This window comes from Perognathus longimembris, chromosome 1 (genome assembly GCF_023159225.1).
Source record: "Perognathus longimembris pacificus isolate PPM17 chromosome 1, ASM2315922v1, whole genome shotgun sequence".
NCBI classification, from domain to species: Eukaryota; Metazoa; Chordata; class Mammalia; order Rodentia; family Heteromyidae; genus Perognathus; species Perognathus longimembris.
The window spans coordinates 68,359,228-68,429,268 of record NC_063161.1 but is presented as its reverse complement, the minus strand read 5'-3'; the positions used below and the strand labels follow the sequence as shown (position 1 = coordinate 68,429,268).

Here is a 70,041-nt window from a genome sequence, read left to right as displayed (position 1 = left end):
AAACTCTATGCTAGGGTACTGTCCTTGTGCACCTTTTTGCTCAAGGCTAGTGCTCTACCACTTGAGCCACAGCACCACTTCCAACTTTTTTTTTTGGGGGGGGGGGCAGTCCTGGGGCTTGGACTCAGGGCCTGAGCACTGTCCCTGGCTTCTTTTTTTTTGCTCAAGGCTAGCACTCTGCCACTTGAGCCACAGCGCCACTTCTGGCCGTTTTCTGTATATGTGGTGCTGGGGAATTGAACCCAGGGCCTCATGTATAGGCAAGCACTCTTGCCACTAGGCCATATCCCCAGCCCACTTCCAACTTTTTTTATGATTAACTGGAGGTAAGAGTCTCACAGACTTTCTTGCCCAGGCTGACTTCAAACCCTAATCCTCAGATCTTAGCCATCTGAGTAGCTAGGATTACAGGTGTGAGCCCAGTCTCTTGTGCCATATATTTTTTTTTTTTTTTTTTTTTGGGCCAGTCCTGGGGCTTGTACTCAGGGCCTGAACACTGTCCCAGGCTTCGTTTTGCTCAAGGCTAGCACTCTGCCGCTTGAGCCACAGCGCCACTTCTGGCCATTTTCTGTATATGTGGTGCTGGGGAATTGAACCCAGGGCCTCATGTATACGAGGCAAGCGCTCTTGCCACTAGGCCATATCCCCAGCCTCTTGTGCCATATTTTGACTAGCAAAATATATAGTTTATCAAAGGAAGGGGTGACACTGACCAATAAACACTATATTCACAATGTGACATGGAATTGTTAACCCTTTGTACAATTACTCAAATAAACTTAGGACTGGGAAAGTGGCTTAGTAGTACAGTGCTTGCCTAGAAGCATGAAGCACTGGGTTCGATTTCTCAGTACCACATAAACAGAAGAAGCCAGAAGTGGTGCTGTGGCTCAAGTGGTAGAGTGCTAGCCTTGAGCAAAAGAAGCTCAGGGTGCCCAAGCCCTGAGTCCTAGCCCTAGGACTGGCAAAAAAAATTTTTTAATTAATAAATTTAAAAACTAGTTTATGAATACAGATACTTTGGGGACATGCACTAAACTTTTACTTATGACCATATTCTGCTGATAGAACATATTTCAAGCCAGGTGTGGCAATACACACTTCTAATCCCAGCATCTGGAAGGTTGAGACAGAGGGATTATGAATTTGAGGCCGGCCCAGACTACATAGAGAAATTATCTCTATTTTTTAAAATGTATTTGTATACCATAAAGCAATATAGAAGTGTAAAGTATAATTATTACAAGTCTGGGCTCTAACTACATTTCAAACCAGATACTTTTAAATTTCATCAAGCCAAACCTCATTAACTTCTCTCAAATTAGAGCTTACCAGAGCACATTATTTAAAATGTGACATTGTTTTACTGATGAAATGAACACTCCCGAAATGAAAGCTTTACTAAATATATTTTTAATACATATTAGAGGGTTTTTTTAATTCTTAAGAAAAACAGGTCATTTAATATGGGACATCTCTCAAGAACGTTTCTAAGTACTTTATTATGTCCTTGTACAAGGACTCTGTATTTACTGTTTAGTAAAATGAAGTGTTTCCAGAACTGTTTTAAAATACTTCAATAAGGGCGCCATTATAGCAACCATTTATTTTTAATGGCAAGTCATCATGTTCTTAATCATGATAGAACCCTTCCCTTACCTAACCTTCTAAGGCCTTGGTACCTCAGTAATAAGTATGTACTTAATTCTTGTGAAAAAATACCTAAACGGGCTGGGGATATGGCCTAGTGGCAAGAGTGCTTGCCTCGTATACATGAGGCCCTGGGTTCAATTCCCCAGCACCACATATACAGAAAATGGCCAGAAGTGGTGCTGTGGCTCAAGTGGCAGAGTGCTAGCCTTGAGCAAAGAGAAGCCAGGGACAGTGCTCAGGCCCTGAGTCCAAGCCCCAGGACTGGTCAAAAAAAACAACAAAAAAAACAAACCTAAACAGTCCCTTAAACATGTTGGTCCAAAGCCCTCAACTAACCCCTTTGATAATGGACTGTTAGACATACTACCTAAATGCTGAGGGCCAGAAAAATGCATGCAAATGTGAGTTATTTTCCACAGTGTATGTGTAAGCACACATATAATTCTCTTCTATGTATATGATAATACACATTATGTTACAGGCCATGTTACCCCCTCCTGTCTTCCCATTAAGTAAACAACCTGGCAAATAAACTTGACTACCAAAACTGAGACCACCACAGTGAGGGGAGGAGGCCATTGTGAAGTCCTAGGGAAAAATAAGGGCCTACATTGGGAATAAATTCCTGGTCTATGTTTCCTGTACCCACGGAGAGATGATAAAGGCTGGAACAGGGACAAGAGGGGACGATGTGCGCAGATTTGAGACTGCCCAGGTATGTCTTCCACACAAATCCCTAGCCTGTCTGAGATGTCAACCTGGTGGATGACAACAGGTCTGACCCAATTAAGCAGCTGCTGCCTCTTGGATGCTGTCTCCTTGCCTTCCCTAACCCAGGCTATTAATGGCCTTCAGCACCTGACAACTCAGACTACCACTGTTTTGTAAACTAAAAATATCTTGGCCCAGTATTACCAAAGCAAGCAAGCAAGGCTAGTCCCAAAGGGGACTAAAAGTAACCAGGCAATGATGGGCCTTGAACAGGATGCTGTGCATTGATGGGAGAGGACCCCAACAGCTCAGGCCTCACTTGGTATCTTTACATTAACATCATTGTGCCTAAGATGATCAGACTGCAGGTGGATAGAACACTCCCCTAAATTTCTATACAGTTTACAGGATGAAAAATAGAATGACTTCACCATTTCTACATCAGCTGAGTCAGGAACACACTCCCATTACTGAGTTTCTGCTACTGATCACACAGAACATCTGAATCATGCAGTTGTAGCTGGGTATTGTGTCTCATATGCCTGTAATCCCAGTTTACTCAGGAGGTGACAATTGGGAGGATCATAGTGTGAGGCTAGACCAACCAAAAAGTTCGCGAGACCCTCCAAGTTAAAAATAAGCCAGGATTGGTCATGCAGACTAGGTCTCAGCTATACAGAGGCTGTAAGCAGGAGGATCATGAGCTAACATTAGCCGTGTGCCAAAATGCAAGACCCTACCAGAAAAATAACCTAAAAAAAAAAAAAAAAGACTGAGGGTATGTCTCAAGTGGCTTGGTACCTGCACAGAGAGTATGCGGCTCTAAGGTCAAATGCTAGTACCATCAACAAAACAAAATAACAGCTGTGCTGGCTCTAAAGCCATCACGCTGACCTAGTCACCTGGATGAGGCGGACTGTAATTCTGAAGCCATCCAGGGCAGAAAAGTCCTTACCTCCAATTAACCACCAAAAAGCCAGAAATGAAGCTGTGGTTCAAGTAGTAGAGCACTGGCTTTGAGTAAAAAAGCTAAGGGGCCGAAATAATTCAAAGCCTCAGTGCCAGCACACACAAAACAAAGAATGCTCAAGTGAAAGAAGCCATGTCAGTCCCGGGTTCTCAGGGAAAGCCACACTTCCTCCTGTATGCTGTGTGTGTGATGGATGGAGCAACATCTGAGACCAGCATGCTTGGTAACTCCTGTTGTCAAGACTATTTCAGGGAAGGAATGACAAAAGACTGCAGAGAGGAAGGACATGAAGTGACTTCCACACTGACAAAGCAGTGCATTTCAGGGAACCAAAGAGGCCACACCTAGGCTGGAGTAGGCTAAATAAAGAGGGAGAGGATGGAGCTCATCAAGGCCCCTGGATCAGCAAGAAGACAATGGCTTTAGAAAATAACAAATGCTTTTTATCTCTGACTGAGGATTCTACTCTAAAAAGATTTCCAGCTGGATGGTGGTGGCTCATGTCTGTAATTCAAGCTACTCAGGAGGCTGAGATCTGAGGATCCCATTCCAAGCCAGCCCTGGCAGAAAAGTCCATGAGACTCTCATCTCCAATTAACCACTCAAAAACTGGAAGTGGCACTGTAGCTCAAAGTGGTAGAGTGCTAGCCTTGAGCACAAAGAGGCTCAGGGTCAGTGCCCAGGCCCTGAGTTCAAGCCCCATGACCAACAATAAATAAATATAAAAGTTGGGACCCAGCGCTGGTGGCTCATATCTATAATCGTAACTACTCAGGAGGCTGATAACTGAGGATTGTGGTCCAAAGGCCTGTGCAACAAAGTCTGAGACTCTTATCTTCACCAAAGCTACCCAAAAAGCTGCAAGTAGAGCTGTGGCTCAAGTAGAACACTAGCCTTGAGCAAAATAAGTTCAGGGACAGGGGCCAGGCCCTGAGTTCAAGCTTCAGTACTGGTACTAAATAAGCAAACAAACAAATAACAAACAAATCAACAGTGCCCAGATACAGAAGCCCTCACCTCCTTTAAGTTGGAGGGCCCTTCTATAAATAACAAGGCCCCAAGTCAGAAAAGCTCACTTGACCCCATAAAAGTCAATTGATGCTGGGTAATGGTGCTCATACCTGTAATCCAAGTTACCCATGGGCCTAAGATTTGAGGATCGTGGTTCTGAGCCAGCCCAGACAGGAAAAATCTATCAAGTCCATGAAGCCAAGTGAACAAAGGCCTTAAGGTACATGATCCTTCCCATAGGCCAGAAAACTGAAATAATTCTAAGGCATAGCTTTTTTTTGGCCAGTCCTGGGGCTTAAATTCAGGGCCTGAATACTGTCCCTGGCTTCTTTTTTGCTCAAGGCTAGCACTCTGCCACTTGAGCCACAGCACCACTTCTGGCCATTTTCTATATATGTGGTGCTGGGGAATCGAACCTAGGGCTTCAAGCACTCTTGCCACTAGGCTATATTCCCAGCCCCAGGCATAGCTTTTTAAAGTACACAAGCTGGGGCTGGGGATATGGCCTAGAGGCAAGAGTGCTTGCCTTGTATACATGAGGCTCTGGGTTCAATTCCCCAGCACCACATATACAGAAAATGGACAGAAGTGGTGCTGTGGCTCAAGTGGCAGAGTGCCAGGGACAGTACTCAGGCCCTGAGGCCAAGCCCCAGGACTGGCCAAAATAAATAAATAAATAAATAAAGTACACAAGTTCATGGGAGTATTTTTTAAATCTTGCTTTATATATATTCACTGTTTCGTACAGAACCTTTTACTGTCTGTACTTCATATTTCACACAAACAAATGCAATATTAACAACTCCAGGATGATTAAGGCTTGCCACAGGGTCTTCTTATGATGACTGCCCGCCAATTCCTGGGCTCCAGTGCTCCACCTATCTCAGCCTCCTGAGTAGCTAGGACTATAGGTGTGTTATGTGCCACAATTCCTGGCTTGCAAACAGCACCTTAAAACCCCAATTTAGGGGGCTGGGGAATATGGCCTAGTGGCAAGAGTGCTTGCCTCGTATACATGAGGCCCTGGGTTCAATTCCCCAGCATCACATATACAGAAAACGGCCAGAAGTGGCGCTGTGGCTCAAGTGGCAGAGTGCTAGCCTTGAGCAAAAAGAAGCCAGGGACAGTGCTCAGGCCCTGAGTCCAAGCCCCAGGACTGGCCAAAAAAAAAACAAACAAACCCCTAATTTAGTTGGTCTACAATTCTTTTTTTTTTTTTTTTTTTTGCCAGTGCTGGGGTTTGGGACTCAGGGCCTGAGCATTGTCCCTGGCTTCTTTTAGCTCAAGGCTAGCACTCTACCTCTTGAGCCACAGCGCCCCTTCTGGCTTTTTCTATATATGTGGTGCTGAGGAATTGAATCCAGGGCTTCATGTATGCTAGGCAAGCACTCTACCACTAGGCCATATTCCCCTTGGTCTACAATTCTTTTTTTCATCTACTTTCCTGTTCAATCACTTTTATACTAAAGAGCTAATAAGCTCTTTAAAATGCCTCACTGTCCTGCAAATGAGACATTTGGGGGAAAGCATGGGGAAATTTATTACCTGCCCCTCTAAATGAAGGGCAATGAGCTGGGGCTGTTTCCTCTCAGGCTCTGTCCTGCTGCATGCACTCCCCTGACTAGAGGCCAGGATGAGATCTCATGTCAGGTAAACTAGTGTTGCTTCATAAATGAACACACTCTCTAAAGCCTGCAGAACTGACAGAAGCAAATGAGAGTATTATGGGTGTGCTTAGACACCTCACCCCCAGGGATGTGAAAAGGTTGCCTGTTGCATTCAGTCATGCCCAAGATAAAGCCTAAAACCCTGGCAGAGCTCTTAACAGAGTCCCTCCCTAAGGTACCTGGCCATGAGCTTATCTCTGAGCTACCCTCCACCTGTGCCCCCTTGCACCCTGAACTAAAAGCTCCCATTCAGTTTCCACAGTCTCAAAGCTCTGATATTCAGCTTATCAAGTCACTCATTATGGGCTTTTGAGATTGATATGTCTGCACTCTAACTGCCCACATCACTCTCATTATCGATCTAACTTCCATCCTCCAAAAATCACTACATGTACATTCTGCATTATGAAACTTGGATCCAAAGAGTCTTTCAAAATGATCTCAATCTCCAACAAAGGAGCCATGTGGAAACCCTTAGCATCACCCTGGAAATGGAGCCTCTGACTACTACAAACATGCCTTCAGTTCTCCTGTAATGTAGAAAGCAGGTGTAAGATCATAGAGATACATGGCCACAAAAGTCCTCCCTGAAGGAAGAATGCAAGTGTGAAAAGTATTCCCATTCAAAGCACCTAGAAAAAGCATTCAAGATAGAAAGAACAGCCTGTGCAAATATCCAGGGGCAGGAAAAGGCTAGATACAAGCAAAGAGCCAGCTAAGTAAGCAAGGGGCAAGCCAGATGAAAAGTGGCAGAAGGATGGGAGCCAGATGTGCAGAGTGAACTGCATTCCATGTGCCAGAGATACTGACTTAAGAATGGAATGATCTGTGACATAGCCCAACATGGTGGGGCATGCCTGTAATTAACCATTAGACAATAAGTACTGAGGCAGGAAGATTGAGAGTTTGAGACCAGCATAAGCTACATAAATGTAACCTGACAAAAGTGTTTAAAATAGTCCAGGCAGTGATTATAATGGCTTAGCTGAAGAAGTAGTCATAAATAGGGAAGTGAATATATGAAAAAGGTTTTCTAATAGTACAAAAATAATAGCATTGTATAGTAGGCAATTTCTCAGTCTGTGGGTGTGTGTGCATGCATGCTTGTGCAAGGGCAGGGGCACATTGGTTTACTGGGGATTGAACTCAGGGCTTTGCACTTACTAGGCAGGAATTCTGTTTACCAAGTCATGCCTGTGGCCCTTTTTTTTTTTTTTGCACTGGTTATTTTGAAAGACGGGTCTTTTTTGTCCTGGACAACATCTAAACCATAATCCTCCTATATTATGCTTATTATAGCCAGGATGACAGATGTGCACTACCACCCTCAGTTATTGAGAGGAGGTCTCACAAACTTTTGCCCTCAAACCCAAACTCCCTGATCTCCGCCTCTTGAGTAGCTATCATAATAGGCATGCGCTTCCTCATTTGGCTTCCTTGTGTGATTTTATGGAGGACTACAAATTATATAAGGTTCCAAAGTGGGAGATGGAGGATCAAGTAAAGCCTGCAGACACTTGGTTTCGCAAGCAAACATTTCTTTTTTAAGTCCAAATTAATTTGATACCTAAAAACCTCCCTTGAAGATCCCATCATCTAGCAAACACTGGACCCATGTTTCTATTGTTCCAGCCTGCTAGGGCACAGGTTTTCTGGTTCACCTCAGGCCCCACATGCAATAGCCTTTACTCATTTATTCCACCTGCTGCAAAGATTTGAGTTTTCTACTCCTGTGACCTAGTATCACTTAAGGATGCCACAGCCCTTGCTCACACAAAGCAGCTCAATTTTGGACTTTAAAACAGACTAATTCTCCTGAGTGCCAATGGTTTACACTTGTAATCCTAGCTACTCTGGAGGCTAAGACTTTGACCCCTCCCCACCCAAAAATAATCTCTCTTCTTCAGGACGTTCCTAAGCACCGTAGCATCCTTCCCCCGGCCTCGCCTGCCCTCGCCGCGCAGGAGGCCAGGAGCCGGCCTCGCCTCCGAGCATCCTCCCGCAGAAGGCGGGTTAACCTCATTTGTTGTTTTCTCCGGCAGGGTTGCAGGAGAAAGATGCACGCCACTTAGCACACACGCAGCTTCCGCCGTGGACGAGGGGTGTGGGCTCCAAGGCGAGGGCCGCGCTGGGCCTTTCTCTGAGGGGCTGTGGGGACCGGCAGGAAGCGGGGTGCTGGGCTCACGGCCCGGGAGGGCGCGGCTCGCTCGCTCACCTGCAGACGCACGTTGAGCATCATGGAAGCCACAATGTACAGGTAGGGGAAGTTGATGCGCAGCCGCCACGCCAGGTCGAAGAAGATGAGCAGCGTGCGGGTCAGCCCCTTGCAGAAGACCCCATAAGAGCGGGCGGCGGCCGAGCGCGACAGCCGGACAGCCAGGCCCGACAGAGCCGCCGCCATATAGGAACCGGCGCTCCCGTGGCCCGCCCGCCCGTCAGCCCTCCCTCGCTCCTCGCGCCGCGTCGCCCCAGGCCTCCGTCCCGGCTGCTGGGCCGCGCTCCGGGAGCGAGGGAGGGAGGCAGCTTGCGGGCCGCCGGGGAACCGTGTCCGCGCGTCACGCTTCCTTCCGGCAGCGCCTCGGCAAGCAGCGGGCCAGGTCCCGACCGGGCCCGGCTGTCTGAAGTCACAAAGCACGCCCGCGCATGCGCTACCGATTAGCCCCGCCCACGCCCCCTTTGTCCTGCCCTCTTCCTGCAGGTGAGGCGCGCATGCGTGGGGAGTCAAGGCGTGAGGGAGCGCGGTTGGTGAGTTCTCTCCAGCTGCCTCCTAGTGGTGAATCAGGAAATAAACACAGGGAGAAGGTAAGTCTCCGACAATGGGAAAGTCCTATATTTTAGGTTATGTGTCATTTACCACGAGTAAAGGAAAAAGGGCCTAGGAGTCTTTTTTTATTTTTGGTGTGTGTGTGTGTGAACCTAACAGGTAGTCTAGTCTCTATAGATTGGTTCTGTATCTAATTTTTTTTTTGGCCAGTCCTGGGCCTTGGACTCAGGGCCTGAGCACTGTCCCTGGCTTCTTCCCGCTCAAGGCCAGCACTCTGCCACCTGAGCCACAGCGCCCCTTCTGGCCGTTTTCCATATATGTGGTGCTGGGGAATCGAACCAAGAGCTTCATGTGTAGGAGGCAAGCACTCTTGCCACTAGGCCATATTCCCAGCCCCTCTGTATCGAATTAAGCATGTTGATTTTTGAAGTTATGAATAATTGTTCTTTTTAGTGACTGTAAACCTCCTGATGCAAAAAATATTTAAAATTCCAAAATTTCTAGTGTTTGGGGATTGCAGTAAAGGAGTGTTGATGGCGCAGGGTTTTTTTTTTTTGTTGTTGTTGTCGTTGTTGGGTTTTGGTTTTCTGCTTGTGTGTGTATGTATGCCTTTCCTGGGGCTTGAACTCAGGGCCTAGGCACTGCCTCCTGTCTCTGAGCTTTATGTTACTTAGATGTCTAGCTTTTACTAAACATCTGCTATGCGACAAAGATACATATTTTCTTATAGGTACACACAAAATATTTCATGTGTAACCAGACACCAGTGGCTCACGCCAGTAGTCCTTGCTACTCAAGAGGCTCAGGTCTAAAGATCATAGATTGAAGCCAGCCTAAACATAAAGTCTTGAAGACTCTTATATCCAATTAATCACCAAAACAAAAGTGCAGCTGTGGCTGAAGTGGTAGAGCCTTGGGCAAAAGAAGCTCAGGGTCCATGCCCAGGCTCAGAGTTTAAACTCCAGTACCTGCATACATACACACACACACACACACACACACACACACACACACACACACACAATCTACATTTCAAAGAAGAAGATAAATCATAAAGAATGTTTCTAGCATTAGCATTATTAAATGTTACCATTTTCCTTAAATGTCTACTGCATACAAAAAAGAAAAATAGTTATTTGTTGTTGTTTTGAAACACTGGGAATCAAACAGAGTCTTACACAGACTAGGCAGATGCTCTACCACTAAGTTACATCCACAGCCCAAGAATCATGTCTTTTAGCCTAGTACTGGTGGCTCACACTTGTAATTTTAGCTAATCTAGAAGATGACGGTTTGAAGCTACCCTAGGCAAAAAAGCTCATTAGATGCCATTTTGGAAATAATCAGCAAAAAAAAAAAAAAAAACTAGGCTAGAAATATGGTTCAAGTGGTAGAATGCCAGCCAAACAAACCTAGAGGCCCTAAGTTAAAACTCCAGGACTACCATAAAAAAATTCTTTTCCAAAGAATTTTTCCAAGCTCTTCATTTCCTTTATTCTTGTAGCATTGTGTTTTGCCACATTTATGCTTGACATTAAAAAGCTCACTTCCTTTTTTTTTTAAGCAAGCTATTTTTTTCCCTTTTCAGGGCACATTGGTTGCTATCTTAAGCACTGCAGAACACAACTTATGTGCTAAATTATCATTGTTTTTCAAGCTATTCCCTTCAAGCCCAGCAAAACAAAGCCATCCAATGCAGTATGTGGGGAAAATAGCTTGAAAATTTCAAGGCCAACATCTTCAAGGAGAAATTTGCTAGGAGACATAGAATCAGTTTGGCAATGTGTTAACAAGCTTGGAGATGATCCATAATCATTCTCAGGCTTGTCAAGATTTTTCACGAGTGAGAATTTCCAGTTCTCTTTATTTAAATGACATTGAAAGACCCGATGGGGAGTTGGGAATATGGCCTAGTGGCAAGAGCACTTGCCTTGTATACATAAAGCCCTGGGTTCAATTCCCCAGCACCACATATATAGGTAGTGGCGCTGTGGCTCAAGTGGCAGAGTGCTAGCCTTGAGCAAAAAGAAGCCAGGGACAGTGCTCAGGCCCTGAGTCCAAGCCCCAGGACTGGCAATAAATAAATAAATAAATAAATAAATAAATAAATAAATAAATAAATAAAAACAAGAAAATGTCACAATGAATCTCATTATTTAAAAAAAAATTTTTTTTTAAAAGATCCGATGGGTCTTGTGCTATATAGATGCATTAATGTCCTCCTAGGGATCGAAGCCATGGCCTTGTGCTTTCTAGGTAGGTACTTTATCCATGAACCATACTTCCAGTCCATTTGTGCTGGTTATTATTGAGATAAGTCTCATCTTCTGCCTGAAATGGCATCTGGGCCTCTTTCCACTCCTATTTCCGGCTTCCAGGCACAGAACTCTTGGTTGAGTTTTTTTTCTTTTTTTGCCAGTCCTGGGGCTTGGACTCAGGGACTGAGCACTGTCCTTGGCTTCTTTTTGCTCAAGGTTAGCACTCGTGGTGCTCGGGAATGGAACCCAGGGCTTCATGCTTGCTAGGCAAGCACTCTACCACTAGGCCACATTCCCAGCCAGAACTCTTGGTTGAAAATAGGTCTTCTGAACCGTTTCTTGCCTAGGATGGCTTCTAGCTATGATCCTCTTAATCTCATCCTACTAAGTAGCTAAAATTACAGTTGTCAGCCACATCACCTAACTTCTAGTTACTCATTTCTTCATTTCTAAATGGAAAAAAGCATTTAACCAATGAACATATAAAGTAGCCCACAAATTTAGCATGAAATTAAACTAAATTAGGTTAGAAGCCTGTTGTAATTATACATAATGAGAGGTCAAGGGCATGCAACAGAAAGCTAACAAAATGAGGCATCAGCTGGACACTGGTGGCTCACCGTATAATCCATAATCCTAGCTACTCAGGAGGCTGAGATCTGAGGATCAAAGTTCAAAGCCAGCCCAGGCAGGAAAGTCCGTAAGACTCTTATCTCCAATTAACTACCAGAAAACCAGAAATGGTATGTGACTCCAAGTGACAGAGCACTAGCCTTGAGTGAAAAAGCTCAGGGACAGCGCCCAGGCCCTGAATTCAAGCCCCATGGATGCAGAAAAGAAAAAAAAAAGCTAAGGACTGGGCCAGGCTCTGGGTTCCAGTCACACTTGATCTCATCCCTTCTGTCTGTACCACTGTACCTTGTAAGTCTATATTTGCTTGATTTTTACAATGGTTTACAAGTCAGAGTTCACCTGAAGCCTCAGAGGGAACTCTGAACTTGGACTTCTGAGCAGTGTTGCAGATTCCTGGGGAAATACCCCAAGTGGGACTCAAACCCACGTCCCTCCAAAGTCCACCATGCAGAGACAGTCTTAAGCAAAGATGGATTTATTGGGGAAGCGAAAAGGGAACTGACGGGCCAAGGACACAGCACAGACTCGGGAGCTGAAACTGCAACCTCTAACAGTCCTCGAGCTGGGGTTTATAAAAGTAAAAGCATAGCACAGATATAGGAGGTTGACGCAGCACAGATGTAGGGGGTTGACACAGTGGGTAGAGAAAGCAACAAACAAGTTAAGCAAGCCATTTACAGAAGCAGAATTTTGCGGTCAGGTTGACTGAATATTTAACTTCATTTTAATAATTGCTACCATGTTTCCCTAATCAAGATGGAGTCAGCTCTATTCCCTACAACAAGCTGTACTGGAAGCTTCTTTTTGTTGTTATTTTTGTTTTTGTCAGTCCTGGGGCTTGAACAAACTCAGGGCTTGTGCACTGTCCCCGAGCTTCTTTTGCTCAAGGCTAGCACTCTACTACTTGAGTCACAGCACCACTTCCAGCTTTTTCTGTTTATGTGGTACTGAGAAATTGAACCCAATTCATGCACGCTAGGCAAACACTGTACCATTAAGCCACATCCCCAGCCCAATACTGGACGTTTTGTATTAGGTTATACTCAAGATAATTACATCATGTCAGATTGAATATTATTATTGTCTTTATTTGGAGATGAAATAAGGCTTAAGGATATGTGTTCAGGTATCAAGTTGACAAGAGGTCAAAAGAAGAGCAAATGGCAAATGCATTAAAAAGTGTTTAATATCCCTGACCATCAGAGAAATGCAGATCAAAACTACTTTGAGCCAGGAACTGATGGCTCACACTTGTAATCTTAGCTACTGTGGAGGCTAAGATCTGAGGATTACAGTTCAAAGCCAGCCCGAGGCAGGAAAGTCTGAGAGACTCTTATCTCCACTTAAGCATCACAAAAGCCAGAAGTGGGGGCTGGGGATATAGCCTAGTGGCAAGAGTGCTTGCTTTGTTCATATACATGAAGCCCTGGGTTCAATTCCCTAGCACCACATATACAGAAAACGGCCAGAAGTGGCACTGTGGCTCAAGTGGTAGAGTGCCAGCCCTGAGCAAAAAGAAGCCAGGGACAGTGCTCAGGCCCTGAGTCCGAGCCCCAGGACTGGCCCCCAAAAAAGCCAGAAGTGGAGCTGTGGCTCAAGTAGTAGAATGCTAGTCTTCAGCAAAAATAACAACAAAAACACCTCAGAGACAGCATCCAGGTCTGAGTTCAAGCCCCAGAATTAACATCAGAAAAAGTCATAAGGAAATCCGTCATTTTGTACAATTAGTATGGAATATTAATAAAGCAAGAAAAAAATCAATGTTTAAAAAGATACATGTAGCCAGATGGTACATAGTAGATATGGAAGGAATTGTTCTTTGACATTCCTTCATTTTGGCATTCTTTTTAGGATAATAGAATTGGGTGTGGGGTAGGGGTGGGATTTCCATTTCCCAGTCTGCCCTGAAGTTCAGTGTGGTCATGTGACCAAAAGCCTGGCCAATGAGATATAAGAAGTTGAAGAGATGCTTAGCCCACTCTCTGGCCATCCTGTGCTTGGGACATAAAACTGCCAAACTAAACCTTGTACTGACTCAGAGGAAGGAACTGGGTCCTGAAACCCATGGAAAAGAACCAGGTAGTAGCTTGAATTTCTTTCTTTCTTTCTTTTCTTTCTTTTTTTTTTTTTTGGCCAATCCTGGGCCTTGGACTCAGGGCCTGAGCACCATCCCTGGCTTCTTCCTGCTCAAGGCTAGCACTCTGCCACCTGAGCCACAGCGCCCCTTCTGGCCGTTTTCCATATATGTGGTGCTGGGGAATCGAACCAAGAGCTTCATGTATAGAAGGCAAGCACTCTTGCCACTAGGCCATATTCCCAGCCCAGTAGCTTGAATTTCTTATCCCTGAATTTTAACCCAAGAAAAACAAACTTTGATCTTATTGAAGCCATTGTCCCTTTTGGGGCTCTTATTTGCACTGAAGTTAATCATGATAGAACTATCTTTCGGTTTAGTCTGTCCAGCCACAACTTCCCATCTCTTGAAAGAACTTCTTCTGCATTTTTCTCCATTTTTCCATTTTTCTTTGTGTGTGGTTCTATGAATCACTGAGTTTTCTCTGTTCCCAAATGGGTAGGCAGAGATCACACCAGACAAACAAGATTCCCTCACCTTCTTCATCAGGAAGGGACCCTGAGGCAGATGAAATCATTTTCACCCAGGCTTGATCTTTGAGGGCCCCAGAGTGGCCCAACCTTCTAATCTTCTTGAGTCCTGGTTATTCAGCTTTTTCTTGTGTTTTTTTCCCCCCTTGTTTCTGTGAATGTAACTCATCTCTCACGTGTGTGTGTGTGTGTGTATGTGTGTACATATATATGTCTTTCTTATCACCATTTCTACTTCTATCCATTTTGCGGAAGTCACATGTGGCAATTGGAAATAAGCATTTGGATTGTGGCTGGGCATAGTGGAGTTTTCCTGTAGTATCAGCTCCATAGGAGGCTGAGGCAAGAGAATCACTTGAGTCCAGGAGTTTGAGGTCAGAATGGACACTATATTAAGAACTAGATTTTAAATAATCCCATTATGTTTATGTGCCAATATTAAAATCTGTTACAAACATGCACTGCTTAATGAAGGCAGACATTATGAGAACATTAACTTTTTTGCTCAAGGCTAACTACCACTTGAGCTACAGCTTCATTTTCTGCTCTTGGTGGTTACTTAGAGATAAGTCTCATGAATATTTCTGCCTGAGTTGGCTTCAAACTGTGATATTCACATTTAAGCTTCCTGAGTATCTAGGATTACAGTGCCTGTCTTCATTTTAGTTACTTTTCCAATAGGTCCTAGGGCTTTTTACTCAGGAGGGCCTCTGACCACAATCCTACTATCTATGCCTTTTCCCCCCCGCCCATGTCAGTTATGGGGCTTGAACTCAGGACTGAGGGACTGTCCCTGAGCTTTTTCACTCAAACCTAGCATTCTACCACTTTGAGCCACAGCATCACTTCTAGTTTTCTGGTGGTTAATTAGCTGTAAGACTCTCACATACTTTCCTGCCCTGGCTGGCTTTAAACTGAGATCCTCAGATCTCAGCCTCCTGCATAGCTAGGAATACTAGCATGAGCCACCGGCAATCTATGCCTTTTGAGTATCTGGGATTACAAATCTACACAATTCTCTGCCTGTTGGTTGAGATGTGGAGGTCCAGAAGAGGGGGGTCTGGGTCTCATTAACCTTTTTACTTAGGCTGATTTTCTATGTACACTTTTTTTCTTTTTTGCCAGTCCTGGGGCTTGAACTCAGGACCTGAACACTGCCCCTGACATCTTGGCTCAAGGCTAGCACTCTACTACTTGAGCCATAGTGCCATTTCTGGCTTTTCCTATATATGAGGTGCTGAGGAATGGAACCCAGGGCTTCGTGCATGCCAGGCAAACACTTTACCACTAGGCCATATTCCCAGCCCCCTATGTATACCTCCCCTCCCCCCCAGTCCTGGGGCTTGGACTCAGGGCCTGAGCACTGCCCCTGGCCTCTTTGCTCAAGGCTAGCACTCTGCCACCTAGGATTAAGGCTTGAGCTACCAGCCTGTTGAGCATTCCCAACTTAGGGTAGTGTCCATAAAATGGAGATTACAATTCTCTATTATTTTACCCTTATTTTCTCTGTGTTGTCATTTCCAGGCCCTGTCAGTGGAGTAGAGCTGGTGGTCAATAAAAGGAAGTAGCCCTGAACACAGAGCCTGTGTGGGTTGAAGCCCACAAAATTTCCAATGTGGGCTGGTTAGACATCACCACTATCTGGGGTCACCACGATCTGGGGGGGGCGGAGGTATTCCTGTCTGCTTTATTTGAGGCAGAGGTTCTGCCTCTCATAGCTCCTTTTGGTTTACTTGCTCCTGCTGGAGGAACATATGTTCCAGTAGTTTCCTGAGACATGTAATGTGGGAGGTAAAACTTCATGAGAACTTAATTTGTCTGAAAATGTTCTTGTTATTTGACTAGCCTACTTGATCAATAGTAGAATTCTTGTCTGAATATCATTTTCCTGCTGCATTTTGATGACATTGTCACTTAACTAGAGGTCAGCACTGAGAGACCCAAAGAAAGCAGTTCTATTTCCTATTTCCTCAACTTGTGTTTTCTCTCTGGAAGTTTGTAGGAGCTTATTTGTTCACATTGTTTGGAGTTTCTTAAGGATGTGAAACCTCCTGAGGTGGGGGCTGGTCTGGCATTTCCCCTAAGTAAATTCCTGTACTCTGGGAAAATTTCCTGCAAGTTCTTTTATTTTTTGATGGCTCTCCATTTTTAATTCAGGGGCTCCTGAATTATTCTCATAGGTTTAGTATTCTCATAGGTTCTTTCTCCTTTGCTTTTTAAATTTGTCTTCTTACATTTTTATTAGTATTAGTTGTATTTCTGCATTTTAATTTATTATTGGTTGTACAAGGATACATTTTGGCATGTCCTTGAATGATGCATACAGCGTACCTTAATTAGAATCTCCTTTGTTTTTTGTTTTCTACTATAAGATATTTTTAGGATAACTGATATGTTTTCCTAAAGTTCTACATTATTTCCCATTTTCTTTCTTTTTTTTTTTTTCTTTGCGCCAGTCCTGGGCCTTGGACTCAGGGACTGTCCCTGGCTTCTTTTTGCTCAAGGCTAGCACTCTGCCAACTTGAGCTACAGCACCACTTCTGGCCATTTTCTGTATATGTGGTGCTGGGGAATTGAACCCAGGGCCTCATGTACACGAGGCTAGCACTCTTGCCACTAGGTCATATTCCCAGCCCCTGTTTCCCATTTTCTATCTGTTCATCTCTTTGGGGAATCTGAGAGATTCCCACATCATGCTACCTCATCTCAACAACTTTTGCTATTCAGTTTTTTCATTTCTGCTTAGTTTGCTCTGGGCGGGTGAGGAGGCTCAGAGGCAGCACCTGTAAGAAGGTCCGGGCGGGCAGGCGAGCGGGCTCGGGGGTGGCGCCGGAGGAAGGTCCCGGGCTGGAGAGCGGGCTCGGGTTGGCGCCCCGGAGGAAGGTCCCAGGCTGGGGAGGGGGCTCCGGGGTGGCGCCTGTAATAGGTCCGGGCTGGGGAGCGGGCTTGGGGTGGCGCCCGGAGGAAGGTCCCGGGCTGGGGACCGGGCTCGGGGGTGGCGCCGGAGGAAGGTCCCGGGATGGGGAGCGGGCTCGGGGTAGCGCCCGGGGGAAGGTCCCGGGCTGGCGCCCGGAGGAAGGTCCCGGCTGGGGACCGAGCTGGGGGGGGGGGGGGGTGGCGCTGGGAGGAAGGTCCAGGGCTGGCAAGCGAGCGAGTTCGGGGAGGAGGTCGCGGCCACGCCTCCTTTTCCGGTGCAGGCTCCTACTCACGGTGGAACGAATTCTCTTATCTGAATATAACTTTTTTTTCCTTTTATTTATTTATTATTTTTTTTTGCCAGGCCTGGGCCTTGGACTCAGGTCCTGAGCACACTGTCCCTGGCTTCTTTTTGCTCAAGGCTAGCACTCTGCCACTTGAGCCACAGCTCCACTTCTGGCTTTTTCTATATATGTGGTGCTGGGGAATTGAACCCAGGGCTTCATGTATATGAGGCAAGCACTCTATGCCACTAGGCCATAATCCCAGTCCCTGAAAATAACTTTGTTAAAAAACAAAAACAAGCATTTTCTTCTCGACCTGATTTCCCCCCAAATTTGATTATTTTAATGGCATGGGACCTGCTTTTTCTTCGTATTTTTAATGTATATAGTTATAACTTAGTTCTCTCTTATGGTTTTTGCTCTAAAATTACAGTTTCTACTGTCGCTGTCACATAAAACGGATAGTAATAAAAACAGGAACAAAAGAAAAAGAGGGAACACCGTTCTTGGCGGAGTTGTCAATAAATCCCAGGCGCGGCTCCTGGAATCCAAAACCTAGGCCGCGCCCGGCAGCTTTAGAGCTCAAATATGGCGACCGGGGCACGTTCCTGAGCGCGTTCCCGAGGCCCAGTGGAACCGCCGAGGGCGCGCGCGCGCGCGCGCGGCGGGGGAGCTACAAGCCCCGCCCCGAGCCTGGGAGCGGCGGCGCCGACGCCGGGGGGAGGGGAGGCTAGGCCGGATGTGAGTGGAGCGGCCATTTCCTGTTTCTCTGCAGTTTTTCTCAGCTTTGGGTGGTGGCTGCTGTGGGGCTTCGGCTTCCAATCCACCGAGGACTAGTCGGCGTGGACAGCGGCCCCGGCACCTCGCGCTTTGCCGCCCACAGCCGCACGCCTGCCCCCCTGCCTCTTCCATTTCTACCTCCCCAGCCGCCGCCGCCGCGGCCCACCGAGCGGCCCCGATGCAGGCCATCAAATGTGTGGTGGTGGGAGACGGGTGAGTGAGTGGGTGCGCGGCCGGGCCGGGCGGGGGTCGGGCCGGGCCGGGCGGGAGGCGGGGGAGGCTCGGGCCTACCTAGGCCAGAGACGCCGCGGACTCTCGTAGACCGCGGGCCGGGTCTCCTCGAGGGGGCGCGGGCCTCCACTCACTCCCAGGCCGGTGGTGCGGGCCTGGTTCCGGCTTTTTGGTGGGGGAGGGCCTCCCGTGCGGCCGGAGGGAAAAGTGAACTCCACCCTCCGCTTTCTTCCTGGGCTGGACACCGCCCTCGAAAGCCAGAAGATGGAGCGGGCTGGGGGACTTTTTGCGTGTCCCTCCCCCTGCAATATTTATTACGATATAGGTTGGGTGTTTTTTGTTTTTTTTTTTTTTGAGAAAGGGAATCTTTGGTTTTTGCGTTAACCTCCGGAACTCCCAAGAACTGGGGAGGGTTAGGGCGGCCGAGTCGATTCCATTCGATGCTTGCTTGTACGGGCCACTTTGGGGACCCGAAACTTAGGTGTAACCAAAATTGTTTCGAATTGTGTACTTCGCTACTTTTAAGATCTTTTTAAATGATCGTTTTCGCACTTTGCCTGGCGAAAGTTATAAAAGTGTTAGCTGTAAGATGGATGTGATGGAGAATGTTCTTTTCTTTGAACTTGGTGTTTTGTTTTTTTTAAACACTTCTACCAAATTAGCCTTCGCTTGATACGTTAGGTTTGAATGTAGCAGAACTGACTCCCTCTGACTCAAGGCATTTCTTTTCATTACTGTCCGTGGTGGTTCTGGTCCTGCAGGAAAACAAGACTTGTCTTATGCTGTTTTTTTTTCCCCCTCCAATAGGAACAAGAATCTTAGTGTAATCTGAGCAAAATTGTGTGTCTGAGCGTTGTATGTGTAGATTAGTGTTATCCAGGAAGCTTGGGAGAATTAATTTTCGGTGACTCAGACTGCAAGGTACATTTTCAGTCTGGGAAGGAAGAGTTTTGGAATCACTGTTAACTTTGGGTGAATATCCTCCAGACCTGTCTTCCGAACTGATTTCTTTATGCTTCTAAATGCATTGTAGACTTTCAATTTATTTACTTGATTACATTAGACATTTAGAGTTGCTTCCATAACTAGTTCAGAAGCAAGATGGACAGGTTGATATCCCCCCCTCCCCCCAAGGTACAGTTCCAGTCTAGGATTTGTCTCAAATTCGGAGGATTATTAACATATTTCTGTGTGTATAGCTGAAAATTCTAAAGTTTTCTTTACTTAGGACTAGGTATGCTTCTTTCTTTAGCTTTTTAAAAGATAAAGCTTTTGGGGGATGGAAGGTCAAGGTAGTTGATGTGATAGGTAAACCAATGGATTAATTTTAGTGAAGTTTGATCCTTTCACATTGTTAAATGAAATAAACATCCTTTGCATTAGGAATGTTTCTAACTTGCTTGGAAATGAAATACTATAAATTGTTGCTCATTTCATATCAAATTATAGTATGCAACTGAAAACTGCTAAAACTAATTTAATAAGCACATCATATACATGTAATTTTTTTAGTACACTTAATACTGGCAGATCATGACCTACTAAATGGTATTTTATTTTCCTGGGTGCCTCTTTGTGTAGGTTTTCTTGTGTAGTCAAATACTTTATGTGTACCTACTGTGGGATCTAGATCACCCTACTGAGATTTAACTTCTGGGGTAGCCTAAACATATCACTCCTCTCTCCCAGAGAGATGCCTCAAGAGGAAGTTAAACAAGGTGCAACAAGTGGCTGTTAAGAAGCCCCTTGCTGAGCCCGAGTGCTTGTTATTTTATTGATTGATTGATCTGAAGGTTGAATCCACAGCTGCTAAGCAAGTGCTCTACTACTGAGTTGCACCCCTCCCTGCTTGGATTATTATTACTGCTGTTCCTGGTACTGTGGGGCTGCAGATAAAAGCTTTTTTTGTGTGTGTGCCAGTTCTGGGGCTTGAACTCAGAGCTTGTGCATTGTCCTTGAGCTTCTTTATGCTCAAGCACTCTACCACTTGAGCCACAGCACCACTTGCAGTTTTTTCTGTTTATGTGGTACTGAGGAATCAAACCCAGGGCTTTGTGTATATGCTAGGCAAACCCTATTAGCCGTAAAAAACATTTTTGGCTTTGTGTTTTTCAGACCGTTTTCTTAGTACCAGTCTTTTAATATTGTCTGTCTTTCAGTATTTGACCTTGATATTGAGAAGGGTTAGGTGATAGGTAAAATGTACTCCCCCCAGCTGTGGTGCTTGAATTCAGGGCCTGGGCACTGTCACTTCTGGTTTTCTGAGGGTTAATTGGAGATTTGAGTCTCACAGACTTCCCTGCCAGTGCTAGCTTTGAACCGTGATCCTCAGATCTCAGCCTTGTGAGTAGCAAGGATTATAGGCATGAGCTATAATCCTGGCTACTTAGATGGTTGAAATCTGAGGATTGAGGTTTGAAGGCAGCATGAGTGACAAATCTGAGAGATTCTCATTTCTACTAACTAACCAAAAGGCTGAACTTGAGGCATGACTCAAGGACAGAGCACCAACTATGATTTTAAAAAACAAAAAAGAACAGCAAGGGCTGGGAATGTGCTTTAGTGGGAGAGTGCTTGCCTAGCATGCACGAAGCCCTGGGTTTGATCCTTCAGTACTACATAAAAAGAAAAGACCGGAAGTGGTGCTCTGACTCAAGTGGTAGAGTGCTAGCCTTGAGCAAAAGAAGCTCAGCAACAGTGTCCAGGCCCTGAGCTCAAGCCCCAGCACTGGCCAAAAAACAAACAAACCAGGGAAGAGCTTGAGGCTCTGAGTTCAAGCCCCATTACTGGCACACACGTGCACGTGCACACACAATTACAGGGCTAAAAGCCACTTAATGTAGTGGAATTTTCAAGCAGTTAAGGACTACAGTAATTAAGCAGCAAAAGCAAATTGAGGTTTTACACGCACACACACACATTTAAAATATGTCCTAAAGAATTATAGTTGTAAACTATGTCATAACTTTGTTACAGCTGGGGTCAATTAGCTTGTGTTTTTCTAGTGGATATAGCAGATTAATTGGCATTGAGCATAAAATAGGAGATAAGGTTTAAAAAAAATCTAAAGCAGTTGCTAAAAACAAAGCCTATGTCTTTATTTAGATGCCTGAACTGTGGCATGTAGTACACTGAGCTACCGCTTCAGCCAACAGCTCTTTTTTTTTTGAGATGAGAGTCTCATTGTGTAGCGTAGGCTGACTCAAACTTGAGATTGACAAGCTTTTGAGATTACAGGTGTGCCTCCCCAAACCCTGCAAAGGGTTTTTAGTGGTGCTGTCTAGGTTTGGTTGATTGAAAATGAATGACTAGAAGGTTTACTGTTTCATTCATTGCACAGAATGGTGTCCAGATAACGGGTGATCTGTCACTGTGTCTCAGGTATTGCTGTCCAGGAGTTTTCCTGTTTAGCCTGATAAATGTGATGACATCCCTATAAGAATATACATGTACTTCTACTGAACAGTGTTGTCATGCTCTTCATGAAGGTGTGTGTGTGTGTGTGTGTGTGTGTGTATTTTGAGGCATGGGGTTCTTATTTCTTACCTTGAATTTTGCATTGCTGGTTCCCAAATTTAAATTTAACTCTTCTTTAGTTGGTGAAATTATACATAATATTCTTTTTAAAAATATTAAGCTGGCTGCAGGTGGTTCATGTCTGTAGTCCTAGCTTACTCAAGAGGCTGGAATCTGAGGATTGTGGTTTTAAACAGCCCCGGGCAGGAAAGTCTGAGACTCTTAGCTCAAATTAACTACCAAAAAGCCTAAAGTGGAGTTGTGTCTCAAAGTGGTAGAGTGCTAGCCTTGAGGGAAAAAAATGCTCAAAGATGGTGCCAGGTTCTTGGAATGCTTGCTTTGCCTGCTTAAGGTCTCCAGTTTGATCTCTAACACTACAGTAGAGAAACACATTTTGAACGACGGTTTCAGTAGAAGTTTGGGATTGGGTTAAGTGGATGAGTACTGGGAAACCATTTTTAGAAATCTTCAGTTCCTGCTTTATACTGTTCTCTCCTTCTGCATTAGTCACTTGATGTTTAAGTACTTCCTGCTTCCATTTCTTCCTCACCAGGTGGCTTTCTCTTAATTGTTGCCTTAGCAGGAATCCTGTTACAGTGCAGTACAGTTATTGTTAATAAGCATGTTGACATCAGGAAAAAAATGTTTTTTCTGCCACCATCTTAATATGAAAAAATTCAGGCATAGTAAACTTGAAAGAATTGTGAATCAGTACCCATATACTACTACTTAGACTATATAATCAACTTCTTGGTCTCCTTACATTACCACATGATTTCCCCTTATCCAAGGACTTAGTTGGGTTTTGTTTGGAGGGAGAATTGGATAGAGTGCAGTTGGGTATGAATCCTTGTTGTGAGCTCTGTTTTCCCCTTTGATGACTAGAAGAGTGGCTACTTCAACTCTACTACATATGGTACCTTTGTTTGGTTTTGTTTTTTTGCCAGTCCTGGGGCTTGAACTCAGGGCCTGAGGACTGTCCCTGGCTTCTTTTTGCTCAAGGATAGCACTCTGCCTCTTCCGGCTTTTTTCTATATTTGTGGTACTGAGGAATCAAACCCAGGGCTTCATGTATACGAGGCGAGCACTTTACCACTAGACCATATTCCCAGCCCTACATATAGTGCCTTTAGCTTTAAGTGTTTAAGCTAGTTGGTGCAGAATCTTAATTTTCTGAAGCCTCTAATGATGATCATAGTTAACTTCTATATAGATGTTGTGTTGTTCTGTGCTGTAGTGGGACTTCAGAATTTCAGATTTAATTTGTATTTTTTTGTTTTTTGTAATACATTGTATAGATACGTATAGAACTTTCATTCAAGATTTTTTTTGTTTGTTCAGTAAGTATGAGTGGTTGTGTGTGTATTATTGCATACTTAATACTTCCACTAATTCTACTAGTGTGTGTGTGTGTGTGTGTGCGTGTGTGTGCTCGTGCTCTCAGTGCTAGTCCTGGGGCTTGAACTCAGGGCCTGCACATTGTTCCTCAGCTTTTTTGTTTAAGGCTAGTGCTCTACCACTTGAGCCACAGTTCTACTTGCATCTTTTTTTCTGGTTAATTGGAAATAGGAGTCTCTTGCCCTGGCTAGCTTTGAACCATTACCCTCAGACCTCTGCCTCCTTGAGTAGCTAGGATTACAGGTGGGAGCCACCAGTGCCAGGCATATCTACTAACTTGCCTTTAAAATCCATATACTTTTAGACATTGTGTGTTTTTTTATTTGATGTATGATTGTTATTGGAAGAGTCTGGCTTTTCTATCCTAAGATAATTTATCTTAAATGGCTTTTTACTTTATGTAAAAAGTTTTTTACAGGGCTGGGAATGTGGCCTAGTGGTAAAGTGCCCGCCTCGTATACATGAAGTCGATTCCTCAGCACCACATATATAGAAAAAAGCCGGAAGTGCCGCTGTGGCTCAAGTGGCAGAGTGCTAGCCTTGAGCAAAAAGAAGCCAGGGACAGTGCTCAGGCCCTGAGTTCATGCCCCAGGACTGGCAAAAAAAAAAAGTTTTTTACAGGGCTGGGAATATGGCCTAGTGGTCCTCAGCACCACATATATAGAAAAAGCCAGAAGTGGCACTGTGGCTCAAGTGATAAGTGCTAGTCTTGAGCAAAAAGAAGCCTGGAACAGTGCTCAGGTCCTGAGTTCAAACCCCAGGACTGGCAATAAAAAGAAAAACTCACAAAAAAGTTTGTTAAGCTTCTTTGGGTCCCCACTTTACTTTTGAAAAAAGACCCTGTTTGAAAAATAATCTTAAAAACAAAAGGTGCTGAAGGTGTGGATCAAGTAGTGGAGACAGTCCTTGCCTAGCAAGTGCAAGGCTCTGAATACACACCCAGCATGCCTCTCCTCCAAATTGGTATGTACAGGAAGTAATGATAAAGTTGCCTCCTCTTATTGGAAAAGTGAAAAGCATAAGATAAATTTCTTTAGCCTTGGCTAGAGCAGGGGAAGCCTGATAGGCTAAAGAAATTGTCATGTCATAAATGAGGGGAAATCCAGTGTAGAACTGACACCCTGACACGGGCTGTCTTTCAGTAGACCCTTGCTGTGTTCTAGAGTTAAAAGTTTTTGTTTTTGTTTTTGTTTTTGCCAGTCCTGGACCTTGGACTCAGGGCCTGAGCACTGTCCCTGGCTACTTTTTGCTCAAGGCTAGCACTCTGCCACTTGAGCCACAGTGCCACTTCTGGCCATTTTCTATATATGTGGTGCTGGGGAATCGAAACCAGGCCTTTCATGTATACGAGACAAGTGCTCTTGCCACTAGGCCATATTCCCAGTCCCGAGTTAAAAGTATTTTTCAAGAGTTAAAAAAGAGATTTGACTGAACAGTTAAATATATTAAATTGGAAATTCCAAAGGAAAATGTAACTTCCAGGAATTCTGCAGCATCAGTCATGGCTCTGTCCGAATCTGGCTTCCATTCTCCTACATTGTGCAGTCTTGATGTTACTTAGCGTAGTGTTGATGTTGACTCTGCCTTTATAGTTGATTAATGTGTTTACAAGGATTGAATAAATTACACTAATGAAAGGGAAATAACCCTTTTATTTTCATTAAATCTTTTTTTGTGTGTGTGTGGCGTGTGCAAGTATGCTTGTGTGTGTGAGTGCATGTGTGCTGAAGCTTGAACTCAGGGGCTGAGGACTGTCCTTGAGGGTTTTTTTGTTTGTTGTTTTTGGCTTAAGATTAGCACGTTACCATTTGGGCTACAGGTCCACTTGCAGCTTTTTGGTAGTTTATTGGAGGTAAGAGTCTCACAGACTTTCCTGCCCATGGTGGCTTCAATTTGTGATCCTTAGATCTCATCCTCCTGAGTAGCTAGGATTATAAGTGTGAGCTACCAGCATCTGACTCATTAACCCATATTTTAAATTAAGCAAAACCTTAATGAAAGGTAGAACATTACTGCCTATAAAACAGGATTGTGCTAGCACCTTGAATTCTTCTGCAGTTAAGCTTTTCACAAGATGTCTCAACTGAGTATTAATGGAGAAAAGGAAATATAAACATTTTAAGACAGTTATTTCTATAGTAATGACTTTGTAATGCATCCTGAAAGAATTGTTTAAGACATCTTTAAAAATTTTTACATGTCATGGTTGGCATTATGTAGCAAGAATTGTTCATGTTTTAACACAATGTTGCTTTGGAAAAGAGTTCACTTGTCATGGCCTTAGCCTCCACTCCTATTCTCAGCTACCTCATCAGGCCCTTAGCCAGGCTGTGCTTATTTGGCATCATGTCTAAGGATCTCATGAAACTGTCCTGACCACAGTGGGTGATTTCTAGAACACAGTATCAGTTCCCTTATTGTCCTCCACCAGTGCATTCAGTCAGAGGCCACTTATAAATCTAATGTATTCCTGACAACTTAAAATCTTTCGTGGCTTTCCAAGTAGAACCAATTCCACACACCCTTAAGGAAGAGATGACAGCCTCTTCAAATCTTTCCTGCCATTCACTCACTTTGAAATTCTTTTTTTTTTTTTTTGGCCAGTCCTGGGGCTTGGACTCAGGGCCTGAGCACTGTCCTTGGCTTCTTTTTGCTCAAGGCTAGCAGAGCACACTCTGCCACTTGAGCCACAGCGCCACTTCTGGCCATTTTCTGTATATGTGGTGCTGGGGAATTGAACCCAGGGCCTCATGTAGAGGCAAGCACTCTTGCCTCTAGGCCATATCCCCAGCCCCACTTTGTAATTCTTGCTGCTTATGTTATCCTGGGCTTCTTTGGGCTCTGGATCTCCCCATGTGCTGTTGCTTTTGTTCCTCCTACTCTCCTGTCCCTGTTTTAAGTCTTCATACATTGCTGCTTCCTTTTACAACCCCCAACATCAGCTTAGGTATTTTGTGATACATTGCAAGAGCATCTTCAATAACACTTATCACACCTATAATTTTATGCAGTGATTACATTCCACAAAGTCTTTTTTTTTTTTTTTTTTTTTTGGCCAGTCCTGGGCCTTGGACTCAGGGCCTGAGCACTGTCCCTGGCTTCTTCCCGCTCAAGGCTAGCACTCTGCCACTTGAGCCACAGCGCCGCTTCTGGCCGTTTTCTGTATATGTGGTGCTGGGGAATCGAACCTAGGGCCTCGTGTATCCGAGGCAGGCACTCTTGCCACTAGGCTATATCCCAAGCCCCCAAAGTCTTTTTTTTTTTTTGCCAGTCCTGGGCCTTGGACTCAGGGCCTGAGCACTGTCCCTGGCTTCGCTCAAGGCTAGTACTCTGCCACTTGAGCCACAGCGCCACTTCTGGCCATTTTCTATATATGTGGTGCTGGGGAATCGAACCCAGGGCTTCATGTATATGAAGCAAGCACTCTTGCCACTAGGCCATATTCCCAGCCCCCCCATTCAACAAAGTCTTATCTCAGTATCTTCAGCAGTTGATACACTTCCTGGCATAGCACACATTTGGTATACGTTGAAATTGTTTGGTGAGAGTTTGTACTTTTACATCCATTTTATGGCTGAGAAAGGTGAAGCATGTAAGGATGTTGAAACTTGCTGATAAGTTACAAAAAGTAATGACAGAGTTGTCTTTGACACCATGGGTCCCAGATTCAGGCTTCTGACTTTAAATCTTAAGCTCTTGCTCATACAGGTTTTATTGTGACATTCTAAGCCTTTCACAAAATGTATGTTCAATGAGTCATTTCTGTTTAGAAAGCCTTTGGGAAATGGAAGTTCCCTCCTGGTGATGGTGAGGTAATACTTGACTGTGAGGTCTGGGGTGGGTGTTCCAACTTCTGTTAAGTTCTTTATAATGTTATGAGTAAAAACAGTATTGGCAAGACCCAATGCTTCTTGACACATTTTCTCTGTAAAGTTTGAGTGTGGGTGAAAGTAGAAGAGCATTTTGCCTTTTTGGTGATCAATTCTAACTTAACAGTTGTTGAGATCGATCAACAATTCTGACAGTGCATAGTTAACAGAGGATAGCAGGGAGTTGGGCTCATTATAGAGAATATTTGGTGAAATGAGCTCTCAGGATGCCAGGGACTCTGAAATCTTTGAAGTTGACCTGGGTATTTGAACACTATGGAGACTTGTATGGTTTCTGCTGTGGTGCTGGGTTAGCTTTATTCATGCTAGACAAGTGTTAAATTACAGAGCTACACCCTCCGTCCAGTACAGGCATTCTTAGAAGTATCACAGCCATCTTAATTTTTAGGAATATTCTTTTGGAAAATTTTCATGTGGTTGGGATATTTTCAACTCCCATTGGCGGGCTCATCTCCTGGCAGTGTAGTCTGTACCCATTACCAGCTGCCTTGTGTACTCATCTCTGTGCAGATCTCTTACTGTCCCCCTTCAGTGTTAGGGAAGTTGACCACACCTGCCCTATGAGTTATTTTGTTTAGAATGTATTGTGTAGCCCCTGCTTTAAAAGCGATGCTTCGTACAGATGAATTGGTATGAGAGGAGTTGCGGGAGGTAGTTTATCCATGGAGCATTCTGTTAGGAGATCAGTGCTTACTGATTGCCAGGAGGAGAGGTGAGGGCTACAGGAAGGTGATGGGGTTTGAGATGTGTGGCTTAAAGGCAGTAGGGGAAGTTAGTACTTAGAGAACCACCCAAGTGTAAATTGCAGAGACAAGCTGTGTATTATCACACTTTGAAGCTAGAACTACAATTCTCAAATGAAAGGCTCCTACAGAGAAGATACTGTAAGTTTGAAAATGTTCCTCTTTTTTTTGGGTGGGGGGGGCGGTTGTGGGGCTTGAACTCAGGCTCAGGGCTTGGGCACTGTCCCTGCTACCACTTTGAGCCACTTATGGTTTTCTGGTTAATTGGAAATAAGAGTCTCATAGACTTTGCTGCCCAGGCTGCCTTTGAACTGCGATCCTCATATTTCAACCTCCCAAGTAGCTAGGATTACAGACATGAGCCATCATGATGTGCCTGGCTTTTTAAAAAAAATTAAATTTTACTGTTATAAAGGCAATGTATAGAGGGTTACAGTTTCATAAGTAGGGTAATGAGTACACATTTCTTTTTCGACTATGTCACCCTTTCCTTTCCTCTCCCAGTTTTTTTCCTCCCATCCCCACCCACAAATTGTATAGTCCATTTTCAACATAGTGTTGAGAGTGTACCATTGCTGTATTTGTTCACCCAGAAATGTTCCTGTTAAACATAGTAATTTTTTTACTTTGGTGCTGATGCCACCCATGTACCTTAATAAAATCAGATAGGTCTTGAATCTACCTTTTTGAAAAATTCTAGGTTGATTATTTTGGGTTGTGGAAATTGATTACTCCTAAGATATGGTATATGTATTTCTGGATGAAAATCATGACTAATGAAATCTAGAACTACTTTGTTGATTAAGCAGCCTTCTCTTTTTCTCCCTTTAGAGCTGTAGGTAAAACTTGTCTGCTGATCAGCTATACTACCAATGCATTTCCTGGAGAGTACATCCCTACTGTGTAAGTATCATAAGTTAGGTTGGAAATTAACCTGGCTGTGGTGTGTCCTTCCAGTTGGTTTGGCCATGTGTTTTACTATAAAGCCCTTAATCCTTATATGAACTGATGCTATTTATCATTCCACTTAAACAAATGATTGGGATTGTGAGGCATTTTTTGTTTAAAATACTTAGCCATGTGGTTGGAGGCATGGTTCAGATGGGTGAGTGCCAGCCAATGAGTAAAAGTGTCAGATATTGATTTTTTTTTTTTTTTTTTTGCCAGTCCTGGGGCTTGGACTCAGGGCCTGAGCACTGTCCCTGGCTTCTTTTTGCTCAAGGCTAGCACTCTGCCACTTGAGCCACAGCGCCACTTCTGGCCGTTTTCTATATATGTGGTGCTGGAGAATTGAACCCAGGGCTTCATGTATACGAGGCGAGCTCTCTTGCCACTAGGCCATATTCCCAGCCCTGATTTTTTTTTTTTTTTTGCCAGTTCTGGGGCTTGAACTCAGGGCCTGAGCACTGTCTCTGGCTTCTTTTTGCTCAAGGCTAGCACTCTACCACTTGAGCCACAGCACCACTTCTGGCTTTTTCCATATATATGGTGCTGAGGAATCAAGCCCAGGGCTTCATGTACGCAAGGCAAGAGTTCTACCACTAGGCCACATTCCCAGCTCCCAGATACTGAATTTGAGTCCCAGTCTTGGACAAAAAAAAGTAGCCAGTTTAATGTAGTTTTCTGATACAATGGAACAAATACCTACATTTGTAGGCAGAACTTAAATCATGAGTGATTATTGATTTTAAGGAACTGATTATACTCCTAACTTGGATTTGCTTTTTTTTTTCTTATTTTGGCATTACAAGCAGTGCCGTGTTAAACGTAATTGCATGTGGCTTTGCATATACCTGGAAGATAGGATTGTGCCAGGTCAAAAAAAATAGCCGGGGCTGGGAATGTGGCTTAGAGATAGAGTGCTTGCTTAGCGTGCACGAAGCCCTGGGTTCAATTCCTCAGAACTACATAAACAGAAAAAACCTGCAGTGGCACTGTGTCTAATGAGGTAGAGTGTTAGCCTTGAGCAAAAAGAAGCCAGAGACAGCGCTCAGGCCCTGAGTCCAAGCTCCAGGACTGGCCAAAAAAAAGAAAGAAAAAAAGAATAGACGTTGTAAATTTGAAGTATTTCACAGTGAAACTTGAATGCTGACATATGATGCCCGCCCCAGGGGAAAAAATCACATGCAATGAAACTTTTATGCACAAAATGACTAGAAATAATGTACAGAATGATCTGCAGGTTGTGTATATATGGAGTATGCTATTCTCATTATGTACATAATAGTATTTGAAACACTTTTTGTTCTGAGTATTTTGAATAAGAAATACTCAACTTATGTTGCTGTCACTTTGCTGGTGGTGACCAAAGCGATCCTTTGACACATAGCATGGCTAAGTGTAGGTTGAAAAAGTAACCTCATCATTTGCATTTCTGATCATTAGTAAGGTGAAAATCTTAGATGTTACTATTTATTGTTTGCTATAAATTGTCTATCAAAATCTCTTATTTTCCTACTGAAACATTTTCATACTGATGGAACTTTTTTGTTTCGTTTTGTTTTTGGCCAGTCCTGAGGGCTTGGGACTCAAGGCCTGAGCATTGTCCCTGGCTTCTTTTTGCTCAAGGCTAGCATTCTATTTCTTGAGCCACAGCACCACTTCTGGCCTTTTCTGTTTATGTGGTGCTAAGGAATCGAACCCAGGGCTTCATGAATGCTAGGCAAGCACTCTACCACTAAGCCACACTCTCAGCCCCTGATGGAACTTCTTATAAATAAAATATACTAGTTCTCTTTCTTCTTTGAACTTCAGTTTTGCATTTTACTGTAAACAATACCACCTCTACCACTCGTTTGATTTTATCCACAGGAACAGTGGCTTTGGTCCTGTGTCTGTGACTAACCATTTTCATCCCATTCTACAGCTTTGACAACTATTCTGCCAATGTTATGGTAGATGGAAAACCAGTGAATCTGGGCTTATGGGATACAGCTGGACAAGAAGATTATGACAGATTACGTCCCCTCTCATATCCACAAACAGTAAGGATCACAACAGATTTTTGATGTGTCAGTTTGCAGTTTGTGAATGTCTCATTAATGTACATCATCTACAGATTTCCTTATGTTACCTTGATTTGGGTTTGTTGAGTAAGAGAAAATAAGGTCTGAAGGAAATACCTCTGTAGATGCAAGCCATAATTTTGCTTTTTGATATTACCAGTTACTCGGCTTGTTTGTTTTACATTCTTTATTTAGTTTTAGGATAACTATATGAAACAGCTGCTGTCTAATTTTTCTTTTTGAAAACCAATCCTTTATATCAAGGGTGGAGGGGCACAGGTTTTGGGGCTTGAACTCAGGACAACAGTTTGAAGATGGTTTGCTTTGAGAGGAGTTAATACTACAGACTCAGGGCCTGCTTAGCTTTTTTGCTTAAGGCTGGTGTTCTGCTATATGCTTTGTGTCTGGTTCTGGTTTTTTGCTGGTTAACTGGAGATAAGAATCTCTCATTTATCTGCCCAAGCTGGCAATGAATCTGGATTCTCAGATCTCAGCTTTCTGAGTAGCTAGGAATGAGTCACAGGTGCCTGGCCCTGCTCTTTATTTTTATTTTTTAAATTTCACATGGCATGTTGAAAATAACAACAACGATAAACCACTTCCCTGCTTTTTATTTTTAAAAGTACATTTTAGAGCCAGGAAGTGACTGAGTGATAGGGCACTTCCTAGCATGTATGAGGCCCTGAGGTCAACCTCTAGAACTGCCCATGAAAGGAAATGGTATTTAAGAACTTTTTGTTTTGCTGGTCCTGGGAATTGAACTCAGGGCTTAGGCTCTGCCCCTGAGCCTTTCTGTGCGCAAGGCTAGCACTACCACTTGAGTCATAGTACCACTTCTGGCTTTTTTGTTTATGTGATAGTGAAGAAGCGAACCCAGAGCTTGATGCATGCTAGGAAAGCACTCTACCACTAAGCCACATTCCCAGCCCTAAGAACTTTTTTTTTTTTGCCAGTCTTGGGGCTTGGACTCAAGGCTACCTACCACTTTACCTCTTGAGCCACAGCACCACTTCCAGCTTTTTTTATGTGGTGCTGAGGAATGGAATCCAGATGTTCCAAATAGTCATTTTATATAAGCCACATCTCCAGCCCTTCTTTGGAATTTAAAAAAATGAACTTACTGCTTATTAATCTGAAGTTTTAGACATACCTTTTATTTTATTTCTGGCTGGAAGTGTTGCCCTAATGTAGTCTGCCTTGAGCTTTGCTCGTTAAACTACAGTTAAAAATGAACTGTGGTTATTAAAAATCTGTCCATAATCTCCAAGTGACTCAGTTTCAACCACTATCTGGGGAAACTTTTCTCCCCTGTGGGTGCTAAATAGTTACAGTTTTAAGTAGATTTAAAAACAGTGTTTGGGGGCTGGGAATATGGCCTAGTGGCAAGAGTGCTTGCCTCATATACATAAAGCCCTGAGTTCAATTCTCCAGCACCACATATATAGGAAAAACCAGAAGTGGCGCTGTGGCTCAAGTGGCAGAGTGCTAGCCTTGAGCAAAAAGAAGCCAGGGACAGTGCTCAGGCCCTGAGCCAAGGCCCAGGACTGGGGGGTGGGGGGGGAAGCTATGTCTGGACTGAGAAATGTGGTAGTGGTAGAGTGCTTGCCTAGCATACATGAGGGCCCCCTCCCCCCCGGTTCAATTCCTCAGTACCACATAAACAGAAAAAGCCAGAAGTGGCACTGTGGCTCAAGTGGCAGAGTGCTAGCCTTGAGCAAAAAGAAGCCAGGGACAATGCTCAGGCCCCGAGTTCAAGACTGGCCAAAAAAAAAAAAATGTGGTTGGTACAATAGGAGTCTCCAGCCCTAGGAGTACCTAAGAAGGTGTGGCATCACTTCTGAGAAATCAGAGCCACCTTACTGACTCAAGAAGTGCCTGGTAGGGTGAGGCCCTTTTCTCCAAGGGAGTCATCACTCAGCAAATCAAAGGTGACTTGGCAACAGTCCCACTGTTTGCCAAGGAGGTCTGATAGCAGGTTAGACTGTTCTCATATTGGCTAGAGCTATCGTGGTAAGGCCAGAAATCATAATGGGTGTTGGCTTGATGCAGCTTAAACTTTGTCTTACCTGTGTGTGATAGTGGACTTGTTTCCTGTAAAACACCTGAGGAACAAGAAAAGAGTAAGACATGATTCTTGCTTCCAAGTAGCCAATAAACAGGTCCTATAACCGATTATGGTAATACATTAAGTGCCAGTATTAGAGGATATGTGGGGGAGAGGGGAGGGCAAGCCAGCTGACAGTTAAAAACATTGCTGCCAAGACTCTTTAGATATAAGTTGTTTTGGTAACTAAAAGGCAGACCTCAAATAAATGCTCAAAGACCAGGGCCTGGAAGGTCTTATTCCTCTGGGCCACACCATCCTACCTATGAGTACATGTTGTGTCGACATTTTTTCACCTGTGTTATGGGTGGATGCCTTAGTTGGAAGGCCAGCACAGAGTTGACAAATAAGAAACCCATAAACTTTGTTCTGAATAGACTGTGGTCTGTAATTTGAGCTCTTTGGACTGCATTCCTGTTTGTTTGGCCTGACCAGGGCTGATCAGTCTCACTCTTGAAGGGCCAGGTGAAAGGGTTCTTGTGTGGAGCCTCATAAGAGCTGTTAGGATTCTTGTGGTCATTTGATGCTAGCAATTGTGTATAACAGGGTAGTTCTGTGTAACTAAGTTAAATCAGTTTAGGTCATTAATTTCTACTTCTCCAAAAGATAGCAAGCAGGTACTACTTTTCTATTTCCTGAGCTTGTCTATTGGCAGTGCCTCGCTGATAACACACCTTATTTTAGTTTGGTATTTTCTCCACCTGGGTGTATATCTGGTCCCTTTTCCTGTACATAGGATGCCTATGCCAAAAAATAAAGGAAAATGCTGGGTGCTGGTGGCTCAAACCTGTAATTCTAGCTACTCAGGAGGCTGAGATCTGCAGATCATAGTTCAGAGCTATCAGGAAAGTCCATATGACTCATCTCCAGTTAAGCACCAAGAAAACTGTATGTGGAGCTGTGGCTCAAGTGGTAAAGGGCTAGCCTTGGGTAAAAAGCTCAAACAGTGCCCCAGCCCCTGAGTTCCAGCCTCAGTACCAACACACACGCACACACGCATGCATGCACGCACACGCCTGAAAATAAAGTCCAGGTGCAAAAAGATTTGGATAAGAATAAATGAACTATTCAGCTTTCAGAGTTGAGGTTTCAGTCATCCGGACCATTGCCCAGTTTCTACTACTAATAAAGTGGCTTATTTGTAGATGACCTGCTGACAGGTAGAGGGCTGGGAGCAGGCAGAACTGCTCTGGCTGCACTCTTGAGCTTGCCAGGCAGATGTTCTACCACTTGAGCCATGTCCTCAGTCCCTCTGGCTATGCTTTTTGGCTAATGCTTTTTGAAGACTGATATAGTTAGAAATGATGTGGTGGCCTGAGGAGAGTAACACTTGAGTCCACAGGATGGGTCAGTGACAGGAGGCACATAAGAAAGGAAAAGTAAGAGACCTTGGATGGGCTGAGTGTGACAAGGATAGACTTAGCCAAGGTTCACCTGCATAATAATCTGTGGCATCTGTCAGGAAAGCTGAGTTAGAGGATTTGATGGGAGAAAACAAGCATGGGAAGCAGACATGTTTTGGGAAAGCTATATTTAGAGCAGGGGAAGAAAAGGGAAGAAGGAAGGAGCAGGCAGATGGTGTAGTGCATGTGTAGGACAGGAAGTGGAGTTGAGCCTCCTGTGGTACATGGATTCTCATCCAAAACAATGTTCTCAGCACTAAGGAGGGCACCAGTAATGTGGCTATAGAATATGTATTTGTGAGTGGTCCTACTGAGTTTGTGTCACAGTAAAGACTTGGCACTACATCAAGCCCTTGGGAGGGCAGATCTTTAAAGATAGCCTCTGATCAAATTCTGATAGAAAAGAAACAGATGTTCTCTTTGAATTATAAATCCTAGAAGCTTAAATGAGATGAAGTTCAACTCAATTCCTCATCTGCCATTTTCTTAGAATTCTATGATTCTGTGTTACAAGAATGTTGGTATTTTTTTAAATTATTTTTTTGCCAGTCATGAGGCTTGAACTTCAGGGCCTGGGTGCTGCCCCTGAGCTTCTTTTTGCTGAAGGTTAGCACTCTACCACTTGAGCCACAGCACCACTTCTGCTTTTTCTGTTTATGTGGTTCTGAGGAACCAAACCCGGAGCTTCATGCATGCTAGAAAAGTACTCTGCCACGAAGCCACATTCCCAGCTCCTTACTAATTTATTGCTAGTGCTGGGGACTGAACTTAGGGCCTTCCACAGGCACTGTACCCACTTGAGCCACTTTTCCAGACCCTTTTTGCAATTGTTTATGCCCACACTAGACTTCTGTTTGTGCTTCCCTTTGTCACTGAGGGAGCAGATGACACAGCCATTTGTTGAGATGGAATCTTGGGACCCACCAGCCTTGAACCACAACTGCTAGGAGCTTGAGCCACCATTTCTGGTTAAATCCATTTTTTATTTTTTTGTGCTGGTACTGGGGCTTGAATTCAAGGCCGAGGCTCTTCGCCTTTGCCATTTAAAGCTGGTGCTCTACCACTGGAGCCATGGACCAGAGGCTCATAGTCTCTTGCCTCAGCTGACTTGAAACCTGGATCCTTAGATCTGAGCCTCCTGAGTAGCTAGGATTACAGATGGGAACCACTTGTGCCCAGCTGGTCAGTCAGTCTGTCTGTCTATCTGTCTGTCTATCTATCTATCTGTCTGTCTATCTATCTATCTATCTATCTATCTATCTATCTATCTATCTATCTATCTATCTATCTATCTGGGTTGTGAGTCAGTCGTGGGGCTTGAACTCTGGGCCTGGGCACTGTCCCTGAGCTCTTTAGCTCAAGGCTAGCACTCTACCACTTGAGCCACAGCGCCACTTCTGGCTTTTCTGTTTATGTGGTACTGAGGAATCAAACCCAGGGCTTCATGCATGCTAGACAAGCACCCTGCCACTAAGCCACATTCCCAGCCCCCGTTTGTTGATTTTTATTGGAACAAAGAGATGAATAGGAAGTATTGGGATAAAAGGTGGAAATGTGATCACTTCTCAATCTTGTCACTAGGGGTAGTCTCACCAAATCTTCAAAGGGACCAAAGGTCCCATGTTTGAACAACACTGTCCAGCCCCCAGTCTCAGAACCAGGAAGAGTTCTGCATAAGAGACGGTGCTTGGGAAATTAATAAGATTAGTAATTTATTAGTAATATTCATGCAGTATGGACTTGCCAACTCTCAGGGAGGGCCCTCAGTCTGCCTTGTAGGAAGTGTCACAAACAGATGCCTTTCTGGTTCTTGAAGAAGTATTTGGCCTCTGCTTGTTTGTGAGGAGCACTTTGAAGATGTGTCTGTTGTTAGGATGCCAGCAAGCAACATGTGCCAGTGACCATCTCTGTGGAATGTGTTATTCTGGCCAGCACTGCCTCAGTGCACAGGGGCACTGCTGTTGCATGCCCTGCGTTTGCCTGACTTAACTATTGGTAAACTGTGCAGAGGGACGTTCCCTTTCACCAATGGATTGGTGGAGTTTGGCTTTAAAGATGTCCCATGCCATTTCAGGGTTTGGGGTTGTGATAAGGAATAAATGACATCTTTTAACATCTTCCTCAGTTTGTACTGACCTTAAACAAAGTTCTCATGCATTACTAGGTTGGAGACACGTATGGTAAGGATATTCCCTCCAGGGGCAAAGACAAGCCGATTGCCGTATGTAACACTTTCAGTCGACTTCAGCCTCAAGCTTTATCTGTTCTCTCATTTCACTTAGTTTCCCCAGGAATTCTTACTAAACCTCAGCTTCCTTGAGTGTTTTACATCTAACTCACTCAAGGTGGGGTTTTGCTTGATGAAATGAGCTTTCGTTTGAGCGTGACAGTTTACCTACCAGCTTGATTGAAGCAGGTCCAAACTGCTGCTCCCTCCTCCCAAGGGACTAGTGGAGGCCCCACTCATGTGTGCAGAGAATACACTTGGGGCTCATGTGGGTGGCTGTGTGCTGAGCCAAGGCAGGACTAACCTTGCTTCTAGTTCTTCTCTCTCCGCTGCGGTGTCCTGTGTGGTGGGCTGTCAAGGGCAGTGGGGCGGTGCTGGTGAGCTAACCCAACCGTGCTTTAGAGGGGTTGGAATCAACTTGGATGCTGCAGTGATTCATGGTCAAGCTTGTGCATGTGCCAACATTTAAACAATGTCATTTATAAAAAGCTGTTATGTGGGATGTTTCTTTTTCAGATACAAGATACCAGCTGCATGGTTTAAAGTACTAGGTTGGGAGTTGTGTGCATTTCTCTGGGATATGTTTCATAAACCTAACAGTTTAGAAACTGTTGGGTATTTTTTAATTCAGGAAAAGATTGGGATTTTACTTTTAACCAGATGGGAAGAAAAACTCCCAATTATATGTGTAGCTAAAATTTCTCTCAAAATGTGTAGTCTGTATGCTCTTCCTCTGTAACTACTTCAGGGGTGGCTGTCCACGGGCCGGCTTGGAGGCCTGGCTGTGTTTGAGGAGCTGCGACAGTGCCAGGGTGGTCAGTGCTTGTTAGCTGCGAAGGTGTTCCTTCCCCACTAAATGCCCTGGAGGAGAGGGAAAGGCCTAGATGGCAAACTAATTGAGTCCCCACTTTGTGCCAGGGACTGACAAGCATTTATTTGTAGCTAGTGATTAAATCTAAATGTGTTGAACTTATAAAGGAGCTTGGTTAGCAGGGCTTCTAAACTTCATCTGCTTTGGGAAGCTGGGAGGGAGACCATGGTTTATAGAGCACCACTTTCATGTGCTCATAAGAGGTAATTGGATTTCAAGCTGTGAATTGGGCATGGTGGAAGGGAGGAGGCTCTGTGGGATCTGTTCTGGTGCCTCCCCAGCCTCAAACAGCTTCCTCTGCCTCCCCTTCCCACAAGTCATGGACTGCTCCAAGTGCCTGGACCAGGCCGGAGGGCTGAGTGCTGCTAGTGGCAACAGGCAAGCAGCCTGTCAGCAGTCAGAAAGAAGTACATTCTTCACCCTGAGACTACTTTCTAAATGATTCCCTGTTTCCTTGTTGCAGGATGTATTCTTAATTTGCTTTTCTCTTGTGAGTCCTGCATCATTTGAAAATGTCCGTGCAAAGGTAAGTGGGGGGGGGGGGGGGAGTTGGTTAGAAAGTACAAGTTGCTATAGTGTCAGAAGAAAAAAATATTTTTAAAAATGAGATGCAGGGGCTGGGAATTATGGCTTAATGGTAGAGTGCTTGCAGGCATGAAGCCCTGGGTTTGATCCCATAAACAGAAAAAGCCGGAAGTGGTGCTGAGGCTCAAGTGGTAGAGTGCTAGCCTTTAGCAAAAAGAAGCCAGGGACAGTGCTCAGGCCCTGAGTCCAAGCCCCGGGACTTGTGCCAAAAAAAAAAAAAAAAAAAAAAAAGAGATGCAGTTTACTGCTAGGAAGTTGGTTATTTCTTCTCCATACATAATGAGTGTCTGTGGATTGGGAGGGTTTTGTGCCACGCAGAGGACAGGCGTTCCTCACCAATACTCTTGGAGTTGTTGGACTGTCTACTCCAGTTTTTCCCCACCCTAGGGGAGACCCCAGTGTGGTGGTGGACACGCACAGGTCACATACCTGAGGGGATGATGAATTTTCTGAGATGTCCTAAGACTTGGAGCTTGTTTTCCCCCAAACCAAGTGACTTTCCTTTTGGGGTACTCCTACCCCACCCCTTCTTCCTGTGACCTGGGAGCCTGTTCTGTGCTTCCTTAATCTTGGGGGATTGTTGTGCTGTGTGGAAGGTGGGATAGGGTGTGTGGGCTGGGGTCCACTGTCTGGAGTGGAGGTGATTGAAGCCTTTACGAGAAAGAGGTGTTACAGCCTTGGTCTTTTAACCTCCAGTGGTATCCAGAAGTGCGGCACCACTGTCCCAACACCCCCATTATCCTAGTGGGGACGAAACTCGACCTTCGGGACGATAAAGACACCATTGAGAAGCTGAAGGAGAAGAAGTTGACTCCCATCACCTACCCGCAGGGCTTAGCTATGGCTAAGGAAATTGGTATGAACAATCCTACCCAGTTGCTTTATTGTTTTTGGTATGGTGGGGATTGAACCTGTGGCCCTCGGGTGTGCTAGGAAATCTTAAGTTCTCATGCATGTTTGTTCTAGTGGTGCAGTAGCATTTTCTTCCTACTCAGGGCCAGATGGGCCTTGGGCCCCTGTGAGCGTTGGGGAGGGGAAGCTGAGTTGGGTTGGCTGTGCTATGCTGCACATGTAGAAACTCCCAGGGCTGGGGCTTGTTGCCTGCCACTTGTGCCATTAGGACCAGAAGAGTCAGGTGAGTATCAACTGCCGGGCGGCGTTTCCCACAGGTGCTGTAAAATACCTGGAGTGCTCGGCTCTCACCCAGCGAGGCCTCAAGACAGTGTTCGATGAAGCTATCCGTGCGGTGCTCTGCCCACCGCCGGTCAAGAAGCGGAAGAGAAAATGCCTGCTCTTGTAAACAGCTGCTTACCCCCGCTCCTGCCCCTGGGACCCTTTGTACGCTTTGCTCAAAAACAGCGGAGCCTTCGCACTCAATGCCAAGTTTTTGTTACAGATTAATTTTCCATAAAACCGTTTTGAACCAATCAGTAATTTTAAGGTTTTCTTTTAAATGTAAGAGTTTAAACTTACATTCTATTAAAATTCAGACCTAAATAAACCTTCTAAAAGCCTTATTTTTCAAAAGCCCCTACTCTTGCTCAGATTAAGTGTTGCCAAAATACCTTCTGAACAAAGTGGTGTTGTGCTGAGAACACTAAACACTAAATTCAAAAGGCCCCGGTGGGGCCCTGGGAGGAGACCACAGCTCCCCGTGGCAGAGGCGCCTTGCTCTCCCACACCCGGCAAATGGAGCCGCGGCGCCTCCTCTGCGCCATGTTGCCATTAACACATCCTAACCTTGTACTGTACGTCCTCATGGAGGGAGGGAGGGTGACACTCCACTCTTTGGAGCAGTCTATTTTGTTGCCTCATTTCTGTGGTGAACTGGAACAGGATTCATGCAGTGTTTCCTCTGACCTGTTCTAGTTGTGAGTGCGGGCAGAATGGTGACACACGACATGATGGCAGGATGAAGACAGTTTTGACAAAATAAGGAGATTATTTATACTACATTGTGTACGAGTAATTCAGCTAAGAAAGTGTCATAGCAAAGGACAGTCCATACTTGTCAAATGCAATAGATTACAAAGGTCAGCGTTGCCAGTGTCTTAAGCGTTTCCTTTGCCCTACCTGTCCTTTCCCACATGGGGCATTGCACTCACCTTTGAACTCGTCATTCCCTCCTTGCTAACTTAGGAAGTGCTTTTCTTATAGATCCCCCTTCTTAATGAGCAATATGCCTCCGACTTGTACTATAAAATCTTTCAAATAATGCATTAAAAGTTTTTCTTTCCTTCGTAGATTAGCAAAAGTGCATTCTTGTTTTCATTACTTTACTCAAAGCTAATAAGTACTTTCCTTAGTTTTCTAGTAACTTAGGTGTAAAAATCATGTGTTCCAGCTTTACAGTTTTTAAAATATTTTAGATATTCTTAAACTATGAACTTTAACATCACTGTCTTGCCAGATTGCCAGCACTGTCATGTGACTAATACCCACCCTCCCTACCCATGCGGACATTTCCTGCAGTGCTCTGCCTGCCATGTTCCCCGGGGGTCCGAGTTGTGTAACCTGCTAGTGCTGACCCGGTTCTGTTCTGTACACTTTAACTTGCTGGCAGGAGCACAGTGTTGGACCTTTCAACCACTAGAACAAAATTTTTTTAAATTGACAGTTGCAGAATTGTGGAGTGTTTTTACATTGATCTTTTGCTAATGCAGTTAGCAGTATGTTTTGCATGTATGACTTAATAAATCATTGAATCATAATGCTGGTGATACTTGAGTTTTTTTCTTTTTGAGAACTTGATAAGCTTCTGGTGTATTTTTGTTTCACTTTAAATCCTGGGTTGATGGTCATTTTCACATGGCAGGGACAGGAGTGCTGTGCCCACAGAAATGGGCCGGGGGTGGGGGTGGGGGTGACTGGGAATATGGCCTAGTGGTAGAGTGTTTGCCTCGTATACATGAAGTCCTGGGTTCGATTCCTCAGCACCACATATATAGAAAAGGCCAGAAGGGGCACTGAGGCTCAAGAGGTAGAGTGCTAGCTTTGAGCAAAAAGAAGCCAGGGACAGTGCACAGGCCCGGAGTCCCAAGCCCCAGCACTGGCAGCAAAAAAAGGAAAAAAAAAATGGGCTTGGGGAAGGCCACCGAGTATGGTTGGGAGGGGCTCAGCTTTGGCACAGTGGGGCCTGAGGCACTAATGCTGGGGCATGTGTGCATGAGCACCTCAGACCTCAACCCCAGGAGTCCTGGCAGAGGCTGCATGAATTACACCTTAACATTCTCATTCTCCTTTTTTTCTTGAGCCTGAACTTGTACTCTTTAAATGCTAGAGGGGCTGGGAATATGGCCTAGTGGCAAGAGCGCTTGTCTCGTATACATGAAGCCCTGGGTTCAATTCCCCAGCACCACATATAGAGAAAACGGCCAGAAGTGGCTCTGTGGCTCAAATGGCAGAGTGCTAGCCTTGAGCAAAAAGAAGCCAGGGACAGTGCTCAGGCCCTGAGTCCAAGCCCCAGGACTGGCCAAAAAAAAAAAAAAAAGATAATGCTAGAGTCAGTTTTCCTTGAGGTTTCTTACATTTTTAAGAGTTTCCCCCCACAGGTAAGAAAGTTAGTTTCTAGTTGGACCATGTCCTAGTCCCAAACCAGTTGTTACAGAAAAAGCAGTCTTACCCCTGCCCTCCACTTGCAGTTACTTTCAATTTCTCTCCATGTAAATCACAAGCTTTTCTTGCCAGTTGATTGCTTCCAATCCAGCCCGTCATTGCATATGCCATGGTCCAGGAGGGAGGCTGTGCCCCTGACACCGCCAGCCTTTGTCAGTGTGGGATCTCAGCACTGATATGGTCACTGTGCAGACTACTCAGTAATAACCATTCCTTTCCCGTACTTTTGGTTTCATTTGGGATAACTTAGTTTTCTCTGCTTTTAATGAGCTGAGCCTCCCTCTTGTCTTAAAATTTTTTGTTTGGGCTGGTTCTGGAGCTTGAACTCCAGGCCTGGGCTCTATCCCTGAGCCTCTGTGTTCAAGGCTAGTGCTCTACTGCTTGAGCCACAGCGCCACTTCTGGCCTTTTCTGTTGATGTGGTACTGAGGAATCCAACCCAGGGATGCATGTTAGGCAAGCACTCTACTGCTAAGCCACATTCCCAGCCCCAAGTCTAAATCTTAAGATGTAGTATGTTCTGGATGCTTTTCTCTTCCTAAGTCTCAGTCATATGATCACATCTTGTATGTTTAACCTTCTGTTGCTTGCATCCAGATTCCCATGTTTTTTCTTTCAAATGAGTAGCTTAAAAGTGTAGTGGAAGTATTTTTGAGTTCTGGGATCTTTGACAAGAGCCATTCTACTCTTAGGTTGGGTCTCCATATCCAGGTTGGTAATCCTTTCAGATTTAGGTGGTACTGGAGTATGAACCTAGGGGCTGAGCAGGAGCTCTGTCACTTCAGTCAAGCCATTTTTGCTTGAATTTATTTTATGGATTGGAGGTCCTTGTGCTTTTTTTGCTGGGTCTAGCTTCAGTCATCCTAGTATGTACACATCTGCTTGCTGGCTGAGATCACAGGTATGCCCTACTATACCCATGTTTGAGACAGGATGTTTATTTTAATTTCACCTTGACTAGCTTTGAACCATGACCCTCCCCATCTTCAAAAAAAAGTTTCTTTTTTTCCTTTTTGCTGGTCCTGGGGCTTGGACTCAGGGCCTGAGCACTTTCTCTGGCTTCTTTTTGCTGAAAGCTAGCACTCTGTCTCTTGAGCCACAGCGCCACGTCTGTTTTTTTCTGTTTATGTGGTGCTGAGGAATTGAACCCATGCATGCAAGGCAAGCAAACACTCAAGGCACTCTACCTACTACTAAGCTATATCCTCAGCCCCTTGCTTCAGATTTCTGAAGCCAGTTCTCCCACTCACTGTCTTGCTTAGCCATTTCCATGACAACGGGATGGGTTTGCGGCCTCCTGCATTGTCCATGTCCACAGGTTGGTGCCTGGCTGTCTGGCCTCTCTCCATCTGGAAATGTATCGTCTCCATTTTCTGACGCCCTGTGATGCTAAGACCTCATGGTTTTGGTTCTTTGCCTCCTGGTGCCAGTTTGTGGTTGTACCACTTTCTCTGTCCCCTCTGCAGCCAGGATCCCTTGGAGCTTCTGGTCACTTGTCATCATGTCAGTCTTTGTCTTGTGTTCTGGGCAGGGGTTGAAGGTGGAGTGTACTGGGTAGTCTCGGTGATGCAGATCCTCATCCCTGGAAGCACAGGGATCTGTGTAGCTTTCTGCAGTGAGCATTCCAACAGAGCTTTGAAAAGAGCCTACAGGTTTTTAAGTCTTGCATAAAGGTTTATTTTTATTTTGAGATGGCCTTACCTGTAACCCAGGTTGATCAGAACTTCCCATCCTCCTGCCTCTGCCTTCTGAGTACTGGGACTGTAGGCATGTTACACCACCTTTCCTTCTGAAGGTTTCTCAAAGCTGTTTGGAAGTGTGGGTGAGGGCCCTGAGGGAAGTCCTGGAGCTCAGTAGGAGGGGCCAAGGGAGGCCTTTCCCCTTTCTCAGCAATCTTGTGTCGTTCTCCCCCTCCCCCCCTCCCCATGGGGAGTCATGCCTGTGTCATCCCAGCCATGCCACTGCTCTTCCTTTTCCCATCCTTGTGGACAATTCTAAGCTAAGAGACATCTTCATCACTGGGCTTTTAGTGGGTGAAATCCAATACTTGTGCAGAACACCAAGAGAACTTGATTTCATTTTTTTTTTAACAGTAGACAGACCCACTTCAAACATGAATGGGGTAGAAACTATCCGGTGGGCCTGCTGGAAACGCTGGATAGCTCTAGTGATGGGCAAGTAAGTGCTTTATTAAAGTCTAGTGCCCTGAGCCAAGCTGGCCTCCAACCCAGAATAATGCATGAGGTGGTCAGCTCTGGCTGCCTCTGCCTCAGGGGAGCAGAGCTGAGCTCTTCCTTGGCTCCATTTTTCATTCCAGGTTCGAGCTCAGGGCTGCCCTGAACATCCCCAATTAGGGGTGACTCAATTAAAAAAATAGTGTACATCTCTCATCCAAGTTCAGACTTGTCCAAATTGATTCAGGACAAGACCCTGAGGGGGGAGGCAGCAGATCCAACGAGGAGTCTTCAAACACTTTTGGATCCCCCTGTTTGAGGCAGTTCACAGATGGCCCTGGGTGGGGTTGGGGGGGGTTCCTGCACTGTGCAGGCTCAGGATCTGCCTGTACACTCCGACTCCTGAGCCTGTTAATACTATGACAACTTAGTTACTGTCCATTGCTTGGTCATTTTTCAAAGCCCTTCAAGTCCTGCCGATGGCCTCACAGAAGTCTCTTACATTTTAAGTAAGCCTGAGAACCAATGCAGGAGTCAGCCCTCTGCCATAGGCCTGGTCACACCATGTCTGCATCTGAGCCGCCTTGGCTGGGACAAGAGAGGCAGGCTGCCCTGTCGGTCACCACACTGGCCAGAGCTTTCATCAAGATGTCAGGCATGTGGTCCGTCAGCATCTTTGGGCCGATGAGAATTTTGCTGAATGCTGATTCATGGGCCCACCTCGCCCTGTACTGAGCTGAGGAACAGCAGCCAAACCTTCAGACAGAAAAAAACAAGCCGGCCATCAAAATGGCAACCTGGAGCCTCTGTCTCACACAGGCTGGCCCTAGGGACAAGGGACACTCACCTCCCTGCAGAGCCCTCTTCCTCCAGGTGGATGATCCTACCGGGAGGGTACAGAGGCGGGTACTTGGGGGAGGTGTCCAGGGGGGAGTCGCTGGAGAAGCTGTAGGCTGGGGAAGAGCGTGTCAACAGACTCTGCTCCCCTAGAAGGGGCTGCGTCAGGGCACCCTGGCCTTCCCCGTCCAGCTCGGTTGCACAGTTGGAAGGGCTCCCTCCAAACAGCTCGTACCAGCAGCCGTGCAGGAGGATCTTGTACTGCAGGCAGGACCGGGAGAGGACACAACGTGGCTTTTCTGCCTCATGCTGAGTGCTGGGCACAGCACCTTGAGGCATCATATAGGGTTCTTGGGCTACAAAACCCTACTTAAACCCTGTGCTTTGCTGGGCACCTGTGGCTAACACCTGCCATCAGCGGATTGGGGTTCAAAGCCAGCCAGGCAGGAAGTCTGAGACTCTTTTATCTTCAATTAACCACCAGAAAACAGGAAGTGGCGCTGTGGCTCAAAGTGGCAGAGTGCCAGCCTTGAGCTGAAGAGTTCAGGGACAGTGCCCAGGTCCTGAGTTAAGCCTCACAACCGATAAACCCTGTGTATTTAGGGGGAAACCTGCGCCCCCCCCCCCCCCGGCTCCTCTGGCAGAGCCAGGGCTTAACAGAGCCATGGCCATGCAGGTCAGCACTGGTACCGGCAAAGCTAGATCCTCAGCCCAGACAAATGACCCTTAGTTCTTTTCAGGCAATTCTGCAAATCAGCTTTACCTTAAAGATATTACATACTAGTTCCTTTCTATTTTTTTTTTTTTTGGTGGGGGCGGGGGGGAGGATGGTGCTGGAGACTGAACCATGGCCTTGTACATACTCAACAAGTACTAACACTGAGTTACATTTCTCTCACTTATTAACAGGATAAATAATCCTGTACCCTTCTGGGTTTTGTTTTTGTTTTCCTACTGAAGGCTTGAACTCGGGCCCTTGTGCTTGCTTGGCCACCGTCTACAACTCTAGCCCAGCTATTTGCTGGTTGTTTTGGAGATAAAAATCTTGGTGTCTTTTCTGTTCAAGCTGGCCTTCAACTACTATTCTCCAGAAGCCAGCCTCCAGAATAGCAAGGATTATAGGTGTGAGCCACCGATACCCAGCATATTATACATATATATCCTAAACTAGATATTTGGCAGCCTTATTTCCTGTGCTGGGAACAGTATAAGCCAAGAGCACCAGAATACTGTCAGACCCCAGCAGGATGAAGTAGTGTGGCGGAAGGCAAGGCTTTCTGCACACAGGGCTCATTCCCTCACAGCTTTTCCTAATGTGCACATCTTGTGCCTGATGTAGCCATCTGCTGTCTTAGGCAGCACACAGTCCTAGACAAGTCTGTTCAGAAGGGGAATGTCAAACAATATAGCACAACATGCACCAGGCCCCAGAGGCTGTGGAGAAAGCCAGCTCCTCCCACCTCCACAGCATTCCTGTAGGCCCCTCAACCCTGGCGCCCAGATTACCTTTGGCTTATTACAGTGAGCAATCACTTGCAAGAGTCTCTTCTTCAAATCTTCCATGTTGGACACACTAAGCCTGTTTAGCAAAAGATCAGACACTGAGGCACAGAACTTGGTGGGTTTTATGCCAGTCCCTGAAATTTCTTGATCAATGCTAATGCTCTACCACTTGAGCCACAGCTCCCCTTCTGGCTTTTTTAGTAGATAAATTGGAGATAAGTCTCAGAGACTTTCCTGTGCAGGCTGGCTTTGAACCACGGCCCTCAAATGTCAGCTTTTTGAACAGGATTACAGGCGTGAGCCACTAGCGCCCAGCTTGGTGTTTTCTTTCAAACACCCTCCCCCAGCCTCAGACCAACCATCCCACACACCAACCTGGGGATCACATCCTTTCCTAGGATGAGTGACACAATGAAATCCTGGGAGTACTCGTAGAGGGACTTGCTGAAACATCAAATGACAGAAGCTAAGTTAGTCTGGTTCTGTGGTCATGGGACACTTGAGTAGAAGAGATGATGGTCAACTTACTGGCCAGGCACCATGGAAGCCCTCACACATTCAACAAAGAAAATATCCCAGCAGTGACTAATGGAGTACTTGCACTGAGCCTTTGGTACAGTGACCCCTCCTGGTGAGATTGGCCTAGCATACTGGCAAGTAATGTAAACAGGCAGAGAGAAAAGAGCTGTGGTCCAGTTATACAGAGAACAATGAGTCATATGTAGATAAAGTGGAAGCTGATTAAAATGGGAGGGTCTCATTGTATGCCACTATCTTCTGAACTGAGATAGGTCTATGTTAACCAGGCTGATAGTAAATTCCTATGCCTGGGCTGGGAATATGGCCTAGTGGTAAAGTGCTTGCCTTGTGTACAGGAAGCCCTGGGTTCAATTCCTCAGTACCACAGAAAAAGCCAGAAGTGGTGTCGTGGCTCAAATGGTAGAGTGTTAGCCTTGAGCAAAAAGAAGCTAGGGACAGTGCTCAGGTCCTGAGTTCAAGCCCTAGGACTGGCAAAAAACAAAACAAAACAAAAAATTCCCATGCTTAAGTGATTTTCCTGTCTCAGCCTTCAGAGTAGCTGGGACTAAAAGAACATGCAGCCATACTCTCTGGTTTTGTCAGTCATGGGTGCTGTCCTTGAGCTCTTTTACTCAAGGCTAGTGCTCTACCACTTTGAGCTACAGTCCCACTTCCAGTTTTCTGGTGGTTAAGTGGAGATGAGTCTGCCTGAGTAGCTAAGATTTCAGGCATGAGCCACTAGGGCTCGGCTTGCTCTCTGCTTTTGTTTGAGTTTTCTATTTGGGTATTCCTAAAAAAGTTGAAAGTTTTTGGGGACCAGGAGTATGGCTCAGTATGGAGCCTTTGCCTAGCACATATCACCTAAGATTTCGGACCTCTTTGCTTTTGTGTATTTTCTGAGTTTTCTTTCATTTTTTGGTTTCATTCCTTTTTTATTTATTTTTGGTTGGTCCTGGGACTTGAACTTAGGTCCTTCGGCGGTATCCCTTAGCTCTTTTGCTGATGGCTAGTGTTCTAGCACTGAGTCACGGTGCCACTTCCTCATTCATCCTCTTATTGTGGTACACATTTATGACCAAGACAAAGTTTCACAGAACCATCTGGTCAGTACAGTAAGTAAATAAAGTCAAACATGCTTTTCAAACTCATTAAAAAAAAAAAAAGCCATTATACATCACTCTAAACCCCAATGTTGATGTAGGTCCATTGGTGACCACAAATGCTTGGTTCTAGTTGGGGTGTTCATGAAGGTGGAGGCCAGGCATGATGCACACGTGTGGTGAGGGATAGGCAGAAATTTTTATCTCCTGCTGGGGATATGGCCTAGTGGCAAGAGTGCTTGCCTCCTATACATGAGGCCCTGGGTTCAATTCCCCAGCACCACATATACAGAAAATGGCCAGAGGGGGCACTGTGGCTCAAGTGGCAGAGTGCTAGCCTTGAGCAAAAAGAAGCCAGGGACAGTGCTCAGGCCCTGAGTCCAAGCCCCAGGACTGGCCAAAAAAAAAAAAAGAAAAAAAGAAATTTGTATCTCCTGCTCATTTCTGCTGTGAACCTCTGTAAAATAAAGTCTTTGAAAACCAATCTGAGAATGATGCCATTTAGGAATTTACAGCTGTGATCATGGAGCTAAGAAAGCCTATGCACAGTCTTTTTTTTTCTTTTGGCTGGTTCTGGAGTTTGAACTCAAGAGCCTGAGTGCTGTTCCTAAAGTTATTTTTTTCCTCAAGGCTAGCACTCCAACACTTGAGCCACAGCTCTACTTTCTGCTCTTTTGGTAGTTTATTGGTGATACGAGTTGATGGACTTTCCTGCCTGGCTGGTTTCGAACCACCATCCTCAAATCTCAATCTCCTGAGTAGCTAGGATTACAGGTATTAGCCACCCTAATCCCTCAGCCCCACAGTCTTTCTTCAACTCAACAGCACTTCCAGATCCCCTCTTCCTGGGGATGGGAATGGAGTGGAATTACACAATGCAGGTAAGTGGACATGTTGGCTGTGGAGAGGCCATTGCGGGAGGGTTGGGGAGTCTTACCTGAGCAGCCCCCTGGGTGGTGAGAAGGCATAGGCTCGGACTTGGGGATAGGAGCCCCTCAGCATGATGGCCAGCAAGGCAGCAGCCCCTGCCCCCAGGCTGTGCCCCACAATTACCAGCCGGTATTCCTAGAGGACAAAGGCCAGACTGAGAGAAACACTACATGGAATGAATGGCAAATGAAACAGGAGAAGAGAATAAAAAGTCTCACAGGAGCAACGCTGAATGCCTGGCTCAGAATCCCATCATGGACGAGGCGTTGGTAAATGTACCTGGCAGCCTGGGAAATCCCCTGTAACACAAAACACACAGGGTGGGGCGGGAGGGGGTCACTGTGAGTACACCCAGGCCAGCGGCCTGTCACCTGTTGTGTTCCTGGCCCCTAGTAGCAGTGCTCATGGCCAGCTGGTGCCAGCATTCTGTATGACATGGGTGAAGGGCAGCCACCAGGAACCTTGTGCACCCACAAAACCCTCATGGCAGCCTCTCTGGGGCTACATCACAGCCAAGACCCCATGGATGGAGAGATTTAAGATGAACAGAGTGTGTGTGTGTCTGGTTCCTGGGGATTAAATTCAGGCCCTTATACTTGCCAACCAGGTAATCTACTATTTGAGCCACTCTCTTTCACCAAGCCATACCTCAACCTTTGGCTTCAGTCTGTCTATCTATCTATCTATCTATCTATCTATCTATCTATCTATCTATCTATCTATCGCCATCCCTGGGGCTTGAACTCTGGGCTTGGGTACTATCCCTGAGCTCTTGTGTTCAAAGCTAGAGCTATTACTTGAGCCACAACTCTACTTGCAGCTTTTTTTTTTTTTTTTTGTGAATTGGAGATAAGAGTCTCCATGGACTTTCCTGTTGGGGTTGGCTTCAAACCTCAACCTTAAGATCTCAGCCTCTTGAGTAGCTGGAATCACAGGTGTGAGCACCCAGCTTCTATTAATTTTCTGACTGGGCTAGCCTCAGACCTCAGTCCCCCTATATCTCTCTCCCAAATGGCTAGGATTACAGGTGTGTACCAATACACCCAGCCGTTAAAACACCCATTAAAGCTAAAACACTCACTTCTATATAAACATTAAACCTGCCATCCACTATCCAGGCAAAGGTAAAAACCAGTCCAGAAGAAGTGAGTTTTAGAGAAAGCAAGTTTGGGATTTGTTTCCCAAAATAAAAATGAAAATCTCTGGGTAAATATAGCTGTACCACAGAACAGACTTCTTGAAGTAGTTCCCACGGAGAAGAGACAGCCCTGCTATGAAAAAATACTTCTGGGTTCCTCTCCCAGACCCCAGGTGCACTCACCCGGCCGGGTCTTGTGTGGCAAATGTATAAAGGCAGAGCCAACTGGAAGCTCTAGGCCTGCTGCTGCTCAGGAGCCACCACTGGCACTGTGGAGAGGAGTCATGGCACACTCACCCTCAATGCTGAAAACTTCTCCTCACTGGGTGCCAGTGGCTCAGACCTGCAATCCTTGCTACTCACTCAGGAGGCTGAGATTTGAGAATCCTGGGTCAAAGCCAGCCTGGAAGGAAAGTCCATGAGACTCTCACCTTCAGTTAAGCCCCAAAAAGCTGGGAGTAGAGCTATGGCTTAAGCGATAGAGTGCCAGGGACAAACCACCCAGAGCCTGAGTTCAAGCCCCAGTGCTGGTGAAGCAGACAGAACCCCTTCTGTTCTATAGTACACTGGTCATTGGGAAATGCAAATGGAAACCATGTGAGACCCACTTTAGTGGAAAACAAGGGCTGCAGGTGTGCATGGCTCAAGTGGTAAAGCACCTACCTAAACATGAGGCCCTGGGTTCAAGGCTCAGTACTAAAAAGAAAAATATTACTGCTAATAGCTTAGCAAATGTATGGCTTTTTAGACTTTGGTGTTGAGGCTACGAGACATTGAAGACTCTCCGACACAATGGGGACCCTACGCAGTACACGGTGCTTAGGAAATTAGTGGCTTTCTCCTTCAGCAGAGAACTCCCAGCAACCCAGCACCTGCTCACCTTGTGGGCTACACAGTCCTGCAGGTCCACTCCCAGGTCAAGGCTCTCGCTCTCTGCAGACAGATCAGTAAGGATGTCCTGTGAAGAAGGTGTTGACAGAAGGGTCAGCCTGTGGCTGAGACTAAGTGGGTCGGGCTCTCAGGCGGCTCACTTCTGAGACAGTGGGTCGGCAGTTTCCAGGGAAGACTGCTGAGAAGGGACCCTATGACACTGACCTCAGGTGAGGCAAGGACCAATGGTGGAACATGTGATGCACATCTCTCCACTGACCCTGGAGACCCAAAGTTGGTGTGTGTGTGTGTGTGTGTGTGTGTGTGTGTGCGCACTAGTACTGGGGCTTGAGCTCAGGGTGTGGGCACTGTCCCTCACTTTTTTTTCCCCCCACTTAATGCTGGTGCTCTACCACTCAAGCCACAGTTTCACTTCCAGATTTTTGGTGGTTAATTGGAGATAAATGTCACGGACTTTCCTGCTGGCTTCAAACTGGGATGCTCAGATCTCAGCCTCTAGTGTAGCTAAGACTACAAGCGTGAGCCACAGGTGCCAGGCTGTGCTATGGTTTTGAACAAAGTACCATTCCTGCTCTGAGAGACCCACCAACTATTCCTGTTCTGAGAGACCCACCCTCAGTGGCTGGCTGAGACCGGAGGGAGGGAGGCACAACCTGAAGGAATGAACAGACCCAGAAAATAGAGCAGCGGCCCATCCCGTGGGAATGGCAGGCCCAGGCCTGGGCTGTGGTCCAAGCACCTGGGGACAGAAGGTGAGGATGAACACCTAGCAAGGTAGTGAGACAGAAACTCGTTCCACTGGTCCAGGAAGAGGCCTGCCTGGCTGAGTGAGAACCCTGAGAGCCAGGCCCTGGGCTAGGCAGGCTGGGAGCAGAGCAAAAAAGGTCCTCTGGGGGGCACTCGTGAGGTGAATGTAAACAGCAGTGCTGAGAGATGCAGGTATGGAGGAAGCCTCAAGATCTGGGATGGGGGAGGGGTGCCCCAGTACCAGTCAGAAGCAAAAGGGTGTGTGTATGTTGGGGGGCGAGGGGGAAACGGGAAGACAAAGGCTCTTGAATCTTGTTGCACACACTTCCTGGGTCAGCAGAGAAGAATGAGGAAATGAGAGTGAGGAGTGGCCAAGAAGAAAGCAAGAGGGAAGGAAGTTGATCAGCAAGAAAGCTCAGGCCTAGGGAAGGCAGAATGGGGGTCACAGGATAAAGGGGGCCCACTGTACCCAGACAAGAAGAACCAGGCACATGCGGACAGGTGGGAGGGTGAGGCAGGTGAAGATAAGGGCCTCAGGGATGAGGAGCCCTCTTGGAACACCTCTAGAGGTGTTCCTCTACAGGCAGAAGGGCTGGCAGGGAAGAGGAATCCCTCTGCCCCCTCCCCCGTGGCTGGCAAAGGGGTGTTTCACAAGCTGGACTCACTTCCTCCCTCATGGCCTCAGGATTTCCCCATTGCCCAACAAGTCCTCTTTCAGTTCCATGCACCCACAGCCTCCCGAACCCCACTTCCTGCTCCCACCCGCTTCCCAGGTTACCTGGAGAGACATGGTCCCTCTCACGGCCACCAAGACACACTCCTTCCTGTGATCCAGAGCCACCAGGAAGGGCAGCTCATATACCTGAAGGACGAGAAATGACAGTCCTGTCAAAACTACACACCCCAGCACTGCTACTGCACAGCACCATCATCCTTCCCCCAAAACTTGGATCCTGGTGGCCCCGGAAGGAGGAAACCAAGGGTCTGGCCTCTTTGTCCACCTCCTCACCAGCCAGGCAGACCCAAAAGATCTCCAGAAAACATGCTCTTGTGTATGCACAACTGACTTATCGCCAATTAAAAAACAAAACAAAATCCAGAAGTAGGGGGCTGAGAATGTGGCTTAGCAGTAGAGTGCTTGCCTAGCATGCATGAAGGCCTGGGTCCGATTCCTCAGCACCACATACACAGAAAAAGCCAGAAGTGACGCTGTGGTCCAAGAGGTACAGTGCTAGCCTTGAGCAAAAAGAAGCCAGGGACAGTGCTCAGGCTCTGAGTCCCAAGCCCTCAGGACTGGCCAAAAACAAAACAAAACCCAGAAGTAGGGCTGTGGACAGACCCAGTCTGTGTGACTTCAAGCCCCAGGACCAGCACTCACACACACAAACAATAAGTAAGCGCTCTGGGCGAGTCTGAGAACTGCTGTGTTGGGCCAACAGCTCTTGGAGTTGGATGTGGAGAATGGCTGACCACTGAAGCAAATAGATAAGCCTCCTAGGTACCTAATGACACCTCTACAGTAGGAGGCCCATGGTACTGGTACTCCAGTAATGCTGTTGGAGCTCAGGAGGCAAGACAAGGCCAATTAACCCCAGAAGGCTGTGTGGGGTGAGCTCTAATCCAGCTCACTGCTCACATGGGTGTCTATCCTGGATCCACGGGCCTACATGGGCTCTAAGTGTGTGTGTGTGTATGTGTGTGTGTGTGTGTGTGTGTGTGTTGGCTGTGAGCTCCCTGGAATAGTACACAGATCTAGGGGTGCATGTGTGAATTTTATAAAGCAATCCCAAATTTCCATGGGGATCTTGAAGGACCCCAGTACCCCAAACCAGCACAGAGCCATGATCGGGTGCCACACCTTGTCGTGGAAGCTGACATGAATAAAGTCTCGATACTGCAGCCCTGTGGTCTGTAGAATGGAGCCAAAATGGCAGTTGAGTTGGTCACCTCCAACCAAGTCATACTCTGCTGTTCTGCTTCTGTAACTAAAAAGACAGCCATGGAGTGAGGTGCAAACCTCTACCCACAGTGAGGATGCGCATCCCCACTGTCATGTTCCCCACCAAACAGCTGGTGGCACAGGTCATTTCCAAGATAGCCAGCCAACACACATTGTTTACTGGGTGCCAGTGCACACGCCTATAATCCCTGCTACTCAGGAGAATGAGATCTAAGGATTACACTCTGAAGTCAGCCAAGGGAAGAAAGTCTGTGAGAAAAGGAAAAAAAAGAAAAATGGCTTCCCTAAATACATACATAAACACCTACACCCCTTTTTTTTGGGGGGGTGCCAATACTCAGGGCCAGGAAGCTCTCTCTCAGATGTTGTTGCTCAAGGCTGGCACTGTTCCACTTGAGTCACAGTTCCACTTGTGATTTTTTGCTTGTAAAATGGAAATAAAGAGTCTCATGAATTTTCCTGCTTAGGCTGGCTTCAATTCTCAATCCTCAGAAACTAGCCTCTTGAGTAGTTACAGGATTACAGGCATTCTGCGTGTGGGGTGTCTGGTTGGGGTGACCTTTTGTCTAGGTTGGCTTTGGTTAGGGCAAGGTATCTACCTCTTCTGTAGCTAGGATTACAGGCATGTGCACCAGTGTCCAACTTTTTCTTTTTGGAAGACAAATGTAGACCTGTGGGCCTCGCCCCATGCCAACCTACCAGTCCCCACCAATTGTGCAGAGCCCTGTGAACGGGTTTCTGTAGATGTAGAGGGGCCAGCCATAGGCGGCGGCGGCAAACCGCATATAGTGATGGCAGTTTTCTAGCTCTGCATCCAAATCTGCTTCCTGGAAGAGAGGGGAAATGCTTTCGGTGTAGGAACTCCTCACAGAGGGGGATGAACATCTTTAACCTGAACTCACTCATTCTTGACTCTTCCTGCTCCTTCCTCACTAGCTAGAATGCTCAGGGAACTTCTATAGGAAAAACTGATCTTCAATCTTCAACTACAAGCCTGCACGAACACAAGATCTACCAGGACCCGGCCGCTTTAGCCAGGAGCAGAGAAACACGTGGAGTTTTTTTTTTTTTTGGGCCAGTCCTAGGCTGTGAACTCAGGGCCTGAGCACTGTCCCTGGCTTCTTTTTTGCTCAAGGCTAGCACTCTGTCACTTGAGCCACAGCGCCACTTCTGGCCATTTTCTGTATATGTGGTGCTGAGGAATCGAACCCAGGGCCTCATGTATACGAGGCAAGCATTCTTGCCACTGGGCCATATTCCCAGCCCCAGTTTTTTGGTTTTTTTTTTTTTGATGCAATTTCTTTTTTTCTTTTTTATTTACTTTCTTATTAGGATACTGTGGTTCCCTTGAACTCAGGGCCTCCAGCTCACTAGGCAGGTGCTCTATCACTTGAGTCACACCTCTAATCCTTTTTTATTTCCTTATTTTTCAATTAAGGTCTTGCTTTTTTCCCTGGTCCACCTGGACTTAGATCCTACTATTTATGTTTCTGACATAGCTGGGATGGCAGGCATGTGCCACCATACCCATCTTTTTTTTTTTTTTTTTTTTTTTTTTGCTAGTCCTGGGGCTTGGACTCAGGGCCTGAGCACTGTCTCTGGCTTCTTTTTTTTTTGCTCACGGTTAGCACTCTAGGGCTGGGAGTATGGCCTAGTGGCAAAAGTGCTTGCCTCGGGGCTGGGGATATGGCCTAGTGGCAAGAGAGCTTGACTTGTATACATGAGGCCCTGGGTTCGATTCCCCAGCACCACATATACAGAAAACGGCCAGAAGTGGCACTGTGGCTCAAGTGGCAGAGTGCTAGCCTTGAGCAAAAGGAAGCCAGGCACAGTGCTCAGGCCCTGAGTCCAAGGCCCAGGACTGGCCAAAAAAAAAAAAAAAAGTGCTTGCCTCATATACAAAGTTAGCACTCTAATAGCTGAGCCACAATGCCACTTCCAGCCTTTTTTATATATGTGCTGCTGAAGATTCGAACCCAGGGCTTCCTGTATACCAGGCAAGCACTTTACCACTAGGTCCTATTCCCAGCCACACCCATCTTTTAAATTTTAGTTTTTGATATCAGACTGGAACTATACTCAGAGTCTTGTGTTTTTGCCATCAAGGCTGTCACTCTGCCACAGCTCCATTTCTGGCCTTTTGCTGATTCGCTGAAGATAAGAATCTCATGTATCTTGCTGCCTGGGCTGGCTTCAAACTATGATCACCAGACCTCAGCCTCCTGAAAAGCTAAGATTACAAGTGTGAGCCAACAGCACTTGGCACATCCAGCTTTTTTTTAATTGAGATGAGGTATTCTGAAGGTTTTCCCCTGAGTGGCCTTGGATCATGATCCTCTCATTTTGAGCCTCCAGAGTAGGCAGGATTATAGGTATGAATCAATGCATCCAGTGTGATTTTCTCTTTCAAAAGCCTGTAAAGGTCTGGGAATATGACCTAGTGGTAAAGTGCTTGCCTCGCATACATGAAGCCCTGGGTTCGATGCCTCAGCACCACATATATAGAAAAAGCCAGAAGTGGCACTGTGGCTCAAGTGGCAGAATGCTAGCCTTGAGCAGAAAGAAGCCAGGGACAGTGCTTAGGCCCTGAGTCCAAGCCCCAGGACTGGCAAAAAAATAAAATAAAATAAAATAATAAAAGCATGTAAACCTACGGCAGGAAAAATGATCATCAAAGCAAAGCTCAACTATTTCTGCTCCCCGGACCAAGAGAAGGAAGAAAATACACCCACGAGGACTCCCGTCCTAGGACTTTCTCTGATATACAGAGTCTAGCAGTGAACTTCCTAAAGCAGAAGGCTTAGCAACACCATGGCCGGTGAGCTGCCTAAACGGGTTCCCACTAGCTGGACTCTGAAGATGAGGAGCTGCCTCACCTAACAAATGATCAAGTACAAATAGAAGCAACAAACTGGATTCCAGCTACTGAAATTGCTATTGGCTAGGTTTTTTGTTTTGTTTTTCTGGTGCCAGTCTGGTGTTTCAACTCAGGGCTCAGGTGCTATCTCTAGCTTCTTTTGCTCAAGGATAGCATTCTACCACTTGAGACACAGCTCCACTCTGACATTTTAGTGGTTAATTGGAAGTAAGAGTCTTACAGACTATCCTGCTCAGGCTGGCTTGAAACTGTGATCCTCAGATCTCAGCCTTTTGAGTAGCTGACAGGCATGAGCCACCAGTGCCTGAGTTGGCTTGTTGTTCTTGCTATGCAGACCAGACTGGCCTTGAAATCTTCATCCTGCAGCTTCAGCCTCCAAGAAGTTGGGATTACAGATGTTCACCTCCGTGCCCTGCACATCTATGCAGAGGTTAATGGTAAGAACAGGACAATCCTGCAGACATTTGCAGTTACCTGGGAGAGCCCCTGGGTGGGGCTGGTGGCCTCCTGCGGCTCCTGGAGGCTACTAATGTTATCTTGCTGCTGATGGAGAAGGGCGAGGCCTGCGGCGATGTCGCTGGGCACCAGGTCTGTGTCCTGGGTAGGATCCACAGTGTCAGTCATGCCACCCAGCAGGAAGTGCCCAGGAAGACTGCAAAATTCTGCTTCACATAGTGTTCACATACCAATACACACATACATTTTATACATAGGTACTTTTAAAAGCATTTTCTTAGCAAGATTCCTCTTGTTTTTAGAAGGATTAGGGTTTGAACTCAGGGCCTCATACAAGCCAGGCAGACACTCTACCACTTGAGTCATGCCTTCAACACTTTTTTTTGTTGTTGTTCCTAGTGATTTTTTTTTTTTAGATAGGGTCTCGTGGTTTTGCTCAGGGCCAGCCTCAGACTTTGATCCTCCAACGTAGGATTCTTATGTGGCTGGGATTATGTTGGTTTATCAATACAACATTGTGATGAAATACATAGGATTTCCAAAACTGAGCACTTAGGAAAGATGAGACCCTTCCAAACCTGCCATCCACAGCAGAACAGGGGAAGGCTCTTTTCTCCAGCATAAGAATCAATTCACTGTCTGGTACTACCCCAGGGATGCGCAGCACTGTCTATAAGCGGGACCTGCTAAGTCACCAGGGCAGTTGGCACACGACCCCCCAACACACAAGAGTCCACACAGTTCCTTAAAAATGAAAAACAAGCAAGTGCCACTTGTCATCCTAGCTATTCAGGAGGCTGAGAACTGCCTGGGCAGAAAAGTCTGTGAGATTCTTACTCCAATTAAGTACCAAAGAAAAGCTGGAAGTGGATGGGGCTAGGATGTAGCTCAGTGGCAAAGTGCTTGCCTAGCAAGTGCAATGTCCTGGGTTTGATCCCCAGTACCAAAAAAGAAAAGACAAAAAAAAAAAGTTGGAAGTAGAGTTGTGGTTCCAGTGCGTAGAGCACTAGTCTTGAATCATAAAAACAAGTCTGAGTGTGAGGCCATGAGTTCAATTCCCAGTACCAACATTAAACAAAAAAAAAAAAAAGAAAAGAAAAGGAAGGAAGGAAGAAAGGGAAGAAGGAGGGAGGGGAAAACTAGAGTGAGCCAGACTTCACAGGATACTGAACAGGAGATCAGGAAAGGATGTACTTGAGAGGGTCCACTACACTCCCACTCCCACTCTACACTCCCACTACACAGCCCCTACACTCAGCCAACTCTCTAGAGTGCCCAGCCCCTGCCTCTGCCCTCTGCCCCTACCTCTGCCCCCAGTCTAGGGTATAAAGTTTTGTGGAAGGCACAAGCTGAAATGGAAGAAAGAGACCACACCAGGCACCCTCAGCTTACTGAAAAGTAGGTTGAGAAAAGCTCTGCCGTACTCGAAAACGCCACTCGAGTGTGGTCATCTTTGCCAACGCAACAGCACAAGAACTTGATTCTTGTCTCCCACACGCTCTTGGCTGCAGTCTTGAGGCCATTAAAGAACTGGCTCGAGTCATTGCTATCCAGGTGATCTGGTCCAGACGAGGAATATGGAGCCATGTTTCCCCCCAGGGGGTCAAAGACGATGACAATGGTGACTACAGTGGCAACGATGATGAGCCAACTGCAAAACAGTGGCAAAGGCATGGTGATTGCGAGTCCCACCCCCCAGAGATGAGGCCAAGGCACTTCCTTTAGTCTCCTTTGGCATCTCTGCTCTGGTGCTCAGAAAGACACTGTCCTCCCAGAATTCCCCAGCTAAAAGCAAAGACCACCAAAGAAAACATGGAGCTGCCTGGGGGCCTTTCCTGCTTGTGCTGGCTTTGAACTGTGATTCATTTTTTTTTTTTTTGCCAGTCCTGGGGCTTGGACTCAGGGCCTGAATACTGTCCCTGGCTTCTTTTTGCTCAAGGCTAGCACTCTGCCACTTGAGCCGCAGCGCCACTTCTGGCCATTTTCTGTATATGTGGTGCTGGGGAATCGAACCCAGGGCCTCATGTATACGAGGCAGGCACTCTTGCCACTAGGCCATATCCCCAGCCCCTGAACTGTGATTCTTACATCTCAGCCTCCTGAGTAGCTAGGATTACAAAGCCACCAGCACAGGGGTGGCTTCTGTGAGATTCTTATCTCCAGTGACCTACCAGAAAACCAGGAGTAGAGCTGTGGCCCAAAAGTGGTAAAGTACTAGCCTTGAGTGGAAGAGCTCGGAGACAGTGCCCAGGCCCAGAGTTCAAGCCCCACAACTGACAAAAAGAATCTGTACACTGTGGACATTCACTGCTTCTAGCCTACCTCCATGTTCAAGGCCAGGGACTTAGCACCAGATTGCTGGGAAGATGCCCTCCAGGAGAGGGCCATGCTGCCCCTTGGCTGTGCAATTCAGGAAGCGCAGCCCAAGTGTCAGCCTCAGTTTCCTTCTTGGTAACTTAAGAGGACAGAACTAAGAACTAGGTCATCTCTGAGACTGTAAGCCTAGCAGATACAAACATATTACTAGAATATCTTTCCCTCAGGCCACTCCTGGCATCTCTTCTAGCCCTACCTTCAGCTTTTGCCTCAGCTTTATTTTGTGCTTTCCCCTTCCTTCCCTTCCTCCCTCTTCCCCTCTTTCTTACGCCAGTCTTGGGGCTTGAACTCAGGGCCTGAGCACTGTCCTTGAGCTTCTTTTCTCAAGGCTAGCACTCTACCTCTTCAGCCACAGCGCTACTTCCGGCTATTTCTGTTGATGTGGTACTGAGGAATTGAGCCCAAGACTTTATGCATGCTAGGCAAGCACTGTACCACTAAGCTACATTCCCAGGCCCGATTTTCATCTTTCTTATGAGAGAATTTAGGAAATGTAGAAAAATCAGAAGCAGGAAAGCAGACCTATGGCTCAATGGTTGGAGTGCCAGCCTTGAGCAATCAAGCCAAATGAGAATGAAAGACCCTGAGTTCAAGCCCAATACTAGCACAAAAAAAAAAAAAAAAAAAAAGAAAAATGTAACCAGGTGCTGTTGGCTCACAACTATAATTCTGAGCAACTACTCAGGAGGCTCAGATCTCAAGAGTGGCTCAAAGCCAGCTCAGGCAGAAAAGTCCATGAGACTCTTATCTCCAACAAGCCACCAAAAAGCTAGAAGTGGAGCTGTGGCTCAAGTGGTAGAGTGCCAGCCTAGAGCACAAAGGCCAAGTGAGATCACTACACCTTGAGTTCAAATGCTAGTACCTGCACACACAAAAAGGAAAAAAGTCTAAAAACAAACCCAGAACTGGTGAGAGATATCAACAAATGCCTTAAAGGAAGAGGAATTATTTCTCCACAAGAAACAACATCTCCAAGTGTCTCCAAGTTTCCTAACCGTGTTGGTAGTCCTGGGGTTGTCCAGCTGTTGGGTCGCTCCACAACACTCCTCATCCACATCCCCAGAGCATTCATGACAAGAACTGAAGAGAGCGATGTTAAATCTCACCTCACGATGACAGTGGCAATGATGCCATTCACAACTGTGCGGTCGCACTGGATACCTTGTGCCACCCAGGCTGCCCCCAGGGAAGCCCACACCATCTCCGGCAGGAAAAGTGCCAGGCGGATGTAAAGCAGCTTAGACATAGACTTCCGAGGGCCAGGGTTGCAGATGGTTCCTGAAGCACAGAAAATAAGCCACTGCTCAGGGGTGCAGAAAGGCCTGCCCAAAAAACCACACCAACTATGTATGAGACATGCAAGTGTGTGGTTCCTGTGTCTTCTCCCATTTTCTTATTTGTATGTGTGTGTGTGCACACACACATTCATACATGTGAGCGCTGGTCATAGTATTTGAACTCAGGGCCCAGATGCTGTCCCTGAGCTTCTTTGCTCAAGACCTCTACCATTTGAGCCACAAGCTCCACTTCTGATTTTTTGCTGGTTAATTGAAGATAAGAGTATCATGCACTTTCCTGCCTGGGCTGGCTTTGAACCATGATCCTCAGCCTCCTGAATAGCTAGGATTACAGGCAGTATGGCTCAAGTTTTCATGCCTGCCTAGCAAGACCAAGGCCTGGAGTTCAAACCCCAGCAACTCCCCAAAATTAAAAGTAAACAAATAAAGGCTGGGCATAGTTGCATACCCCTTTAATCTCAGTTTACTCAGGAGGTAGAAATTGGGAGTAATGATGTTGAAGGCCAACAATAAATTAGTGAGGCACCCCCTACCCCTTGTTTGTCATAACAAGCTAGGCAAGCGGTGTAGTGCACAGCTGAAATTCTAGCTATGGAAGCTAGGTAAGAGGCCAGTCCTTGGGCTGGGAACATGGCCTAGTGGCAAGAGTGCTTGACTCGTATACATGAAGCCCTGGGTTTGATTCCCCAGAACCACATATATAGAAAACGGCCAGAAGTGGCGCTGTGGCTCAAGTTCTAGCCTTGAGCAAAAAGAAGCCAGGGACAGTGCTCAGGCACTGAGTCCAAGGCCCAGGACTGGCAAAAAAAAAGGTCAGTCCTGAAAAAAACCATAAAATCCTATTTGAAAGATAACTAAAGCAAAAGCCTGGGGTGTGATCTAAGCAGTAGAGACCTGCCTGGCAAGTAAGTGCAAAGCCCTGAGTTCAAACTCGAATACCACCAAAAGAGGTAGCATATAAATTTCAGTGAAGAATGTCCAACACTTAAAAAAAGACAAATGGAGCCAGGAGCAGCTGGCTCATACCTGTCATCCTAGCTACTCTGGAGGCTGAGATTTTGAGGATTGTGGTTTGAAGTCAGCCCTGGTAAATCAGTTGTCCCTTTGAGAGAGGCCAGTGTGGTAACATGCTGTGTTCACAGTGTTTCTATACATAAAAGATAGGAAAGGGGCTGGGGATATGGCCTAGTGGCAAGAGTGCTTGCCTCATATACATGAGGCCCTAGGTTCGATTCCCCAGCACCACATATACAGAAAATGGCCAGAAGTGGTGCTGTGGCTCAAGTGGCAGAGTGCTAGCCTTGAGCAAGAAGAAGCCAGGGACAGTACTCAGGCCCTGAGTCCAAGCCCCAGGACTGGCCAAAAAAAAAAGATAGGAAAGAACAAAGATCCTGTCTAAGGGTCACTGGTGAGATAAAAGACTTAATTCTAATCACGGTCTGCAGAGCATCTGATAATGAGGGGGTTTGGAGCTGTTCCCACGGCCTTCTCTTAGTTTCCAGTGCAGAGCCAGAACATTGCCTGGCCTCCACTTGTAGGCCACTGACATTAAAGCAGTTTGCATAGTGTTTAAAAAAAAAAATACCAACTAGGTATCAGTGACTCACACCAGCCTAAATACTCTCTCTTTCAGAAATATCCACCTGATTAGAAGCTTCACAGGGCTATACATGGTGGTACATATCTGTAATCTCAGCTCCTTGGGAGGGAGAGGCAGGAAGATCTCAGTTCAAAACCAGCCTGGGTATAGTGTGAGAATCTATCTTAAAGAAAGAAACAAACAAACAAAAAGGCTGGGGATGTGGCTTAGTGGTGGAGTGCTTGCCTAGCACATGTGAAGCCCTGGGTTTGATTCCTCAGTGCCACATAAACAGAAAAAGATGGAAGTAGCTCTGTGGCCCAAGTGGTAGAGTGCTAGCCTTGAGCAAAAGAAGCTCAGGTACAGTGCCCAGGTCCTGCAAGTGGTAGAGTGCTAGTCTTGAGCAAAAGAAGCTCAGGTACAGTGCCCAGGTCCTGAGTTCAAGCCCCAGGGCTGGCAAAGAAAAACAACAACAACAACAACAACAAAAAACCTGCAAACAAAAAGCTTTAAGGCATGGCTTCTGTAGTAGAGCACCTGCCTAGCAGGTCCTAGGCCCAGAGTTCAAGCCCTAGGGCAGCAGAAAAGATATTTACACACTGCTGAGCCACATGTGCACTTTGTTTCTTCATATGTAGTGCCAATGATAATCCAGTCCTGGGGATCAACAGAACCCACAAACCTGGAATTTTTTAGAAATCTAGAACCTCCCCAGACCCCTGATTTAGAAATACATTCAAATGCAGAGCTCTGTCATATGCCAACAGCTCATGCCTATAATCTTAGCTACTTAGGAGGAAGAGATAATGATTCAAAGTTAAACTAAGCCAAAAAGTTCTTGAGTTTCTGTTTCCAAAATAATCATAAAAAAGCTGGGCTGGAGGTGTGGCTCAAGTGGTAGAGTGCCAGCCTTGGGCAAGCAATCTCAGTGAGCACAAGGCACTGTATTCAAAATCCTGATACAGCCTTAAGAAAAAAATAGCATAGTTGGGCATCGGTGGCTCACACCTGTAATCCTAGCTACTCAGGATGCTGAGATCTGAAGATCAGGGTTCAAAACCAGCCAGGGCAGGAAAGTCCATGAGATTCCTTAATTCATCACCAGAAAACTGGAAGTGGTGCTGTGGCTCAAGTTGGTAGAGCACTATCCTTGAGCTGAAGAACTCAAGGACAGCACCCAGGCCCAGAGTTCAAGTCCAACAATTGACTGACTGACTGACAAATGAATGAATGATTGAATAAACAAATAAATAGCATAATTCTGATTTCTTCATATTGCTGTAGGAAGTGAGTATATGTTATAGATCGAAGTCCGAAATCAAGAAGTCTTTCTTGTGAAATACTTTGCCACTAACATCTCTCATTTCTACATTTCTGCCAACAGATTATCTAACATCTGTTTCAGATCATCATTCCAAATGGTCATGATCTTGCTTGATTCTAGCTGGGTTTGGTGTTGCATGCCTGTAATCTCAGTTATGCAGGAAGATTGTGAATCTGAAGCCAGGATAAGCAAAAGAATAAAACTTTTAAAGAGAAAGAAAAAAAGATTCTGATTCTATCACTTTGCATTGGCCACCCTCCAGCTTATTCATCTCACTGACTATCTAATAAGCAATTTTCCACAGGCTGATCTGATTTTGGGTGAAACACACAGTAAGGATAGCCTGTTACACAGCTGGGCCTGTGACAGATGGATTTTTATTCTGTAACTCTTTACTAGTCATCAGAGTGATTTGGGAGCGATGGCCACAGGTAGCCTCGTCTCTCTCTCGACTTCCCCTCGCTTGGGTGGGGGAAAGGGCTTGTCCGCCCCTTCCTGGGTGGTCCATGATCGCTCACGAGGAAGCGATGGCCACGGGTAGCCTCGGTGGCGTGTGGTCACAGGGTGCCCCAAAGCCGCCAAGAACGACATGGATGCGTGGGTCCCTGGAGAAAACCTCTAGGGCTTCTGTTTATTCAAATGAGGAGCCTCCCAGATATACCCTAAAGGCGGGCACGAGAGGGGCCCCTGATTGGTCCCAAGGAGCTGTCCCTCAAGTGATGTAAGACTTCCTTCTCTTCCTGTTAAAGACAGGAAGGGGAGGGACAGGCTGAGGTCAGCTGTGGCCCCTTAAAGGTGCAGCTGACCCCAACATATAAGCAGTGGGGTGCTGGTGGCTCACACCTATAATTTTAGCTACTCAGGAGGCTGAGATCTGAGGATTGCAGTTCAAAGCCAGCCTGGGCAGGAAAGCCTATCCATTATCGCCAATTCTCATCTGAAAACCAGAAGTGAAGCTGTAACTCAATGTGGTAGAGCACTAGCCTTGACCTAAAGAGCACAGAGACAGCACCCAAACCCTGAGTAGAAAAGTAGAAATAATACAATTGTCTGCTGACTGATGAACGGGTAAGATGTGGTGTTTCTAGCCACTCTGTGTATTTTAGGTGCAAGGGATGATGGTACTGCTTGAGTCGGGACCTTATGTTCCATTCTTTGCCTTTTTCACTCATGGCTGGTGCCCTACCACTTGAGCCATACCTCCATTTCCAGCTTTTTGCTGGTGAATTCGAAATAAGAATCTTGAAGACCATCTGCCTGGGCTGGCTTTGAATCTCAATCCTCCAGATCCCAGTCTCCTGAGTAGCTAGGATGACAAGGCAGGAATGAAGCTTCTTATAGAAAATGAGCCTCCAATATATATCATAAATGAACTTTAAACACCCAATGCTAAGTTTAAGAACCCTGCCAAAGGCTACCTTATGGATACCTGCATTTGTATGCTGACTGAACACCCAAGCCTATAGAGACACTGAAGGCAGACGGGTGAATGCTGAGGGGTAGATGAACTAGGGCAGGAGAGGGGAGGGCTGGGGCAGGGGAGGTAAGGAGTAACTGCTAATGTGTACACAGGATTTCTCTTGGGAGTCACAAAAAGAATTCTAAAGTGTTGCTAGCTATAGAACTCTCCGGATACAAAAAGAACACATGAACTCGGTGATGGGGTGATAAGTAAATTGTCTCGCTGAGGTGTTACCTTTCATGCTGACATACACGATGGCTGAAACCACACAGATAATGACCGCCAGAAGGAGGAGGAGGACGATGAGGTAGGTACTAAGCAGGACCCCACCAGCACAGCCCAGCTTCCTTCGGTGCAGGAGGTACAAAGTCAGGCTGCCAATCCACCTGTGGGAAACAGGCCAGCTCAGGAAGGGAACAGGAAGCGGACTTGCAAAACATAACTGAGATCAATACAGTGAACATTTCCCAAATCAAGGTTAAGGGTCACCATTAATAAAAATATCTAATAGCCAGGTACTGCTGGCTGATGCCTATAATCCTAGGAGCCTGAGATCTAAGGGTCCTGGTTCAAAGCCAGCCCAAGCAGGAAAGTTCATGAAACTCTTATCTCCAATTAGCCACCAAAAAGCTGGAAGTGAAGCTGTGGCTCAAGTGGTAGGGCACTAGCCTTGACCATAAAAGCTCAGGGTCAGTACCTAAGGCCTTAGTTCAAGCACTAGGACTGGCACCAAAAAAAAAGAAAAAAAAGAAACAAAAGAAAAAAATCTAGTAAATCAACTAAAAGTATAGTTTTCCTTTATTTTATTTTTCTTGGTCTACCACTTTGAGTCACAGCTCCCCTTCTGATTTTCTGGTTATTAATTGGAAATAAGAGTCTCACAGACTTACCTTCTTGGGCTGGTTTTGAACCATAATCCCCATATCTCAATCTCCCGAGTAGCTAGGATTACAGGGTTGAGCCACCAGTGACCAGCACTCCTTTTTATGCCAGTACTGAGAATGAACTCAGAGCCTCAAGCTCTTGCTTGCTATACCATACTCTGCACCACACCTGTAGACTAGAGATGGACTCTCCTAGACTTTTTTAACTGGACTAGCCTTCAACAGTGGTACTCTGGATCTTTGCTTCCTGAATAGTTCAGATTGCAGGCAGGAGCCACTGGCACCCAGGGTTTATTTTATTTTATTATTATTATTATTATTTTTTACTTTACATGCTTCTTCCCATGCCTCCTAAATCCACTTAAAGCTAGAAGCAAGCAAAAACAAGGAAAATAGCCCACCTTGGCTCAGAAAAAACACAAGTTGAAGCCAACAAACTATATGCTTATTGAACTATTAACAATAAAATTTCTACATATGTGGATTAATAATAAGCTGATAAACACGTTTAGCATGATAAACATAAATTGATAAACACATCTGCTGTGTGTATCTAAAAACCAAGAGTGTGGAAGAGGATCATGCAATGATATTTCATGGTGTACACTGATAATCTCTAAAGGAGTGTTTCTTCCTTCACAATTACATTTTGCAATTAATTCAATACCCAATGACGAAGGCAGCATTGAATACCCCTAAATAATAATAACCCCAACCTACCCTGAAAGTATTTTGGCAGAAGACAAAGCACCAGTTGAAAAGTATGTCCTACTATAGAATTGAGCACTGATCCTTAAAAAAAGGGAAATTGGGCCAGGCCTGGTGACTCACACTTGTAATCCTAGCTACTCAGGAGGGTGAGATCTAAAGGATCATGGTTCAAAGCTAGCCCAGACAGAAAAATCACAAAGACTCCATCTCCAATTAACTAGCAAAAAGCTAGGCTGGAGACATGGCTCAAGGGGCAAGAAAGCCCAGAAAATCAAGTGCTGGTGGCTCATGCCAGTGATCCCAGTAGGAGCACATGATGCCCTTGAGTTCAGTCCTATTACCAGCACCTAAAGTAGTGGAGCTGAGATGCCAGAGGTTTAGCTTGGTGGAAGATCACTTGCCTCCAGCAGGCACCCAGTCTGGGGTTCAATCCCTAGCACTTCAAAGAAAAAAAAACAACCGAAATTGAACCAGATAATTTTGTTGTTGTTGTTGTTGCCTAACACTTGAGCCACAGCTCCACTTTTGGCTCTTTGGTGATTTAACTGTAGGTAAGAATTCCACAAACTTTCCTGCCAGGGCTGACTCAAACTGTGATCCTCATATCTGTCTCCTGAGTAGCTAGGAGGGCAGGTGTGACCCAGTGATAACTGTTGACTTTTAAAAAAATATCTATTTTCCAATATCTTCAGTTAACTTACTAGCAAACAGTACTGGTGAAGTGATCTCGGAGAAACCTGGCTTTGCAAAGGGAAAAATTCCTGGGAAGCAGCTCAAAATTTTATTTTATTTTTGTATTCTTCTCTCGAGAATACTTTTTCTTTTTTTGAAACATAATCTTTGCCACATCCTCTTCCATCCTTTCCACCGACCGCACATCAAATTCAGTCCCCATCGACTCGACTCAAGAGTAACAGCAAATTGCATCATTGCCCAACTTGGACTTTGCAAAATAATTAAAAAAAAAATAATACAATCCCGTGGTTCTCCCCTGCACCGCGACGGCGCGATGCAAACGGCAGGGAGGAGCGGAGAGAGCTCCAGGCCGCCGCTCGCGAGTGTGATGGCGCGCGGGCGTCCGGGGCCAGGGCTCCGCGCCGCACCCCAGGCGGAGCTCGTGCCCTGCAGCGCGAGCGCCCCGGGGACCAAGGCGAGCGAGCTCGGCCGCCGCGCCCTGGAGCTCCGTCTACCAACCTGTGAAAACCGGGACAACGACCGGGACGAGGGTGGGCGCCCTCGGGGAACTTGGTGACTTTTGTGGTCGCCGTCGGTGGGGACCGCGCGCCGGCACCTCTTATCGCTTACCACAGCACTCTCAGGAACAGCTCGAAGGACCCAGGGAAGACCAAGTCGTCGCTGGCGAAGGCCCAGCGACGGCCGAAGAGCACCATCCCCGGCATGGTGCCGGTCCTGCCTCGCAGCGCACGGCCTTAATCACCGGCAAGCGCAGCACTTGCCGCCGACAGCCCCAGAAGGCCTTCCACACTTGGCAGGCAAAGCACCGGCGCCAGCCCGCGCAGGCGCCCTGGAGACAGCGAAACTGCGCATGATCACTTAAGCCCGGCCGGGACTTGCGTGCCGTACGCACGCACATTGGCCCCGCCCATGCGGCCACCTGCGCTTGCTCATTAGAAAACAGTGGCTCTTTTGCCAAAGTGTGAAACAGTTCTGGTGAGAGGCCTGGAGGGACTGCTGTCACGCGGCCGCTGATGGCGTGTCTGGGGCTCAGGCCTGGGGATCTGACACTTTCAGAGGGCGACAAGATTCCACTGCTAGGAACCAAGGAGCAAACTCATTGACAAAACACAGGGACAAGGCCTTCACACACAGTGAGACCAAAGGAAAGGAGCACAAGGGCGCAAGGCCTATGTGCCTCGGTCATACTGAAGGACTGACCTCCACCCAGTTTTCCCAGGCCCATACAGGCATCAGGCAAAACCCCAGGTATGTGCCCGACCTGCTTTGATGTGCAGGCAGGGCAATTCACCTAAGCCCAGCTGTAAACAATCCCTTGTGGGCCCAAGGAAAAGCCACCAACTTCCTAGATCTAGTGATGCCTTCATTAACCTCTGCCTCCTTGCTCAGACCCCATATAAGCCTGGTCTCAAATTCACCCCCTCGCCGCAACCTCCAAACCCACAGGAAGGTCTGTGCCCCTCGCTGTTCCTCAATAACAGTCCTCGCCTGTTGATGATCGAGTCCAGCCTATTCTTTTTCCATTCTCCACTTTCCCAACAATACAAAGTAATATTTATCAAAATTAACTCCAAGAAATGGAAACATGAGGATTTTCTTTTTTGTTGTTTTTGTTTTCTTCTTGTCTATTTATCTGTCTTTGGGAGGGCAATGGAGAGGCACAGAAATGAGGGACAAAGGGTGAACAAATGTAGCAGTAGTACACACTAGATACTATGTTGAAAAGGAACTATACAAATCGTGGGTGGAAGGGGAAGAAAAAACTGGGGAGGCGTGATGTTGTCCAAAACAGTTTTTTGTTTTTTTTGGGGGGGTCGGTCATGGGACTTGAACTCAGTGCCTGGGGCGGGGTCCCTGAGCTCTTCCACACCACTTTCGATTTTCTGGTAGTTAATTGGAGATAAAAGTCCCACGGACTTTCCAAACCTGCTGGCTTTGAATCATGATCCTCAGATCTCAGCCTCCTGAGCAGCTAGGATTTACAGGCATGAGCCACCTGCGCCTAATACTTCACCTTACTGGCAAAATATAGTTTCTAAGTCTTAAAAGTAAAATATATTTGCTAAATCTTAAGAACAAAGCATCTTATTGATGTTTATTTTTGTGTGCATGCCAGTCCTGGGGCCTGAACCTTGGGGCTTGGGACCTATCCCTGAACTTTATTTGCTTAAGGCTGGTGCTCTACCACCTGAGACTTCTGGCCTTTTGCTGGCTTGTTGGAGATAAGGGTCTCACGGACTTTCCTGCCGGAGCTGGCTTCAAACTGTGATCCTCACATGTCAGCCACTTCCTGAGTAGCTAGGATTACAGGTGTGAGCCAGTGTCCTGAGCTTGATGCTTAATATTGATTTAGAAATGTGTTTTATTTTGCTTTTCTCCCACCCTGACCTGAGCCTCCATCTTCTCTTGCTTATGCTGGTCTCCACAGTGACTCTTCCTCGTTTGCCATTTAGCACCCTGGGGTGACATTGTTGAACTGTCAGACCTGGTCTCACCTCTGCCTAGGGCTTTGTGTGTACTTGGGCATAAAATATACTCCAAACCTTCTAAGAGACCTTTCCCTGGCAGTCACACCTTAAAAATTTATAATTCTAGGTTTATCTATCTTCCTGAATTAGGGTTACTACTCTCCCCCTCCACTCTACTTCTTGCATCTCTTTTCCTTCATGAAACTACAACAAGCTCATTCTCACCTCGGGGTTTTTATTTATTTATTTTTTAATTTATTTTTTTATTAATT

At 46.0% G+C, this 70,041-nt stretch overlaps 3 protein-coding genes across 5 annotated transcripts in view; 1 reads left to right on the top strand and 2 right to left on the bottom strand.

The window, feature by feature from the left end:
* LOC125366714 (small integral membrane protein 10-like protein 2A) overlaps window positions 1-8,617 on the bottom strand; it is an 11,275-nt gene extending 2,658 nt beyond the window's left edge. Inside the window, exon 1 of the mRNA XM_048367402.1 lies at window positions 8,228-8,617. Coding sequence (XP_048223359.1) covers window positions 8,228-8,413 — 186 coding nt within the window. The 5' untranslated portion in view covers window positions 8,414-8,617. The remainder of the gene's footprint in view (window positions 1-8,227) is intronic.
* Window positions 8,618-18,201: 9,584 nt separating this feature from the next.
* Rac1 (Rac family small GTPase 1) lies at window positions 18,202-40,935 on the top strand. Of its 2 annotated transcripts, XM_048367388.1 has the most exons (7): window positions 18,202-18,464; window positions 28,861-28,932; window positions 30,896-31,013; window positions 36,706-36,762; window positions 38,103-38,165; window positions 38,921-39,080; window positions 39,394-40,935. In XM_048367388.1, exons 1-7 carry the CDS (start codon window positions 18,430-18,432, stop codon window positions 39,522-39,524), a joined length of 636 nt encoding a protein of 211 aa, XP_048223345.1. In that variant the 5' UTR covers window positions 18,202-18,429; the 3' UTR covers window positions 39,525-40,935. The 2 variants fall into 2 exon arrangements, with proteins under 2 accessions (XP_048223345.1, XP_048223337.1); XM_048367380.1 differs by lacking the exon at window positions 36,706-36,762 and having other exon boundaries at window positions 18,207-18,464.
* A 2,962-nt stretch (window positions 40,936-43,897) lies between these two features.
* On the bottom strand, window positions 43,898-68,059 carry Daglb (diacylglycerol lipase beta). Of its 2 annotated transcripts, XM_048367377.1 has the most exons (15): window positions 67,911-68,057; window positions 65,245-65,396; window positions 60,454-60,625; window positions 58,364-58,622; window positions 56,990-57,112; window positions 54,337-54,464; window positions 53,536-53,662; window positions 52,456-52,539; window positions 50,920-50,997; window positions 49,120-49,200; window positions 48,909-49,036; window positions 46,728-46,796; window positions 46,356-46,428; window positions 44,860-45,110; window positions 43,898-44,768 (listed from the first exon to the last, which is right to left on the bottom strand). In XM_048367377.1, the coding sequence occupies exons 1-15, from the start codon at window positions 68,003-68,005 to the stop codon at window positions 44,570-44,572; spliced, it is 2,019 nt and encodes a 672-aa protein (XP_048223334.1). In that variant the 5' UTR covers window positions 68,006-68,057; the 3' UTR covers window positions 43,898-44,569. The 2 variants fall into 2 exon arrangements, with proteins under 2 accessions (XP_048223334.1, XP_048223335.1); XM_048367378.1 differs by lacking the exons at window positions 54,337-54,464; window positions 58,364-58,622 and having other exon boundaries at window positions 67,911-68,059.
* Window positions 68,060-70,041: the final 1,982 nt, after the last annotated feature.

Bases quoted from the DNA above. Each gene is read 5' to 3' on its own strand.
- Rac1 (XM_048367388.1), top strand. From the start codon at position 18,430: ATGCAGGCCATCAAATGTGTGGTGGTGGGAGACGG. The intron at 31,014-36,705 runs GTAAGGATCACA...ATGCATTACTAG, and splicing joins CCCTCTCATATCCACAAACA to GTTGGAGACACGTATGGTAA. The intron at 38,166-38,920 runs GTAAGTGGGGGG...TTTAACCTCCAG, and splicing joins TTGAAAATGTCCGTGCAAAG to TGGTATCCAGAAGTGCGGCA.
- Daglb (XM_048367377.1), bottom strand. From the start codon at position 68,005: ATGCCGGGGATGGTGCTCTTCGGCCGTCGCTGGGCCTTCGCCAGCGAC. The intron at 50,998-52,455 runs GTAACCTGGGAA...CCTTCTTCACAG, and splicing joins GAGGGACCATGTCTCTCCAG to GACATCCTTACTGATCTGTC. The intron at 44,769-44,859 runs GTGAGTGTCCCT...TTCTGTCTGAAG, and splicing joins GAAGAGGGCTCTGCAGGGAG to GTTTGGCTGCTGTTCCTCAG.